Source organism: Telmatherina bonti, assembly GCF_933228915.1.
Source record: "Telmatherina bonti genome assembly, chromosome: 9".
Lineage (NCBI taxonomy): Eukaryota > Metazoa > Chordata > Actinopteri > Atheriniformes > Telmatherinidae > Telmatherina > Telmatherina bonti.
Window position 1 is genome coordinate 22880833 of NC_136627.1, and position 72089 is coordinate 22952921.

General features: G+C 38.6%; 1 protein-coding gene across 1 annotated transcript; it reads right to left on the reverse strand.

Moving 5' to 3' along the window:
• Positions 1-13181: 13181 nt before the first annotated feature.
• Positions 13182-37294, reverse strand: ttc12 (tetratricopeptide repeat domain 12; the record flags this gene model as incomplete). The annotated part of the gene is made up of 21 exons (XM_079245953.1): positions 13182-13260; positions 14724-14952; positions 15132-15231; positions 15690-15791; positions 20276-20344; positions 20618-20710; positions 20866-21000; positions 21086-21149; positions 26209-26304; positions 26598-26766; positions 27024-27112; positions 27576-27645; positions 32106-32294; positions 33081-33141; positions 33577-33648; positions 34067-34126; positions 34699-34820; positions 34923-35000; positions 35580-35601; positions 35832-35986; positions 37243-37294. 21 exons carry the CDS (start codon positions 37292-37294, stop codon positions 13182-13184), a joined length of 2106 nt encoding a protein of 701 aa, XP_079102079.1.
• Between the last annotated feature and the right edge of the window lie 34795 nt (positions 37295-72089).

The following is a 72089-nucleotide window of genomic DNA, read 5'->3' on the forward strand; positions in this document are numbered from 1 at the left end:
AAAAGAAATGCATTGTTAAGATCGGTTTAGATGCACAACGCTTGCTGTAGCCCACAACGTCACGCCGCACTTCACCTTGTTCACTTGCTCTGTGTTTACATTGAAGTGGACGTGCTTTGAATGAGAATGTTCTATACATGTTACAGAGATGTGGCAGTGGAGAAAGTAAATTTCCAGTACGGTTACTCTGAAAATTTAGCTGATCATTTTCGCTCAGGTCACAATAACAATCACAAGAATATCAGAGGGTGAGACAGTGTACGAATATGTCAGCAGAGTCCAGAGCTGAAAATATGGCTGAGGTCTGAGCAGTGTGCAGAACTGGGGTGGTTTTTCAAAGAGACACCTTTAAATTACTCTCAAAAGTTTATTATGTTCAAGTTTCTTTTACACATACAGTTGTCAAAGCTTCCTTTTGCTCTTTACTTACTTCACAATAATCATGGTACCTGGTGTCAAGCCAGATGTTTTAGACTGTATCTCTATCTGTTATTCACTATCTTATATCATACCCTTTACCCCCTCACACAACATCTTCTATAGCCATGACAGGATATTTAAAAAAAATACCGCACCGCCTTTTTCATTTTTAAAACAGGATAGTGATTTATCCTTGCAACTTATCCTTTACCCCTTCCTCAATGCATTATTCATCTTAGCCTCTCCTCTTGCTCTCCTCTTCATTCCATTCACAAGAGTCTCCTCACTCCTCATCCGTCTCCTTGTTTTTACAGCGTCACACCTTGAGCCACTACATTTAAATCACTCTTACCTGCTCATTCTTTCATTGTCAGGCATTCATTGCACTACACAGCACAGTGAACCCACTGCAATCTTACCCTTTCACAGTCGGAGTGGTTTCTAAGGCAGATGCTGAGATCACAGTGTAGGTACACTACAGAGTAATTAATCATTTGGAAGAGACTGATAGTAAAGCTGGCACTGGTTGACAAGGCACTGGGCAGTAGCGCGATCCCTGCTGGCTCTGCTGCTAACCTAAGGCACAAACACAAATGCATTGTATAATTTTAGAGGAGGCATTTCTCTTAAAAGCAAAGTTAAAGCGAGAATGTCCTGCAGGGAAAGACTTAATTGTTTCCAAAGGTCGGACTTGTATCAGTCAATAAATATGAATAAAACAACCAAGTGCAAAATCACCTGTGTTCAAGTATTGGCATAAGGTTAAAGCTTAAGAGAAAAGTAATCATGTTACATGAAGGTCAGATTTCCTCTTATGATGTAGTAGTATTTGTATCATTAGCCAACTCAGCAGTTTACGTAGTTTCAGTTTGATGCCGCTGCTCCGTTTCTGTTCATTTAACAAATTACCCAGAAAAAATAAACTGACAGAACTTATGCATCACTGCTATCAACCAACTAAAAATGCTGTGTTCTATTATACAATAAGAGTAAACACCTATCCTTCAGACACTGACATGTTTTCGTGAGTATGTATTTACACAGACACCTTAGTCTGCAGAGGGGTAATAAATTTCCATCTATTTGGGTGATGCTGGCTCAGGGAGATAACACCATCAATGTGCAGTCTCATATTTACCAAGAATATTCAGCTTTTAAATGTGTACCAGCAGCTCCCTGAACTGATATGAAGTTCAACACATTTTATCTTGTAAGCACCTCTGAAAACTGGGACAGACTGAAAACACTGGGCGAGTGTCTTCACAGAATTGAGAAATTTGTAAAATAGGTGAATGTATTTTCATTATTTTTGTAGAAACATCAATGGTTAAGTTTTCCCTATTTCTTCTAATTATTCCAAATAAAATGTAGAAAACCTAAGAATAAGAGAAAAAATTGTTTTTCCCTGTTTTTCTATTAAGTAAGCCTTTTTTAGATTAAAAAACACAGCACTCTCATAACAGAACAAAGTCAGACTGTCCTGTGTAACGTACCTGGAGAAAAAGCAACAGGAGGAGCTGATGAGGTCAGGATGACTCGTTGGGGACAGGCAACAGGAAGTAACACCAAGGTTTATCTGACTGTTGTTTGTCTTCAGGTTGATCGCCACTCTGAGGCTTCCCATGGCTGGAACAGCATCGCCAGGCTTGATGCCTCTTCCCAGGTTTAGACTCATTTCTGCTGTGTAGTTCCCAGTGCCACATAGGTCATCTGAAACCTCACTTACACTGGCAACAAATCAATATTTTTGTCAATTGCATGTATTTATACCCACAATGCTTCTCATAACTTGTCTTTACAGTACAGCTGTTCCTCAACTAACAGCAGTTTCTTTTGCTATAGAGACTGTAGTGGTCCAAATGGTTTACATGCTGGGAAACGAGCGCCATTTTGTAAAGACTCTCAAATTAATCCTGCCCACCACCACTGCTTCCTGATTACCTGAAGTGATTAATTAATTAACTAGTATTGTTGATGAATACGTAAATACTTTGGCTCATAAATAGAGCCACAACAATAAAAAACAAAAGAAAGATAAGTGTACAACAAGGGAAGCGGTTTGGTAAACAAGCAGCACCAAGAACACAAAGGCTCAAAGCTTAAAACTTGGAAATTTTGTATAAAATTCTGTAAAATCATTGCATGATTATGATGAGCATCTTGAAGCAATTTGTTTTTCACTGTGGACCTGCAGCTATTGTTCAATCAACACATTCTGTTATGAAACTGGATTTTTAAAAAAAGGGTTGAATACCAATTAGGTGTAAATGTAAATGGATAGGTTTGCAGTGCATGAAGCACCATTACAGTTTAATAACTCTAGTAAGTCTGATACTTAAACTCTTTGACATAATGTACTAGAACAATCATACAACATGAATTATGTTATATAACTGTTATAAAAAGGAAAAAAAAAAAAAATCCTGTTTAACGTCAGCATTTTGCTGCAGACTTTATTGAATACATTTTTGTGTTTGCCCTTGAGATGGATACCAGCAGATGAAAGGGAGAGTGAGCAGAAACTCAATAAAGACTGGTATTACATTGACATCAGTGTCTTGTCTATTGGAAATTTGAAATTTGTTGAAATGAAAAATATACCATGGGCTTTTTCTTTGATATTATGTCTTTCAAATATCCATTTATTCCCTGGAATAGTTCCCAAATACTTTTAGTACTCTGACATTTCTATATTTTACCATCAATTAGCCTACTGTATCATTATGGGATGGGGTGAGAACATCTAAAACTGATGCACGTTTTTTTACTTTTATTCGCCTCTTACCAACATTTACAATTTAAAAACAATGCAACCACTGGTGACGTGCTGTCTTTACTGAACTCACTATGACTGTAACGTTATTCAGTTCTTACATGCTCCAGCTGTGCAATAGAAATGTATCAACAATATTTTTTGCTCTGTGAGGTTGGTTTTGTTTTTCTAGGTTTCAACATAATAACTTGAGTGCACAATATAATTGTGCTGAACACAAAGAAATATTATCTTGTACAGACAAGAAAAACTATATACATTTATATTTGTCACCAGCCAAGACTTCAAGGGCTGAATAGAATAAACTGTTTGTTTCCCAGCTTCATGGCCCCCAGAGCAGTCTCTCCTAAATCTTCCTTAAAGGTTTAATATGTTCACCCATTGAAAGTAAAGCCCAGTAAAAACAACAAAAAGAAAAATCAAGGGTAGTTTTGCATTAAACTTTTGAGGATGCAGTGAGAATGAAGAAAACCCACGGCTGACTTACAGATGCACATACATGTGGAAATCAGGCATGAACAAGCAAAGCACACGACTGCAGTGCAAAAAGTCTGTGTAGCATTTAGGAACACCCTAATAAAACCATCGGCAAATATCTGTGTATAACTTAATAACTAAAGAGGCAAAATAGATCTAGCTATATTTATAAAAGAAAGAGACATAGCAGGTGGCTGAGATGAAATATCTGCTCGGCAGCACACAAAATCACCTATACGGCTCTCCTATTTGCTAGTGGATTATTATTAGATATATGTAGGAATAAATAATGACATTACCCAGAAAGGTACAGATGAGGGGATGTCCTTCTGCTCGGGTTCATCCATGGCAGCTCTGACTCAGACTCTGGCTCTGACAGTAACAAACTGCTCCCAGACTGTGGACCTGCTGTCTTCTCTTTAGCCTGGACACGTATTGACCTGTTGGCATTTTGTGCTTCAAATATCCCTTTTCCTGCTCCTCTGTCTAATTGTGTTTTGGTGTTTTTATCAGTGAACAGTGTCTCCTCAGTGGACGTTATTCTAGTCTGCACAGTAGCTGCTTCAGTTTCCGATAGAGTGGCCTCTGTTGCAACAGCTCTGTGAGCTTCAGAGGTCTCTTGGTGAATTTGTCTTTGTGTTGTTTTCTTCAGTAACTCAGCCCAGTGAGGTGTCCGGTGTCTTGCCAAATGAACAGTTTTATCTGACATTTTTCTGGCCTTTCTTGACATAGCCCCATCATCACTGGCATGGTTATGCTCAGATTTCCTGCTGACTGGTAAAGGCACCACTTTGGGCTCAGTAGACTGTGGTGTTGTCCTTCTGGATAGATGACTGTCAGAGCTACAGTTTTCAGTCTCTTGTTTTATCTCAGGAGTGTTTTCTACCATTAAATTATCTCCTCCTGTGATGCCAGGGTGTGTTTCATACATTTCCTCTGTATGATCAATCACAGCTGCTGCAACTGTTGTTTTAGTAGCTTCCCCTGATTTAGTACGCCTGATTTTATTAACATCTCTAGGCAAGGTCCTTGCAGGTGGTACAGAATCAGTCATAGCTCCAGAGATTGCTTGACTTATTGAGGTCCTCCCAGGAAACGTGTGCCTCTTGTGTTTTTCTCTTCTATCCTGTGTGTATGCTCCATAAGCTTTCTTAGGCAGACGACGTTCAACGGTGCTCTTTGTTGTCAGAGCCGGTTGGATATCTTCAAATGATGAGTGGCTCATTTTTTCAATTCTTTCAACCACAGCAGATGTTTGGCTATGCGCCCCTTCAGCTCTGTGGCCTGGCTTCAAAAAACCTGCTATGATGCCCGACTCTGATTCATTAAGAAGATGCGATACTGCAGTCATAGCAGGAAAAGCATGCTGGCTTTGTTCAACAACCTGAACAGAGATCTCGATCTCGGGCTGCTCTACGCTCTGCATCTCTTTTGTGTTTTCTCTTTTCACAGCATGGCTGATTCTGCCTGTGGGAATTGTGTACGACTTTCTCACAGACAAAGACTCAGAATGACTTTTGGATTGTAGCGTATGCTCACCAACCATCTCAGATGACCTTTTAGTAACTGGTACATTCTTACCAGTGGTTATCAGTAGTTTGTATTCTTCTTTGGCTACATTAGGAATGCCTGCGTTCGCAGCTGGTGCCAGAGAAAAGTCATTAATTTTAGCTGGGATTATCTGTAATTGAGATGTAACATTCATTATCTGTTCAGCCAAGTGATGAGAGAAGAGATTTGTGTCACTCTCAATTTGTTGTGTAGGAGCATGGTTTTGGTTTTCTATTTTCGCTGCATGCTGCTTTACATCAAAAGTGTTGTTAGTCACATCAGCTGCCTCCATTTTAGGCAATCCAGACTTTACAAATGCAGTTGTTCCACTTGGACCATTAGTGTCAAGCCAAGGTATTTTGATATGATTCCTAAGCCGTGCAAAGTCTTCAGTTATTGCCTTTCCAGTCTTGTGCCCAGGAAACTCGAACGGGGACGAATGATTTTGCTTGAGAGGCGTAACTATACTATTTGCTGTATCCTTGCTATCAGCATTGAAGACATGCAAATTATTTTCATTCTGAGCCTGAATGATAGACATTGAGGTTAATTCAGTTTTGATATTCACAGTTGTTGGTGATGTAAAAGGAGAGCTGTGCTTTTCATTGGTTTTCTTTTCTAGCGCCATCATGACTGTATCTGAATGCATTACTTTTGATGTGGTTCTCACTCTGTCATCCTCTTCACTTTGATTCCTCTCATAAACAGTCCCTAACAATGGGTTGTCACTTCCAGTATTTGCATTTTCCTCATCAGAGTTTGCCTGCAGTGGTTTTTCTTCTGAGGCTGATCCGGTTAGTCCTGGCAGTATATAGGTTACAGGTAAACTGTCACCTCCAAACGCCCTTCGATTTAGCGCTGGTGACAAGCTGCTGAGAGGAAATTGATTGTTTTCCACTTTGGGGCTCATTGATGGCGTCAGTCCCTGTACAGATCTCTGCTTGTTATCATCAGTACGAGCATACAAAGCATCTGAATGAGATGCCTGCAATGACAGCTCAAATGAGCATGGTTGGCCTGGAGTCATGTCAGAACAGGAGGAGGACTGACTCCTCTGGGCAGCAGGCTGCCCTTGGCGAGGCTGTAACTGGCCTATGGAGATGTGGGCTTCAGATGACAAGGCTGCGACTGTGGGTGGCTTTGTAGACGAGTCATCGTACATCTGCTGGTGCAGAGCAATATCCATTGATGGCGTAATGTATTCTGCTTGTCTCCCTGTATGTGAAACTGAATTGGCCCTCAAAACTGAAGTGTTAAATTCATGCCTATGATCTGTGATGCTGTAAATAATTGATCGATTGAGAGGAGTATTTACTGTAAAGTGGGGCTGAGCTCTAAGAAGCCCAGCTGGGATTGCCAATGGAGGCGTTGTGAGTGACAGCGTGTTACTGGTTCTGTGCTGAAGAGGATGAGCGGCTTCAGTTGCTCCACTGTGTTGGGAAACAGCTGGCTTTAATACATGTCTAAATTTTGAAGCAATTATATCAGGAGTTTGAGAGAGTTTCGCTTTGGCAGACAGGGTAAATGTAGCCTTCTTGTTCTGAGAACTCGTAGCAGTAAGTGGTGGCATAACTCCATGCTTGGGAAGCACAGCCCTGTGAGTAGACAGATGCAGCTTTATCTGCGAGGATGGTTCTTTGGGCATAGATGTCGTTTCTGATAGTTTTGGTCTCTGAGATCTGAGAATCGAGTGTGGTGTTCTGTGATTGCTTGTCACTTTATAGGAAAATGAATTATTTGTTATTTCCTCTATTTGTGGAGGCTTTTCACTCAGATGAATGCCATTCTGCTCAGTGGGTTCCGACTCTTTAATCAATGTGTGACAGGAAGACGGGTTTGAAACAGAGTGCCCTTTGTCTCTGTGAAGTTCTTCTGAATTAGTTGTAGCTTCAAGTGAAACATTTGTCATGTCCTCTTTCCCAATATCCTTGTTGCATTTCATGTCTTTCCTGCTCAGAGGTTCTTTGCTTTCAGCTTTTGTTCCTTCTGCCTCCAAAGTCTCGCTGTGCCTTTCAGCAGTGTCTTGGGTGGAATCCTCTGAATTTATTTTAGTCACGCCTTCTCTTTCAGCATCTTCTTTCCCCTGTCTTGGATCTTTGCCTTGTCTCGGAGTTACATGCATCTCTGTGCTTGTCTTACTTGAGAATTCTTCCATTTTTTCAGCCTTCCTGTCAGTGTTATGATTTATCCCTGCTTGATAGTTAATCACTTTTTCCATGTTCCCACTTTCTGTCTTACCTAATCTTAATAATTCCTCTCTCTTGTTTTCCTGAATTTTATCTTTTATTCTCAGCTCTTCGTCATGCATTTTTAGTGTCTCTTCTGCCTTTTGAATGTCCCTGCTCTGCTCGTCTTCCATCTTAATAATCTCACTTTTCTCAGTTTCTGCAGCTAAAGCCAACATCCGTTCTCCCATTTTCAGTTTGTGGCCATTTTGTGACGCAGTGATTAAATTGCCATTATATTCAGTGAGCAGTTGATGTGTTTGTTTCACCAGCGTATCACTAGTAACATCAAAAGTCCTGTCCTGAATGATTTTTGAGAGGGTGTTTGTTGGTTTGTCAGAGAATGGCACTTTTGATAGTGTTGTTAATGCCATCACAGGCACATCATCACCAAATATGCGCCTTGATTCTGAACTTGGGAATTTCACAGGCACACTTTTTTGTGTGGCAAAACTAGACTTTTTTGGATGTGTTGTAACTGGTTTATTCACTTGCACTGCTGTATAAAGAGAAGGCTGTTTGACAGTGTTGTGTTCAATATTAAATATCTGAGAATCGTGCTTGTCTCTCAAATGTCTTGTTGCAGTTACAGATGTAAGCTTGATTGTAAAATCCTGTGGTAACAATGTCGATATTGATTCTTTGGTCTGAAAGCTTTGTTTAGGTTTTGTTTTGCCCATAAATAGAGAGATGAAAGAATCAGCTTTTACTGTCAGAGAGTGAGACTCATGAGTTTTGACTGCTGTGATAGTTGGTCTTCCAAGGCTGACAGGTGTTATTGCACTATGAGCTTCAATCAAGCTTGTTTTTTCAGCCTCGAAAGGCAAATTGCTCAATGGCCTGCTGCCGATGTCCAGATTTTTTAAGCTTACTGAGAAATTATTGGAAGCATTTTTGTTGCTTGTAAAGAAATACATCAGTTTCGACTGAGGGTCCCCAAAGCTCATTGTTTTTCCAAACACGTCTTGTTCAACAGTTTTTACTGGTTTCTCATGAAGTGACTTTGATGGGGGATAAAGAACAGTGTTTGCTGATTTCGGCCTCTCTGTGAAAGAGGTTTCTTCAGCAATGGTGTTCATTGACTGTTTCTTAATATCTTGTGTTACTGATGAAATCTCAGCAAGAGACTGGGTGTCAAAAACAACCATTTCTGTGTCTGAGAAAGATTTGGTTTGGGAATTTTTTGAAATTCTATGATTAATAGTTCTATCAAAAAACAAAGGAAGAAATGTCTGATTGTAAAAGAGCGTGCGTCTCTCAATGAAACTAGAAGTCTTGGTTGTGTTTCTGTGAGTGATCTCTTTTTGTATTTTATCCAGTCTTTTAGCTGACTGTCGATGTAAACTGTGTGACGTGGTTTGAAACTGATTAGGATCTAAAGTGAGTCTTGCTGTACCAAGAGAGTCTGAAGAGCCATGTGGTGGTGACAGAGCAGGTAGGGTTACAGATTTCTCAGTGGAAGCTGCTCTTCCATCATCCAGGCAGGTCAAACACAAGTCTGTCATAGTGTTTCCTCTCAATGAATCTTCAGCTGGATCACTTTGCAAGATGGATTGCATTGTACTGGACAGAAACACACCTCTTCCTATGCTTGCAATACTGCTGTCTTGAGCTTGTTTGTCGTCACTGTTGTTGCGCTGCACAGCCAGGTTATCAATTGCATGAAGATGAGATGCAGATGTGTTTGTAACTCCCAGCCTTCCACCAGTAGATGTGAGTATAACAGAGTTGTTTTTCCTCTGGTTCCCGTTATCACGTAGAGCATGAAACCAAGGGGGGGCTCTCACTGTGTCTGCAGAGAAATGGACTTGTGGCCCAGAGGTGTCATTCATCGCTGATTTCAGTACTGCTGGAGTAGAGGACAAAACAATCTCCTCATAACTGGACTTCAGTGGGATATCTGATTCGGCTCCAACCATTGTAGCCGATGGATTAGCTTTTGTTGATGTGAGTAAGTTTTGCACATTTCTGGAGATAAAATGCTTTCTGCTTGGTAAAGCTGTTACAGACGATGCTTTTGCAATTTGTATTCTCTTATGAGCTTGTGTTTGTTTGGTGTTGAAAAGGACCGCCCTTGGAAACTTGGCAGTCACTACCTCAACAGTGTGTTGATGTGTATTCTCAGTAGGTATTGCTTCTGTGCCATGACCAATTGTGTTTCCTTTTTTCCAAAGCGGGTCTTTTGTGACAGTTCTGCCTTTTGTTTTTTCTACGAGGTTACCTTGGAATTCTTCTTGCTTTGCAGTGACTACAGAGAGAAAACAAAACATGCCAGTCATATTTGTTCCCCAAAGGCTCTTCCTTCTACAACAATAAGGTTGCTAAATAAATAAAAATATAATGTATCATTGTTGATATATTTATAAAGTATCTGTAATTCTGTGATCTAGTCTAATCTACATCTGCATTATGGGCAAAACAAACAGCAAGACAACAAATATAAAAGCAACCAGTCATAAAACTACTGTTCACATTTAAGACATGTTTTGATGACATGACAAGGACAACCTTGTAACTTTTTTGTTATTACTAAGTAAAAAGTTTTGGTGCCAGAAACAACTATGATCACTCTGCGAGTGCAGATCTCCACCGAGCAATTTATTTTCTTCAGTTTGCAAAGCATTAATCTGTGGGCATTTTGAGTTTGGAATAATTTTACCATGAGAGCTTATTTCTTCCCATATTTAAAAAAAAGTCTTTAAAAAAAATCCATAATTTAATCATTTGTTCCTTATTAAATTACTGAGACTTTGTGATCATTAAAAAATAAATGTGTAATTTCTGACTTGTGGTGCTAACAGACACACGCAAACAACGCCACTAAATGCATTACCTCTGCCTTGGAAAGAAATAGAGGAAGGGGGAAATAAATATGTCATAAATACAGCACTCGGCACTGGGAATAATTTGAGGTATAAGAAATTAGTTTTTATATATGCAGCGATGTTTGCTGACACTGTTAGAACCTACAAAACACAATTAGGCAGCTCCCATAAGAGAGCTGAGCTCTCATATCTACGTCAAGTTCAAAGTTCCTGTAAAACAATTATAACAGTTTGTTAGAAGTGTGGCTACGATGTACAACAGAGACAGATTAGAGACAGATTGACAGATTACTCAATTCGAGGTAATCAGATACTTTAAGTTTTCCAGGACACGCTCAGTAATTTCAACCCCTCTGCTGCATATCAACTCATAAAACAGTTAATGATGGTGACAACTGGTAATGTGTGACTGATGACCAGGATATTAAACGCCAAACTTGGATTATTTCATCATTAATTGAGGCAGCAACACTAAGCAGTTTCTCATTAAATTTATATGTGCTGCTTCACGTTTCATCATGTTACATATCAGTGTAAGTGATGAGGATGGTGATGAAAATCATACGGTGATACATAAAATCACAGCATAAATTAGATGTAATAATCAAGACAAATTCACAAGTTTAAGGCAAAGAAGATGTCATTTGGGTAGCACGTTTCAATTACAGGTACGTTTCCCCCAACACATAAGCAGTTTGTTCACTGTGTAAAGCAATCAGTCAAAAATCTGTCATTAATCAATTATTTTTCAGCACGGAAAATAAAAATATAAATAATCAATAACGTGCACAATCTGTGTAAAGTTTTTTGTTGTTTTTTTTTTAACCTACAACCACACAAAGACACTTGAGAAAAATATCAATTCTATCCTTGAAATAAACGTATGCTTACATACCATTAAGCAGGAAAAATCCTAGTGTGAAACAGTAAAGCCTCTTCATTTCTGTTCAGTCTTGTTTGCAATTACCTTAATCCCAGAGAGAAAGTGCTCTTATTAGTGCTTTGTGCCACTGAGCACAAGGCATCAGTTGTCTGCACAGCTACACTGGTAGTGTCATCACCTGCAGGAAGATTATCCTCTAAAATCATTATGGGACGGATTAAATATCTCTGCAGCCCTTCCTTTTTCATGGTCAACTGAGGCAACAATGCTATAACTGTAAATTAAATAACTTGAATTATTTTCAATTAACCAAACAATAAATCTCAATGTTATCTCTTTCTCTTCTTCTCTAGCTCCATAAATAGCACCATGTCTAAGCAATGATACAAAACCCCCTTACAAACGAAAAAATCAACTTTTAAAAGAAGCCATCGACTTTGTGTGCCATTTCTACAAATCGATTGGTCAATATATAGGCCTGCATATAAATACATACATATACGTATGTATATACAGGTGGTTCCACCAAGGCTCTGTTAGCACAACACCTTCAAAATGCTAATAGTTTCACACAGAAGCGGTGGGCTACTCTGTCAGGCGTCTGCTCTGTATGTGAACGCAAAAACGCAAAACGCACAATGCAGCAACGGGGAGAGAGGAGAGACATAATTACATTTCACTAGTTATGCAGGCAAGATGAACTTTGAGAACGTCGAACAAGCATATTACATGTGGAGTCAGGGGACAGACGAGGTAGAGGCTGAAAAGTTGCTTTAGATTTACAAGTTAAAAAACATTCCAATAAAGTTTTTAATGACTAACCGCATGCGATGAAAAATAATTTTAAGTACTAGTCCCAATGCTACCGTAGGCTATGGAAGTTGACACTAATTAGCTTAAACAATTTAGTGGTGAGAGGTGTGACAGTGGGCGATCATTGACAACCACGGATTCACGTCTGCTTTTTAGCAGTTTAAAGTGGTAACAGGTTTAAACTCTCTTTCTGGAGAAATGCCCTGAAGGTTGCAATTTTGGGAGTGAACTGCAGGGTTAAGACCAATGAAACTGAAATCAGAATGAATTCAAATTGAAACTGGGAACTATGACCATAACATGACACAAACTTTATCTTTGTTTTTTAGAAGTAGAATCGGTGCAAATTCTTTTCTTTTTAAATTATACTTAGTATCACATTGCTGTCATATTTACAGAGAATACAGTATGTATTGCTTAATGCACTTTACATACATCTAAGAACAGAGAAGACTCACCAACATCCTTCCCACTCTAGATGCAGGAGCTTGAACAATCAGAAGATTCCTTCCCAAAAATCCTCTGTCAGGAGGACAATTGTTTCAATTGTTTCTATCTCACTCTGAAATGTAAAGCTATGTTGGTTGTAAAGCTACTTCAGAGGTTCTGAAGATTAAGAAATAAATTATCCTGCCAGGTCCACTTTATTGTTGGCAAATTATGGCTTATACATTTTTACATTCAAATGTACGTTATTGAAGAGTGGACTGCATCAGTTCAGCCAAAGAAAATATAGACTTTCATATCATTCATTAAAACCTGTTAGAATAAGTATTTTTGTGTTTGTATATTGTAAAATCTTTACAGATTCCAATACTAGACAGATTTGAGGAAGCCAAAAGATGGTACAGTGACGATTTTTCCTCCAGTTGTATATTAATCACCTTTGTACATTGACATGATCATGAATAATAGGGATGGCAGAGAACATTACTAATGGATCAAGGACTAGATTATATTCAGTGTAATAAATCTGTAATTCCTCTCAGGTCAGTCTTCATTTTCTTGAACAGCACAAGTCAGACTATTATTAAACTTACAAATAGCATGCACTAACAATAACAGGTGGTCTACAATAGGTCTGATAATCAGAGTGAAATTTTAACTTAGAAAAGGAACATTCTTACCTAAATATATAATCCAAAAACAGTAGACATAAGACAACAAGATTAATGGAGAGCAAGGAGACTGTTAAGATATTTATTAAGACATTATTACTGGTCCATGGAGATGAGCTTGACACAGGCGTGCAGGATTTCAAGGCCATGTAGTTCACGAAGTTTGTGCACATGTCTGAAAAAGAAGAAAAAGTTGTGTCTTTTTCTTGTTTCTTAAACAAGTATTATTTAAATTAGTCCAACTGGAAAGTAGCTTGTTGAGCTTAAAAAAACTGGGCTGAAAATTTTCAACAAAAGTCACAGCTGAGCTTTTCCGCCAAAGGAACACTTAAGTCCATCAGGCTGGGTACTCAAATCAAAGTGAAGCTTTTAAGCTTTTTTTCTTTTTTCTATAATGACATGTTTCTGTTTGATGGTGACTCTGCTGCTCTGGGACCATTCAGTCTGGGACAGACTGTCCCTGAGCCTGAGATTCAAAACATCTGAATAAATGAACACAACACAAAAAAAAAGAGAACGATGCTACAGCACAGGGTTAGACTGCATGGGACAGCGGGTCCAGGTCATTCACAGGCCGATGCATGAATAATATGGTGGGTGCAGATCAGGCAGGATGACAAGTCACTGTCTCAGTTACCAAGTATGCTGCTCAGGTGTGATAGACTGAAGTCCACAATGAAAGAGCAGGAAGGTTCCATTTCAACCATCCCACTTCGACAAATTCCACTATTTATTAAACAATAACAGAATTTGACTCTGATTACCCCGAAAGCAAAAAAAAAAAAGAAAAGAAAAAAAAATTACTTTGAAATAATTTAAAAGTGATGGTTTACCTACAAACAGAATCAGAAAGAGAATAAAATGGGAATAAATTCAAGGTTGTAATGTATAATGTAAAACTCAACTGAATTTATCCATGTATCCATTACCAGATTTGAGAGGTCAGCAAACATGTTGAACGTAAGCTGATCAACATCTGGCAGGGAAGAACTGAAGGGACCTTTTAAAAGAAGTACGGCATGAAAGAATGGAGATATTGTACTGTAACATGTTTGCGTAGAGTCAAACAATGAAGGCTCCTTCAGCAAGATGTGGAAACCAGGGGTATGGAAATATTAGTTTTCACTTTGACTACATTTATGCAGTGACAACACAAATCATATAAAACTATGGTCTACAATCCTTAACTAAAGATTTTCCTGCTTTGGTTTTAAATATATGATCACAGAAAGTGAAAAATCATCATCAAGTGTGTCAAATCTACTTCTGAGGCAAAGAAAGACCCACATTTCCAGTGGAAACTAAAAATATGTTCTTTGTATCAGTCAAAGGCTACAACATGAATCCATTCATTTTGAATCTCATTAAAGGTGGAATTATTCATATGGATCATTAAGTGAGTCCATGCTTTTGATTGGTTCTGTATATGAAAGTGGTTCATTCCTGGAAAGAGATAAGCTTCAGACAGATAGAGCCATAGCCCAGTCTTTTATTTGCTTCAAGTTTACCTTCTAACAAGAGCTTATTTAATCACATTCAGCTGTCTGTGTGGCATTTCATCGAGTCTAATAATGTTCCAGGCTTGTTTCTAGAATATAATTAACAACTTATAGTTTATAGAGTAGCTTGAGAAGGTACCTGGGCTCAGATCTACACAATTTCCCAAGAGCAATTGCTGCATTTTTCTGCACAGCTGTTCTCTCAGTGTGTCCTGCAGCGTGCCGCAGCAGTAGCAGCACAATATCGGTACCCAGCAGGCGTGTGGCAACTCCCTCCAACTCAAAGCAATGGGCCAAGCATAGAGCTGCATTTCCTGGAATCATCTCATCGCAGCTTGAACTCAGCAAATGACGTAAAATAGACAGTTCTGTGTAGAACAATGGGTGAATAACAAACAGGAGATGACCAAAATTCAGCAGATGAATTGTATACTGTACACTGCACACATACACACTTTATTTACATTTTCATTACAGGTTAACCTTCAAATATTATCATAGACTAATGAAGGAGCTTGTTAATGCTAACATGTCAATCACTTCTCACTTTTATCAGACTTCACCAGTTCCTCACGTGCCAAGCCACTGGCAGCGGTGCACACTGTCAGAGTATTAATGGCATGCTTAGCAGTAGTCAGCTGTGTTCCCTGGAAACAGAAATAACAATGATATCAAACAAGCAACTTTCAGTCTGTTTGTTTAAATTAACCTTCATAAAACTAAGAGGTCACTGAGTTAAATCTTTTATGACCTGAGTACTGTAACGACTTTTAAGAAATAAAATCCGATCTACTGGTACTATTCTATTTTACCTACACTTACTACCATCATAACATTTACTATTATGTAACTTATACAAAAAAAAGATGCAGATTTGAATTATTCACAGCTTTTTTCTTTTATTTAAATGTCCCTTGATATTGTAACCGTTAAACCTGTGAATAAAAAACAAATTCAAGTAACCTAAAGCATCAGAGCAGAGTATGACTGCACAACACATAAAAATACACTCGCAAACAGCAACAATCATTGCTATACAGAGAACTACATGCTGCTGTTTATTTGGTATAACTATCGTGATTTAAGAGTGGCTGTATAATGTTACCTTTAGCAGCCTGCACAAAGTCTGGATGACTTTTGCTTGAATAACGTGGTGAACAGCTTCAGAAGACTGTGGGAGGATAGTGCTCAGCACACCTGTAGCTCTCTGGAGGATAAGGAAGGAAGCTGGTATTAAAAAAAGGAACCAACTAAACTTGGGCATACTCAGCTGCTCAAACCCAAACACTCAGCATGTTAACAGTGAATGTGAAAGAGAAGGAGATGTGCAAATATCTGAAGAGGAATGGGAGAATAAAGTATTTGGCAATCACAATGTAAAACTACTTATTGACCCAGCTGGAAGGAAACTGGGAGGAAAAGAACACTATCACCCCTGCTCAACAGAAGCATTAAGGCACTGGTACAGGTTATGTGGTTCAACTGAAGCCAATCATTACCACATATTGAGGCACTGCCCAAAGCCCACACCCTAAATGTTTGGAAACTGTATTTCAAATCAATATTGATGTTTTTACATTGTACCTGGGAGCAGTAGCATGGCATACTTAATCTGCAGCAGACAAATATTTAATGAGAATATTGCTTGTGGGAGGAAAGAAGGCACTGACTAAGAAATGGTTACAGCTAGAAGTTCCTTTTGGATGATTATTAAAGAATTATATATGACATTTACATCATGGAAAGACGGATGTTTTCAATAAGGATGCAATCAGAAAAATTTCTGAGATGATAAATAAAATGAGTCCAAGGAGACATTGCTTTGATTTCACACAATTACCGAAGAGATTATGTTGCAAATGTACCTTTATGAAAAAGCCAGACATTTTTGTTAATTTGTTTTTCAGACCACAAATGTATACATTTCTTTAAAATGTAATTGAAAATGGGCTGCACGGTGGCGCAGTGGTTAGCACTGTGGCCTCACAGCAAGAAGGTCGCTGGTTCAATCCTTGGCTGGTTTGGTCAGTGGCCTTTCTGTGTGGAGTTTGCATGTTCTCCCCGTGTATGCGTGGGTTCTCTCCGGGTACTCCAGCTTCCTCCCACCATCCAAAGACATGCATGATAGGTTAATTGGTTACTCTAAATTGCCCCTAGGAGTGAGTGTGAGCGTGAGTGTGGTTGTTTGTCTCTCTGTGTGGCCCTGCGATGGACTGGCGAGCTGTCCAGGGTGTACCCTGCCTGTCGCCCAAAGCCAGCTGGGATAGGCTCCAGCTTCCCCGCGACCCTGAATTGGAATAGGCGGTTCAGAAAATGAATGAATGAATGAATGAATGTAATTGAAAATTAAAAGAAGACTAATGACTAAGTATTAATGCAAAATTATTACTATTTACTAATGCCTTGGACTATTGAATGACATTATACATAATATTATACATAATATTTGTATATAGATCTAGTCTATATACATATAGACTATATGTCTAGTCTATATGTATATAGACTAGACATGTAGTAGATATATAGTAATATGTGAATGGTTTGAAGTTATGCTTCATCTCTTCAGAAAAAATAAATTGTAAAAATAAATAAATAAATAAAAGGAACTAACAAAGAAAAAAAAAACGCAGCGGAAACCCCCCCCAAAAAAGCAACAAAAAGGATAACGGAAGAGCTAAAGTAAATGTGAGAAAAGGGGAGAGCTTATAAGAGAGTAAATATTAAAAGAGTTCTGGAGCAAAAGTCAAAAGCTCTGAACTAAGCCATAATTTATAAGACCTTCAATGCTGCATAATATTTAAAAGGAAAGATTTTGAGTTTTGTATTCTCAGACATAAAATAAAAAGAATAAACACTTTACCTAAAGACAAGCCAAACAGATCTGTTCTATAATAAAAGGCATTATTTTTAGTTTAAAATAATGTACCAAGAAATGTGAAAATATTGTCTTCATGCTCCAAAATAGCTGCTGTGTCAGGTCAACACGATACACATTTGACTGACATGGAAATTTAACAAAATTGTAACAAATACAACATGACATAATGGATTGTAGCTCAGGAGGAAGAACTGTCATTTTCCTGTCGAAAGGTGGGTGGATCGATTCCAAGTTTCCACTGAATACATGTCTAAGTGTCCTTGGGCAAGGCACTGAACCCTGAGTTGACCCCCAGTGTGCTTATCAGGGTAAGAGTGTGTGAATGGGTGAATGTGTCATGTAGTCCTAGTGTAAAGTGCTTTGAGTGGTCAACATTCCTGGAAAACGATTATATAAGTGCACGTCCGTTTACCATAAATGCTTGAATTACAAAACAACCACAGAAATGAATAACACAAGGCTAAACGTCTCTAGAAATCTGTAGTTAGAAGAAAAGGTAGATCAGTTCCAAAAATGTAAATATCATAAAACTCCATGTAATGCAGCAAACAGCTTATACTGCTGTGAGGGCAGCATGAGCTGCCATACAGTAAAGGTGTGGTAACTTTCTTTTTTTTTCTCAATTATGTAAACACTTTAAAGATACTTTATCATTTTTCATATTTTTATTAGCTGGGTTGACAGGGGGTTAACTAACTGTTTGAACACACTTAGTTAACTTATATTGTCACCTTGTTAATTTGGTTTATTTTGTCTCCTTATCAATTTGCTTTGCTTTCAGTTAATATACTTTCCTTTTGAGTTGTCGGTTCCTTGGAGTTCCCAAGCCTGCCAAAGAAGAGTCCTGGCTGCACTGAAGCTCCTTAAATCAGGCTGAGGCCTAATTGGGCAGAACCATCTTTTTTATAGGAGGGAAGTGTAGGAGGGGTTTAGGTTTTTCTATTGATTGTTTGTCAGTTGTTTTGCATTATTTTAGATTGTTTAGTTTATTGTCTTAACTGATTACATGTAACAGTTTTTGATAAGTTAAGTTTATGTTGCAGTTGGTATATAGTATTGTATTGTCTCCCCCCTCGTGTGTCAAAATGGCCTGATCAGCCAGTATATATATGTGTCCCTTGTGTGTCAGTTAGGTAGGTCAGTTAGTGTTTGAGTTCCTTATGTTAAGGCCTAGGTTGACGTTTGTTTTCTTTGACCTCTTTTATGGGCCCAAAGTTATTGCACTAAAAGTTTTATTTCGTTATTTTTGTTAAATAAATGTAGACATATTTTTCTAAAAAATTCCTTGTGCTTCTCTGGTTTTTCGGCTCAGTCCCTCACAACTGCTGAGGAATTTTTAAAAAGCTTTAGTCTTGAGACCTTGCTGAACCTTTACATAGTGTAAAATTGGACATTTAGCAGCAGTAAAATTACCCTAAATATCATTCTTTTGTCTGATAGTTTGAAGAGTTTTCTTGAAGAGGCCAAAAATAGAGAAATGAAAAATGTTCATAATTGTTCATGTTTGAAAAAAAATTGCTAATCTTTAGACATTAAGGCTGTTTTAGATTATATTTGACATGTAATGTGCCAGTGTGGATCACATGAAGGAAAATAGTTATTTTAGGAAATCTTGAAACCATAAAACACTACAGATCATGTTTGTGTATTTTCTATAATGGAAGAATGTTGGCAGAGTTGAAGGGAGATCTGGAGATTCATGCAAGGATTGTCTGCGTGCACACAGACAGACCAGCTGTCTTTCAAGAGGCATGGCAGTTATATGGGAATCGTAAAATAGTGAAACAACATAGGAATGATCATATAAGATGCACCAAAGGTTTTAGATGTCATTCCTTAGGGAGTCAGGGTGGGGATTAGGGGGCGTGTAATTACATTATAAACGTATATGAGCTGTTTTATCAGTGACTGATATCATGCCAACAAGACATAATGTGCAACAGACCATTAGTCTGACCTTCCAAGATGAGGAGATGGATTGTGATTTGGAGGAAAAAGTGTAGGAAGAATAGAAAAGAGTAGCAAGACAACATGGAAGAAAACTGATTACAGCCATCTGATGAAGATGAGTGATGGTGAGGAGCAGGCAACACATCAAATGTTTATGTAAAAGAAATAAGAGAGACATTTCTTATGATACAGCTATGAAGTCACTGTTCAGGGACTGCGATGCCGACATGGTTATATTGTAAAATCTAACTGTTCCAGAAAATTCATACTACAGTTAAAATTAAGTCAAAATGTATCAAAGTTTTTACAGCTTTTATTTTTTATGTAAATGCTGCTTTCTAAAAATGAATGCCATAAAGCCAAGAACATAAACTCTCTCTGCTCTCTTAAACATGCGTCAAGAATAACTTGTGCCATTGTGTCTAAGGGCGAAAGCTGTGTAGTTTGTGAAACAACCTTCAGCAGTAATAAATCAAAGCAACATTTCATTCACATTTTTCTTTTAATTTGTTTATACTATGTTCTAGTACTGTCTTAAAATTAGATTATTAATATATTTTTTAAAAGGATTCTGGTCTTATAGAGGTGCTCACACTTAGTGATGAATAATTAAAACAGTACATTTGGTCAGCAACACCCAGCTCTCACTGGGAGGAAAACCTTTGGGAATAATCTAGAAAGTGTCTAAGTGGAAATCTTTTCATTTTTACTGGCTCCTCACATTATTATACTGTTAGGTTGCATAGACCAACTCATCATTTTCATGGGTATTTTGATCCATTAAACCGACAACATTAATGACATATCAGGATGAAAATATTTTTAGGTATTATAAAAATATTTATGTAAGTTTGACTCACAGTTATGATTCTTCCATCAGTATCTTTCAGCAGACCCAGACAGCAGTCAGAGAGTGAAACAGCATGCTCCTTCAAAAGTGGAAAAGTGAATTTACACATACATTGCACCTCTAAATAAGTGAAACCACACATCAGAGATTACATATATGCACCCTCCTTCCTTGGTCCACTGGCTTTTATCAACTTCTGAAATATATTCTGATCTACTGAATGTCAGTAATGTCCTCTGCAATGACAAATTTTACTTTCATCTGTCCTTCTCTTTAATATATTAACATCAGCCTGTCCCAATCTTTACAATCACAGTCAGCATTTCATGATGGATGTCACTAACCGTCTTACCTGGATGGCTGGAGAGGTGACTCCTGTAAGGCTCATGATCAAGCCAAGTATAATGTAAAGGAGCTCTTTGTATTCAGATCCACAGCACTGCCTCTGCAGATAGAAGGTAAACATAATTAACTAAATTCAAAGGAGACAACTGTTAACACTTTGCTGAAGAGCTGGGTTCCTGTACAATTTGAGCTCAAACCAATGAACAGCAATTTGCAATTCAACAAAGAAAAGTACAATTCTGTAAATACACTAACAATAGCATCCAGAAGGGCCTGCCAACAGTGTTGATCATTAGCAAGGGTTTGACGGATGACATCATCTTGAGCGAGACAGCCAAGAGTTGATACTGCTGACTGAAGGATGTGCTGACTGGACTTGCTGATACTTCCCTGAAAAATAAAACCAAAAAAGGTTTTCCAAAGCACACAAAAACATATATTGAATTAAACTTTGTCTCGACATACAGAATCTTACCAGTAATTTAGTAAATGGCACAGTGACAGAGTCTTTCAAAACATTTCTTAACAGAAGACAAAATCTGCAAATTAATACAATAAGGTCATTATTATGGCTTTCACAGAAAACCTTAACAAGAATTCCAACATGAGGAACAAGTGTGCACCTCTTGTGTCTACATTTTTAAACCAAATAAAAACATGGAGGAAAAATCAACACTGACCCAGCTCGGCTCAAACAATGAAGAGAGATTTCTATAGAATATAAGATTTTTTTTCCTTGAGAAAATTTATTCCCACCCCATTTCACTGCTTGACAGTTCAACTTATTTCCTGCTGTGTTTGAGAACCAGAGAAGTCCTTTCGCATCTATTTTTATGAGGTGGCAGAGAGAGAAACAAGCTGAGAATGACCCCTGCCTTAATGTGATGTTAACACTTTAATACCACATGTTTTATTAACAATGCCACATTTGGCATTTCTCTGAGGACATCTTCTGATCCTGTGCTTTATAATGTACAGTCATGAAAACATAGGTAGACATACACTACCGGTCTAAAGTTTGGACACACTTTCCCATTGAATATGATGTGAAAGTGTACTTTCAATGTTAAGTTTTACATATCAGGAGACCATTTTAAAGCTTATCTAATCTCTACAACATCTTAGAATTAGATCAAAATTAAACACTGTATTGTAAATTGGTTCAGTGAATTATGAAGGCTCCCTGGTTTAATTCCCAGCTTCGAGCTCTAAAACAGGCGTCAAGGCATTTGGAAAACAGATGGCGTTCATCAGGATTAGAGGAATCTCGCTTAACCTGGAAAGAAAGTTTAATTGTATAAAAAAAAAAAGCCTTACGTACGGCAAGAACAGCTTATTATTCATCATTGATAGAGGAAAACAAAAACAACCCTCGGTTTCTTTTCAGCACTGTAGCCAGGCTTACTAGGAGCCGGAGCGCTGTTGAGCCATGTATTCCTTTCTCACTTAGCTGTGATGATTTCATGTATTTTTTCAGGAATAAAATTGATACTATTAGAGATCAAATCCACAATATTCTTCCTTCTACTTATAATGTTGAGCCTGTTGTGGTCTCTGAAGCATCCTTAGAACCAGGATCTGACTTGTGTCTAAATAGTTTCTGTCCTGTCCAACCCTCTGAATTAACTAAAATAATAGCTTCATCTAAACCATCCACCTGTATCTTAGACCCTCTCCCAACGAGCCTCTTTAAGGACATTTTCCCTTTAATTAATACATCCCTACTAAATCTTATCAATATGTCTTTAGTGACAGGATATGTACCACAATCATTTAAAACTGCTGTAATCAAGCCTTTACTTAAAAAGCAATCTCTGGATCCAGAGGTGATAGCAAATTATAGACCTATATCTAATCTCCCATTTATGTCCAAAATTCTGGAGAAAATAGTTTCAGCTCAGCTACATGCCCACCTGAGCAGAAATAATTTATTTGAAGAGTTTCAGTCAGGATTTAGAGCTCATCATAGCACTGACCTTCTTATGGCCTCAGACAAAGGACTTCTGTCTGTACTTATCTTGCTTGATCTTAGTGCTGCATTTGATACAGTCGATCTTAACATTCTGTTACAAAGACTAGAACAGGTGATTGGAATTACAGGTACAGTGTTAAGCTGGTTTAAATCATATTTATCTGATATACTTCAGTTTGTTCATGTAAATGACAAGTCCTCCTCACAAACTACAGTAAGTCATGGAGTTCCTCAAGGTTCTGTACTTGGACCAGTACTCTTCACGCTATATATGCTCCCTTTAGGCAAAATTATTAGACAGCATGGAATAAACTTTCATTGTTATGCAGATGATACTCAAATATACTTATCCTTTAAACCAGATGAAACAAATCAGCCCAATAGACTACAAAATTGTCTCATAGACATAAAGACTTGGATGTCTAGAAATTTTCTCTTTTTAAACTCAGATAAGACTGAAGTAATTCTCGTTGGATCTGAAAAACTCAGAGCTAAATTTTCCAGTTTTGTAATTAACCTGGATGGTATTACTTTAGCTTTAGCAGACAAAGGACTTCTGTCCGTACTTATCTTGCTTGATCTTAGAGCTGCGTTTGATACAGTCGATCATAACATTCTGTTACAGAATGTTATGAAGCTAGAGCAGGTGGTTGGAATCACAGGTACAGCTTTAAACTGGTTTAAATCATATGTATCTGATAGACCTTAGTTTGTTCATGTAAATGACAAGTCTTCCTCACAAACTATATATGCTCTCTTTAGGCAAAAATATTAGACAACATGGAATAAACTTTCATAGTTATGCAGATAATACTCAGATGTACTTATCCTTTAAAGCAGATGAAATAAATCAGCCTGCTACAAAATTGTCTCATAGACATAAATACTTGGATGACTAGAAATTTTCTCCTCTTAAACTCAGACAAGACTGAAGTAATTCTCGTTGGATCTGAAAAACTCAGAGCTAAATTTTCCAGTTTTGTAATGAACCTGGATGGTATTACTTTAGCTTCCAGTGCTACAGTGAGAAACCTTGGAGTAATATTTGACTCTGGCTTGTCCTTTGGTCCACATATTAAGCAGGTTACTAAAACAGCCTTCTCTCATTTACGTAATATAGCCAAAATTAGGGACATTCTGTCTCAGAGTGATGCAGAAAAACTGGTTCACGCTTTTGTTACTTCGAGACTAGATTACTGTAACTCTCTATTACTGGGCTGTCCTAAATATGCCCTGAAAAGCCTTCAGCTGATCCAGAATTCTGCAGCCAGAGTCCTGACCAGAACCAGCAGGAGAGATCATATTTCTCCAGTTTTAGCCTCTCTTCATTGGCTGCCTGTTGAATCTAGAATAGAATTTAAAATCCTTCTCCTTACATATAAAGCCCTCCACAGCCAGGCACCACTATATATCAAAGACCTCATAGTTCCTTATATACCAAGCAGAGTACTTCGTTCGCAGACTGCAGGCTTACTTGTGGTTCCTAGAGTCTCAAAGAGCCGAGCAGGAGGCAAAACCTTTGGTTATCAGGCCCCTCTCTTATGGAATAAGCTCCCAGTTAGTGTTAGGGAAGCAGACACCCTCCCCACCTTTAAGACTAGGCTGAAGACTTATCTTTTTGATAAGTCCTATAGCTAGGGATGGTTAGCATCCCTTAGTTATGCTGCAATAGGTTTAGACTGCTGAGGGACATTTCCTGATACACTGAGCTTCTTTCTTTTTCTCTTTATCTCTCTCTTATCCCCCCCCCCCCAATAACAGTGTTGCATCATTAACATGTATGTCTCCTGTCTCAGCAGGTCTCCCTGGCCGGGAGTAGCAGCTCCTGTTGTCTGTTGTCTTTCTGTCCTCTTCCCCCCACACAGCAGAGGCAGATGGCTGCCTGTCCTGAGCCGGGTTCTGCCGGAGGTTTCCTTCCTGTTAAAAGGGAGTTTTTTCCTTCCCACTGTTGCCAGTGTGCTTGCTCAGGATGGGAGATTGAGTTGGACTCAACTCAATCTGTTGGTTTCCTTATATAGGCTATTATGAATTGGCCTTCATTATGTTTTCCCCTCTGTCTGTAAAGCGTCTTGAGATGGCATTGCCGTGATTTGACGCTATATAAATAAAGTTGAATTGAATTGAATTGAATTGAATTGAATCTTTACCAAACTTGTAAGAAGTGTGCCAAAACAAAGAGGACACACGATTCATTCACTTACAGCGCCGGCATCATCACCAGCAACTTCAAGTAATGGTTTTCAAAATGTCAAGTGCTTCACATACTTTTTTGAATGAATTTTGGCCTGTTTCGTTTTTTGTTTAATGAGGTTACTCAGTTTTTGTTGAGCTCCTGCCACATCATTGCAATTAGGCTGAGGTCTTGACTTTCACTGCGATGGCAGCAAGACATTTATTTTCTTCTTTCTCAGCCATTCTTTTGCACATCTGCTGCTGTGTTTGGAATCATTGTTCTGTTTCATGATTCAGTTTGTATCAGCAAGATCTCATTTTCACATTTAAATTTAGAATATAGCGGTGAAGTGTCCAGATCCTGTGTCTTTAAAGAAAGCATATCATCAACATTCCCCTGCTCTGCATGAAAGCTGGTATAAGCTGAATTAAAGTGCTGTGTTTGGTTTTCAGTAAACATGGTGCTATGGATCCAAACATCTCCACTTTAGTGGAAACTAATATGAAAGGTAAGTCTAAATATAATAAGGACTGTTTGAAGTTGAATGGGAAGTTGTGTTTTGTTCAGACTAAACTTTGCAAACATAAACCACGGTCTTTTTAAAGAGAAGAAGCTTTCTCCTGGTGACCTATGGAAACAAATATTACGTGTTTTTAGTCATTCTTAATGCCAAACGGCACAGATGTTGTATCTGCTGATGGTCATCAATACGTTACTGCTACTTCTACATCTATATTCCTATAAAAGCAGCAATGTTGTACTTAGTCTTTCACTTATTGCTTCCACATTAAGGCTTAAGTTTGGTTAAACAAACAATGACATGGTGTAGTATGTAACAAAGGGGAGCCGAATTCCAGTCCTCGAGATCTACAAACAGGCAACTTTTACACAACTCTTTAGGCAACTCTTTTCCAACATACCCCAATCAAATGAATGGCTCATTACCAGGCCTCCACAGAGCTGCATGACACGCAGTTGAGGACCTTCATCTGTTTGTTTCAGGTGTTTTGGAATGTGTGCAATGCGTGTGTGGGATGAATCTACTGTAAAAGTTGCAGGATAGTAGATCTCGAGGACAGAACTTTGCAACCCCGACTTAATGTTTTATTTACTTAATGTTATTTCTGCGGAAATTAAGCCTGTAATATGCTAAATACTTATTTTTAATATGCACAGACATGTAAAACCTCATAGCCACAAAATGTGGTTTTGTTTGCTTCATCCCAAGATGTAAAAGATTAGAACTGAAAAAGGATGTACTTTGTTTGGATGTATAATGCAAAGGAAGAAAATACACATTCCTGTCAATTCTAGTATTTGTCTTCTAGTATTTGAAAATGTGTAAAATAATAAAATATAGAAAAAATGTTTCCCAATGCAAAATTTAATTTACATTATTCTGCAGCACAAAACCACCTCAGGTGAATTGTGTATGTATCTGTAGCATTATCACCTGTTTTCTGCTGCAAAGTTCTTTAGGATATAGACTGCTGTGTTCTCCCGCTGCTGTTTTGGCTCTGAGATGCACACCATGAGGTTCTTCACTAACCTTTAAAGAGAGAAGGGAAATACCAGATAAACAAAAGGGAAAGAAAATAAATAAAGCATTATCTTTGCAGTAGAGTTCTTTGTGTGAATAAAGCAAGAAAACATCTTGGAAAAATCATTTAATGGATGTAGCAGATAATAACTATATATCCTAAAGCTGACGTGAATTTTCTCCTCTGATGTCTTTGTGAAAAGTAATTGAACTAAACAACATAAAATAAATACGTCTTTATATTTCTTGGGTTAGTGGAGACATATCACCATTTGTACTGGCATCACAAAGAAATGTCTTACATGTGCAAATTTAGGTTCTCAATGGCCAAGCATCTGCCATGTGGTGTGTTTGAGTACAAACAAAGCAATGCCAGGCATTCCTTCCAGATGGCAACATGCTCCGATGTTACCAACTGGACAACAGACTGTCTGGTGACTGGACAGGCCATCAAAATTTTCTGGTTTTCATCTGAGACCAAAGAAAAAATAGATTGTCCATATAAAAAAAAAGAAATAACAGTGTATAACACAGTACTCTTTCCAAGGATTGACTCATTATCAATTTCATACATATATAGATATGTACACACACACACACACACACTGTTATCTACTGTTTTTGTAGCTATAAAGATTAAGCTAAGTCATAAGATGTTCACACTGTAATTCCGATTTATAGATGATTAAATAAGCCTGAAATTAGAGATAAATGTAATAGGTACTTACCATTTTCACAGCAAAGAACTTTCCATAATTTCAGAACAGAAACACACAACTGCTGGCTGTCTGGATCATTTGTTTTCTGAAATAAGCAACTATGAAGAAAACAATATTATGATGTATATAAAATCACTCAGCTCAGCTACAACAAGAAAATTCAGAGTTGGGAACAAATATAAACCGCAGAAGTAATATACTTCCTAGGTTCTGTGTTCCAACTTGATTCGTGACAGTGCTAATAATGACAATATGGGAAGCATGTGACAGGTTAATAACAAACTGAAAGATTTGGCAGTAATCATTTTTATCTTGTATATAAGGCACCATCTTTCCAGGACAAAACACAGGGCCTTTGCAAGCTCCATCACTCAAATGTATCTCTAGTGCGATAATCTTTTCTCCTTTGGGGTTTCACTCAACAGCTGGACAGAGAAAGAGCGGGCGGTGAATGATTTCTCTAGTTTAGGCCATCATTGTCTGCGTACGCCCTTGTCTCAAGGTCCATCTGTCAAAGCTCTACTCACGGCTGACTGCTACCTCTCCCTCTGGTCTCCTTACCTCTTCACTGTGTCATTGCTGCTGATGATACTAAAGCCATTGTTCAGTCTGAAAAGAGTTTGCCCTGTACCTGTTAGAAGAGAACCGTAGATAGAACAAGAAGACAGAAAACTATTTATCATCACCTGGTAACAGAGAGGCTTTTTGCAGAAACACACAAACTCTTGTTTCTGTTTAGTTTGTCTCATTGCGTTTTACAGTCAAGGGCACCAGAGAAGACAATAAATAAATTAAGCTGAGCCCGTAAGCTACGGTGAAGAAAAGTCTATTGCCACTAATAATGAAACACAGAAAACAGAAAGTAGAGCAAAGCAATAAAGGGCTACTTTCAGAGGAGAAAGCTTGTAATGTCAACCCTGCTGAGATCCTTTCAATTTTGAGTTATGTAAGTGTTGCCCTTTTCTGTTGAATGGCACTGCAACATAGGCCTTATATCATTTGACATGACACACTTATTCATCTAAATGAAGAAAAAAAGAGATACTGTATAAGGAATGTTTGCTAGTTTACAGAAGACAGCTGGCAAAAAATAACTGTATTTTACACAATGTTACACAATGTTACAAAAGACAATTAGCATTACCCTGCTTTAGATGTTCCATTCATTTATGCTTTGCTGAGAGGTAAGCTTTATAAGCTTCACTGCTTCAATATAATTAGCACTGACTACATGGAGTTTTATAACGCAGGTAAGAAACCAGAAGTTGGGAACTAAAATGCAAGAAGTACTTCATCTACAGCTTCCTTTTGTCCTAAAATTACCTAATAATTAAGCCTGACAGTGCACTGTATCTATCATAATATTCTTATAGTAATATTGTTTATTGAACTACTGTTACTCAAAAAAATGTACTTTCTTGAGTTACTTTAGCAATGGGGAATTTTCTCAGTCATTAGTTTGGTCAAACACAAAAAAAAAGAGAAATAGTACAGCAGACAGTGAGTGGATGAAAACTTTGTGATCAACTGCTACTGTAATACAAAAGCTGGAATGACAACCAAAACATCTTTTTTGACACCATGAACAGAATAGAATTATTGGGAGTGTTTAAGAGATGGTTGATGTAATGTGTCATAAAGTTAGTCAAACTGTGTGTAAAGCAACTTTGAGATTTTTTTAGATGACTTTGTCATTAAAACCTGGCTACAAAGTCACCTTAAGGTGACTTATGAGATAAATCAAAGTCAACCTTGCCCTGCTTTTTTTTTTTAAATAATGGGATTTTCAAGTCGTAACACTTTTAGTGCACTATAATAAGGCCTACCAAGTCACATTCATAGCAGATGCATAACAAGTTATGCTGTCGTGGAACTTGCTAAATTCTCATAGCAAATAGCTAAATACCCTTTTTGGGGTCCTGGAGGGGGCATTGGAGTTTGCCCAACCAGTCTACATGTGCTTTGTGGACTTGAAGAGGGCGTTTGACCGTGTCCCCCTTGGGTTCCTGTGGGGGGTCCTCCAGGAATATGGGGTACCAGACCCCTTTGTACGAGCAGTCCGGTCCCTATATGACAGGTGTCAGAGCTGGCAGGCTGTAAGTCAAATTCGTTTCCAGTGAGGGTTGGACTCAGCCAAGGCTGCCCTTTATCACTGTTTCTGTTCATAACTTTTATAGACAGAATTTCAAGGCGCAGGTGTTGAGGGGATCCAGGTTGGTGATGTCAGGATTGGGTCTCTGCTTTTTGCAGATGACGTGGTCCTGTTGGCTTCATCTGGTCGTGGTCTCCAGCTCTCGCTTGAGCGATTCGCAGTCGAGTGTGAAGCGACTGGTATGAGAATCAGCACCTCCAAATCTGAGACCATGGTCCTCAGCCGGAATAGGGTGGATTGCCCTGTCCGAGTCGGAAGTAAAGTCCTGCCCCAAGTGGAGGAGTTTAAATATCTCGAGGTCTTGTTCATGAAAGAGGGAAGGATGGAGCATGAGATCGACATGCAGATTGGTGCGGTGTCTTCAGTAATGCAGACTCTGCTCTGATCTGTTGTGGTAAAGAAGAAGCTGAGCCAGAAGGAGAAGCTCTCAATTCACCAATTGATCTATGCTCCTACCCTCATATGGTCATGGGCTGTGGGTTGTGACCGAAACAAAAAGATCTCGCATCCAGGTGGCTGAAATTAGTTTCCTCCACAGGGGCTCTCCCTTAGAGATAGGGTGAGAAGTTCGGCCATCCGGGAGGGGCTCAGAGTAGAGCCGCTGCTCCTCCTCATAGAGAGGAGCCAGTTGAGGTGGCTTGGGCATCTGGTTAGGATGCGTCCTTGACGCGTCCCTGGTGAGGTTGTCCGGGCACGTCCCTCTGGGAAGAGACCCCGAGGAAGACCCAGGACACGCTGAAGGGATTATATCTCTCTGCTGACCTTGGAACGCCCTGGGACTCCCCCCCCCGCCCCTCGCAGAATTGGCAGATGTGGCATAGGAGAGGGAAGTCTGGGCTTCCCTGCTTTGGCTGCTGCCCCTGGAGGAAGAGGTGAGCACCTGGGCTTCAGTCTGTCTAGGTACATTTGTTCTTGTCACTTTACATATTTTGGCCATTGACACTTAATTTTAAGTTAATTAGCTTTTCTTTGTTGCATATCTTTTATCAGGAAACCATCAGCGGTACTAAAGAGGTGTTTTTCCATCCTTAGTTTTCCTTAGAATTTGACTAGCTAATCCATTGAATGGAACGTTTACTGGTTTTGTTTTAGACATAGTGCTGTATGAAAGTAAAAGGCTTAACAGGAGAGTAGTTTTTGCCTGTGTTTTCTTGTGTTCTGAGTTAACATTGTGTGTTATGTGTTACTGTTTTAATTCCATTCATGGTCGTATTTTGGTTTGTTACATTGCCCTATCTGGGTCTCCACAATGATACCCCATTGCCCCATTTCTTTGGTCTGCTGAGTTCAGTTAAGTGAGAATATTATTCCAACACTGTGAGACATTAAGCCAAGTTTATAAAGTTTGTTATTCTTTTGATAATAAATTGATATTTTGAGCATGGTAGTCTCTTGTTCCAGTTTATTCTGGGTTTTTAGCCCAAATATGACTTGGTCATACACACACACACACACACACACACACACATAGAGTATATACATATATTATTATGAGTATCACAGTGAGAACATACTGGCTGATAAACGTCACCAGAAAAAAGCAGCATCCAACAAACTCACTCTGTGTGTTTAAGCTGCACCTGGAGGCATCCTGAAGAAGATCCATAGAAAATAAATAGGCCTATTAATTGTGGTTGACAGAAACTACTGTTATGAGAGGCCGTGTATTTATAAAAAGGACATAACGAGAGAAAAAACTAAATAGCAAAAACCTTAAATGTTTCTAGCTATGTGAGAAGCCAAGAACATCGGATATTATATAGACAAAGAGGGGCTGCCTTTCACAAAATTCAAGTCCAAGTAGATAATTATCAGGAAAAAAGATTAAATGCAAATGCAGCGAAGAATTATTTGCCAAAAGCTGCTCAATTTTTTTCCTTTATTCTACTTGACATTCGTGCTTCAAATAAAAACAACTTTCTAAACCTCAGTATTATTCACTTAAATAACTTAAACAACCAACAATATCTAATATCATTAATATCTAGGTATGTTAATAATTAAAAGACAATCCTTAAAATGAGCTTCTGAAAAATTTGATAAAAACTGGGGTGCACCTAAATTTTTGGCTGGTGCACCAAATTCAAAATCAGGCACACCAGTGCAACCAGCTAACAGTTAGTCTGGAGCCCTATTTCATTCCTACAGGGCATAGAAATGTTTCTTCCTCTGACAAGCGCTCTGTCTTTTTCTAAGAGAATACCATATAAATATTTAAAAGTTCAAACATTTTGCAGAGCACTTGTCCATCTATGGCAGGGATGTCCAAAGTTAGTCGTCCAGGGTTTCAGTTCTAGTTTGGATGTTTCTTTTTGCAGCACATCCAAGTCACATTAATGGAACAACACACATGAGCAGAATAAGTTGTGTTGGAGCAGGAAAACATCGAGACCCCCCAGAACTCCAGCGCTTGTGGACTGACTTTGGACATCCCTGATCAATTGCAATTCAGGCTTACTATAAATCTAAAGACTCATTGGCCTGGTATCAACATTAATACTAACAGGGTTGAATCCATATGCCTCACTAAGATTATGGTGTACACAACTGCTATCACTATTGTTTCATTAAATGTTTTTCATCCCACAAATCCTTTCCACAATCTCTGCTCCCAATAACTGATCCCATTGGACGCATACAGAAGATGATGGAAAATTCATGATGGGTCCTTCCTCTCTTCCACTATTATGGAAAATGACAAGAATACATTCTATTTTTTAAACCCTGCTTTAACTTTGCTATTTCCCAGTGTTACCTAGAGGCACTTAGGAACTGTAGTCACTGTCTTTTTTCTATTTTACATCTTTTTAACCATTACGGCTTAAAAGTGCTCACTGCTTCCCTCAGTGAACCGGTGAAGCAAGTTGTTGAGAAAACAGTACACATAGGGATTTCATATGAAGCTAAATTGTGTCAAGTTTATCCAAAAGAAAACTCACACTCAGTAACTGCTTGCGAGAGAATTTCCATTCCACCACAATAATAGAGCGGCATCTGACTGGGCCTTGACAGCTTCTCCAGTAGCTGAGGCACTGCTGTAGCCTTTCTCTCTCCTTTGTTAAATTCTTGCCTGGCATTCATCTCCTGAGTTTCTCTCGCCTCTTCCAAATCTACAAGGTGCAGGTACTCTAGAAAGAAAAAAAAAAGTAGGGGGGGCATGTTTTAACGGGGACTTCAGCTGAACTGTCAGACAAAAATCTGCCATCCTCAAATGGCCATCCACCTGCATAGTACTCACTTATGTCATATTACACATGTATAAGTAATACTTGACTACCACATAGTACCTACTGTTCCATATATCAAAATAGTGAAGACAAAAATAGTGCACATGATGCATACTGTGCATGAGTGTCATTTCCAGGAGAGAAACGTATTCTATCTAAAGTATTTGTACATAAAGCCAATAACAAAAGGACTTATTGGCTGAGCATCAAGAGACTGGCATATTGAGGTTGTTAGAAAATTTGTGTAATGAACCAGGAAGCAGCTAGTCACACCACATCGATGAAAACTAATTTGCTGATAATATGTCCTGCTCTATAGCAAAGGTGTCAAACTCCACTCTTCCAGGGCCAGAATCCTGCAGGTTTATGCTGTATCTGTGCGACAACACATCTGACTGAAATTAATGGGTCCTTGTAAGGAAGTCAACAAGAAGCTGTTGGATTAGTTTGGTATGAATCAGACGTGTTTGAGCAGGGAAACAACAAAAATCTACAGGATAGATAGCCCTCAAGGAGCAGAGTTTGACACCCCTGCTTTGTAGTTTGGGTAGAACTTCAGAACTAAGTGAACCTATTGAATGAGAGATGAGACCTCTTCAAAATCCAAAAGAAGCCCTGCTGACTTCTTATTTATGCCCTTCGGTCATTCAGTGCTTCCTCACTGAACCAATGAAAAAAGATCACTACCTTTCACCATCTTTTTCCTCCCAGGTTCAATTTCCTGTATCTTTTCAAAGCAGTTTCTTGCCTGAAAAAGAGAGATTTCTTTCTTTATCAGTGGGTATATAATGTGTTTCACTGGCCTCTACAAACTCATGAAAAATCTGCTTGTGGCCACTGTCCACTTCAAAAGACATATTTCAGAATAAATGGTAAAGAAGGTGATTCATTGAAAGCAATGATCCATTTTGGATCCATTTTGTGATAACAGATTTAAACAACTCATCAGAAGATATTGTACTGATGTTAACTCCTTATTTAATCAAACTAAATAGCTTAAAGTAATAATGAAGCCAGATCACAGAAAACACTTCAAAGAGAAAACATCATTATTTACCTGGAAAGTAGGTCTCATTATTTCGTATTCCAGGAATAGGACCACAAATTTTAGCTTTGTAAGGCAACGTGTAAAAAAAAAAAAAAAAATGGTTGGATTAGATGCAATGAGAGTAATTATACTCACCTTCCCATACTTCTTCAATCTGAGGTACGCTTTGCCCATGTGTAGATAGGCCTTTATACATGTCTCATCACACTGACAGAATATTACCAGGAGTGTATCAGTTAATATACACACATGTAGGCAATTAAATGAAAGCAAATCTATAATTCAATGCTTCAACATAACACAACCAAAAAGAGAAGAAAAGCTTTAATATCAACTTCTCAATACTAGTCTGTGTGACACTAATATGATTATAGAAAATCATATGAAGAGCTGCTTTATCGAGAATATCTGCCAAAACAGACTGAACTTTTTATTTAACTTTCAATAGTTTCTTTCATGTGCATTTCTTAACAACCTACCAACACTAAAAAGATGCTACTACATTTAACTCTTAAAAATAATTAATTTCAACATGTTAATTTTCAGGGAACATTTCAAAACTGCTTATTCGCTCAAAGGTTTTCAAAGGACTTTGAGCAAGCCAACAGTAAAAGCCAGACCTTACCTTCAAGGCTAACTCACAGTCACGGATGCCCTCGCTGTACCTTCCCAGCTTTATGTAGGCCTAAATTGATTCAAACATTGTAAAGGTGTTAGCTAGATGGCAAAAATGTCAAGAACAATAATAAATTTGCAAACAACATTGGAAAATCATTAGCATTGTGTTTACCATGGATATGCTGGATCTTTTTGGAAGGAATTACAAAAATACAGATTTTAGAATAAATTCTGTATGATCACAACAAAGCAAAAATTATTTGGAAATCTGGAGGCCAAGTGGTAAATGTGCTTTCTACACCAGAGCAGATGTTGTCAGTAGGGAGTCCCCAGCTCAATTTGCCAGCCAACTGAACATTTGATTAAGGCCATTCCTGCTCTCCTGAACCACATCATCTTTTTCCCCAACTTCTAATTTCTACTAATATCACAAAGAAGTTACAGAATCCATGATTCTAAGACCCTTATTGAAACAGGAATAAACAAAGCTGTGCTGTGACTTCTACCAAATCAATACTATTAACTTTAAACCTTGGAGATTATGATCAAATCATAACATCAGATAATATTTTCTTGAAATACAAGTCCATTTTTCATTTCTTTGATAAACATTTGAAAACCAAGGCTAAAGATATTTACCTGTGCTCGATTGGTGTAAAGAGGCAGCATGTCCTTTAGTTCAGCCAAACCATCACTGTAATGCTTAACTGCAGTTTCATAATCTTCTTGTGCATAAGCTTCATTCCCCTTGTCTTTATGAGCTGTGGTAAAACAGAGAACATGTATTTAACAAGGGCTTATTCCAGGCTCAACCAATCAACAAGACTAATAGCTTAATTGGGATATTTAAGAGATGCACACACCAGTTGCTTTTTTCACTTTAGCCATTCTCTTTACTCTCCTGTCTTCAGCATCTTTTTCCATAATCTTCATGAAATTCTCTGAAAAAAAAGAGAACTCTTGAGCAAATAAACTTGAACAGAAAGAAAACCAGATCTGTGATTTTGATCACATTTTAGAAAGTGCATTGTAAGGAGAGTTAAAATCAAAATATCTAAGGAGCATGCATGCATAATTTAGATAAGCATCATGTACAAATATGTCCAAACCCATCACTTCAAATTTAGTTACTTCAAAAATTACTGAAAATATCTGCTATGAAAAAAAATTCAGTCAGGGTATTTTTCATGATAAAATATTCTCATGAATATAGGTATTCATGTGAAACACAGAAGTCTGATGTACTGTCAAAAACTGCTTTGGTATCTATACAGCTTCAAAAACATTGTTTTTTTTATCTTTCTCACCATAAACTCAGTGTGTTGCGCATTGCATGGTAGAGCTGTTATTGATAAATTGTAGCCCTCCGAGAAATTAAATGCTAATTCAACTTGCTTGCTTGCTTGTGTGTGTATTTTATTAATTTAGCTAAAATATTCCTCTTTTTCTCATACAGGTATGTTTCAAAGGATTTGATTACTGCAAATAAAAACCACAGTACAATTCTTATTGATGCTTACCTAAAGTTTCACCATGTGGACTCTGTAAAACAGGAAAATGGATCAAAACCATGTTAACAAAGATGTACAGGAAGCTACAAGGTAAACAGCGCAACATGACACTGTTGGTGGTATGTATGTGCTTCAGAAATAGAAGCAGTGAGAAGAAAAAAAGCAAAGAAAGAAACTTGGAAGAAGAGACAGAGAGAGACAGAAGAAGTGTGAGACTGTGATTATGTGCTGCTGATTGCGTGCATTTCTTTTCTATATTACCGAGGTAGGTTGGAGTGGCAGGTTTGTGTTGATTGTAGTCTTGCTGACTTTTGTACTGCAAGGTTGATCCAAGGCAGCAACGTAGCAATCAGCTTTTGCCATGGCTTTTTGCTGCACTTCAGCATTAGAAGACTGTAAATCCTCTATCAGCTGGCCTAAAAGAGAATATGAGATTTATTTTCCTTCTGTCTTTATTACTCTTGGATATGCATTATGAGAATGGTGCATGTATAAGAATGACAAATGATGTAAAATGTTGTTTGACTACTTTTATTCCAAGATAGCTTGAGAAATATTGTGAAGTTAAAAAAATATCTGTAATTGCTAATTAAAATAGATCAAATAGATGATTCTTCCTGAAGCAAAATTCCCTTCAAAGTTGAAACTGTCTGGCTTGAGCAAGTTGTTTTTATTCATCATTTCATGCAATGTGACGATAAAAATCATGGCCCGAAAAGCTCAGAACAGACAAAAGAAAGTTGCTCAAAAGGTGTTCATGTCAATGTGCAAAATCTCAAATCTCTATTCACCAAATTTGTTTAAAAAAATCCTTCTTGTGTGGTAAAATAACACTTTCATTAAATACTTTTTTAGCCTTTGACCAGCTTATTAAACCAATCCTTCTATGAGAGATGATAACCCCCAATTAATGATTATCTAACTGTTTATAACAGTGACACAGAAAGGCTACCTGTTCCACAGACTGCCATAAGTTACTTAAGTTTTTGTACAATTCACATTTTCCTTATATGCTGCATTGTATATTTACTGTCTTATCAAATTATATAATAATACTAGGTTAATTGTTTAATTTATAAGTAATGAGAGCCTGGCACAAGAGGCTTCTCATCAAAAATAGGTTATGGGTGCATAGACCCCTATGATAGACCCTCGTGCTTTACAGTGGACATGACAGTATGACAGTAATAGGTTGTATGGGGAAAAAAAACAGTATAAACACATAAGACCTAACAAGTTTACTTACAGGTCTTAAATCAATCTATAAAAAACGTATAAAACTAAACTGTTTTCGTTGTACTTATTTCTTCCACATCAAAATAAATTTAGTTCATTTGAACACGGAACTTGAGAGGAATAATTCTGTGCTAGCACTGCATTAGCTTCATCTTCTTGTTTATGTTGGCTAGCGACGGTGTCAACTCGTAGCGTCACCATTAACTTTACAACCTAGAACAGAGGTGCCTGAGTCCAGTCCACCAGAAAGCGACTATCCTGCCGCTTTAAAAATGCATCCCTTCTCCAACACACCTAAATTCCCTCATCTGCGTGTCACTCAGCTCAGCAGGAGCCTGGTAACGAGCCTCTCATTTGATTCAGGAGAGAAGGGACGCATAACAATTGCAGAATAGTATATCTCGAAGACTGGACTTAGTCAAGTCATATCACTCACTTATTTGGTCGACATTCTTCAGAAAACTGTCAAAATCTTCAGACTTCTCCATCACCTACTGGTTTTAGTATTTCTCGGGCTAACAGGGACTTGTATTTAATGTGAGCTTGACACTGTACTACTGTTCTGTTAGTTTGTTTTGAGTTAGTTACCATAGTGACAAGATGCTTTTAAGGTCGCTCGTTAGCTCCAAAGAGCAGATTTAATGCCACAAGACGAGTAGTTGTAATAGAATTGCCATTAATGCCCTATCCTGTTTCTCAAATATTAAGTAAATAAAGATACTTTAAAAAGCAGATATCATAGAACATGTTTTAATTACTTTGCCATATGGTCAACTTCAGACCATGTCCAAACATAATTTTGTTTTGTGTGATTATTACAACGTACATGAACATAGCACTATTCGTTCTATATTTGATTTTTTTTTTTTTTTTTTTTTTTTTTTATTCATCAAAATTAGAAAGAAAAAAAAAAACAGTAAATTTACACTACTATTCAAGCTTTTGGAAAACGCTTTCCCATTGGATTTTGTAGGAAAGTGTCCAAACTTTTAAGTTGTGTGGTGTACTTATTAAGATGTACAACTTCATGTCTTCCAATGCATTTTAATATATTTGTCTTTTATTGTTTAAATACTGTAATCAAATGTTTCTAAATTGGTGAAACCTCACACTTAAGTACCTAAACCGGTTCAGAATTGCTCAGCATTAAGTATACCCTCACGTTTGCAGAACACATGTGCATTAGACACAGGAACATTTCATAAGAAAAGAGTAAAAAATTAATGTGTTTTTAAACAGATGTTTTATCATTACAGCAAACCAAACAGACTGTGTGAGACACTGTCGTTTGGGACAATGTTATATTTCCACCAATCTACTCTGATCCAATATTGCTTTCTTGAACAATCATAATTTCCTATCCATTTTCTTACAGCATGCTCCACATTCCTAAATCTCATCAAAAACTTTTCCTCAGCATGGTAATGTAAAGTTTATAGCGTCTAGCCTCTTGTCCGGATACCCACTCAAGCTATAGAAGAAACACATTATTAAATTGATAAAGGTTTTTGTTTTTTGGTTTTTTTTTTTTTTTTGGGGGGGGGGGGGGGGGGGGGGTTGTTTTAAGGATGTAGTTTTTGGTTTTGTTTTCTTTTCATTTTCTTGGTAATGTACAGTAAGACACTGGGATGTGAGTTTTGTGTGTGAAATTTGGTCCTGTATGGTGCAAATATGTATTACAATTTACATAAAATATACTTCCAATACAATTCTTTTTGTTTGTGTTTTTGTTATTGATTGCTTACCTACTAGATTGTCACATTCTGCTACTGTTACAACCTTGCACTCAAGGAGTAACAGACCAGTTCAAATTTGCACATCTATAAACACAATAATGACTCTAACACTATTTGCAAAATATCACACACAGTAATTTTCAAAATTAGCCTTTATTGTAAAAGAAAAGAAAGACAATTATTGAAAAATAAAATAAAAACACTTCTATTTGAGAACCTACCCTACAATATGCTCCTTTTCTGTTGTCTCAGCAGTAGAGCAACACTGCCTCCCTGTGGTTTAAGACATTGTCATGAAAAACATGGTCTGAAAAAACATTTCATCTATAACAGATTAACTTTTATGGTTTTATAACCTCCAGGAAGAGCTAGCTGCTGACATATTTTGAAAAAACTATTCTTTTTTATTATAATTTCAAAAAGAGGTTCCATATACTTATTACTCAGTTATCATGTTGTGTCGTGTGTTGTGCACCTGCAGCGGCAACATCCCCTAATGCTTAGTTTAAAGGTGCTACTGAAATAACAGAGTGTGATGGACGTGTGTGACTCCATCACCAAGTACTGCTTTATAGTTGATGCAAAAGGTATGTGATGACAATGAGTAAGCACACTGATCAATTGTTTATTGAAAATGTTTAAAATCAAATGTTGATAGGTGTTTGTGGAGGGGGACTGGCCATCCTTCCTCTGTGAAGAGAGTTTTAATTAGCATTGCTTGATTAGAAAACTTCCTAAACATTTGTTTTATTTTCTTAACAACTAAGGTTACTACTTACCTTTTGTGGTCTTGGAGAAGCGCAGGAGCTAAAAGAGGGAAGTAGGCTCAACTACCTGCTTAAGAGCTGCAGGAATGGACCATATTAACGAGGAGGGGGATGGAGTTTAAAGATTAAATAGTTTTATGTATGTAACAAGGTTTGATAGTCATTGACTGATGGGTATATATAAAAAGAAATGTTTATATGTAAATATTTATGCTTTGTTGTGTTTAATGCTTTTAAATAGGTATTAGTATTTTGTGGTTGGTAATTGTAGCCCCACCTTCATGGGCTGATCCTCTTAAGGTTGACAGCAAGAGAGTATAAAAGCCTGCTGTATCTGTGTGGAATGTGATATTGGTTGGAAAGTACATCGAAATAAAGAGTCATACTCCTTGTTGGATTATAAAGCAGTCTCATGCCTCTTCATATTAATCATATGACCGACGGCTAACTGACAAGTGGTATCAGAAGTGTGGGCTTTAAAGACCAACAAAAGACAAAATGACCAGAGGTGGGAAAAAGGCTGATTCTAATGAAGTGGAGGAAGATAAGGAAGCTGCTGCCACAGCTGGTCCAGGGGACAGACTAGATGAATTAGCTGGCCTGGTCAAGTCACTAATTCAGTCTCAAGCTGTGAGAGACCAGAAAATGGAAAAAGAATCAGCTCGCCAAGAACAAAGATGGAGGAGCATGCAGCACCAGTTTCAGCAGATCCAAATCCAAGTGAATGAAATGAGAGAGGAGCAGGAGCTGGACCAGGCTAAACGTGAGACGGGTGATGAGATGCAAGGTGCAGATGAGGATCCAGATGAGGGCCCAAGCTCGGTTGGTCGACAGGGGGTGCTGAGACGAGAACCTTCCACCCATAGAGACCTTAAATTACTCCCGCTCACTGCAGAGGATGATATTGAGCACTTTCTGACAACTTTTGAGAGGATGGCTCAAGTCTGCCGTTGGCCCAGAGAGGAGTGGGCTGTACAACTGGTCCCCTTACTCACTGGTAAAGCGCGATGTGCTTATGTTCTCATGGATATCAAAGATTCTGAAATTTATGACAAAGTGAAGGAGGCAATTCTTGCCAAATATGAGCTAACTGCTGACACCTATCGCAGACGATTTAGATCACTGGATGTTCATCAAGGTGAAACGCCGAGAGAACTCTGCGTTCATCTGAAGGACATGTTCAACAAATGGGTGAAACCTGAGAAATCCACAGTGAAGGAGATTTCTGAACTGATCATCATGGAACAGTTTCTCCGAATGGTAAATCCAGAGCTGGAAGTGTGGATCAAAGAGCGTGCCCCCAAAACAGCAGAGGAGGCTGCACAATTAGCGGAGACCTTTATGTCAGCAAGAACAGGAACCAGGAGGATCACCTTGGGTCGAGACACTTTCTCCGCTGGACGAAGTAAGTCTGATGGGGGTGAAAGGGGTGGTGGTACAGGTCAAAGTAGGATTTATCCCAGCAACAGGCAGTTCACCTCTATTAAAGCCAATCCTTCTAGGAAATTTTCTACAGGTGCAAAGCCAGATGTGAGATGTTATCAGTGTAATCAGATTGGTCACACTCAGTACACCTGCCCAGCTACTGCACACAGTAAGCTATCCCTTTTGTGCTCAGTTCCTAGGCCCCCTCATCCAGCTTCTGTTCATAAATTGTCCCAAACAGCACCAGTACTTGTAAATGGTCATCGTGAAATAGCCCTCTTAGATACAGGCAGCTCACAGTCGGTAGTTCTGTCCAGTTTGGTGCCAAGAGAGCTATGGAGTGATTCTAAGACTAAAATAAGCTGTGTTCATGGTGACGAGAGAGATTATCCTGTTGCTGAAGTTTGACTGTCGGAGGCCAGACATTTCTTTTGCCTGTAGCTTTAGCTCCAAAGTTGCCCTATGCAGTCATTCTTGGGCTTGATGTCCCCACTTTGCTAGATTTGGTACACAATGTAAATGCTGAAACTCCAGGTATTGCTTATGACCAAGAGGTCAAGTCAAACATCCAGGACCTGGACCTGAATTTAGAACCAGAGTTGACTGAACCCAGTTGCAGTTTTGTTACCACAAGAGCACAGAAGGCAAATAATCCTCTGGAAGAGCTGCCATTTTATAATGAGGATTTGGAGTCAGGATCTGTTAGACCAGCTAAGTCCAGAGCTCAGAGGAGAAGAGATAAGTTTCGGGGTTCAGTAAAGTCTGGAGATGCACAACTAGGCAGACCCAGCCAAGGTTTAGATTTTGATGTTCCTTCAGATATATCAGCACTTCAGAGGGTGGATTTAACATTGAAACCATGGTTTGATAAAGTCTCTGAAGTTAATGGGAAAACACAAGGCAAAGTTGATGTTTTGGCAGATGCAACTTACATTGTCAGAGATGGTATTCTTTACCAGCGGAAAGGCCAAACTGAGGCCATAGCTTTACCACAGTCTCTTAGACAAAAGGTAATGGAACTGGGTCATTCAGTACCGTGGGCAGGCCACCTTGCATTTCAAAAGTCTCTCCATAGGATTTCTTCCCGCTTTGTATGGCCTGGCATGTTCACTCAAGTGCAGCAGTTTTGTGCATCATGCATGATATGTCAAATGTCTTCAAACAAAGGTGTGACTCGTGCTAAGTTACAGCCATTGCCCATTATAGACACACCCTTTGACAGAATAGGAATGGATATTGTGGGTCCCCTTGAGAGAACCTCATCTGGCAACCGCTTCATACTGGTTATTTGTGATTATGCTACCCGATATCCCGAGGCTTTCCCACTGAGATCAATAAAAGCTCGTCAAGTTGCTAATTGTCTGTTGCAGTTCTTTTCTAGAGTGGGCATACCTAGGGAGATCCTCACAGATTGTGGAACTAATTTCCTATCCAAGCTCCTTAAACAGGTTTATCAGTTGCTTGGTGTTAAGGGTATTAAAACCATCCCGTGCCACCCCCAGTCAGATGGACTTGTTGAGCGATTTAACCAGACTTTGAAAAACATGCTACGCAAGTTTGTCTCAGAGACCGGCTCAGATTGGGACCAGTGGCTGCCTTACTTACTGTTTGCCTATCGAGAGGTACCACAGGCCTCCACTGGATTTTCACCATTTGAGTTGATGTATGGTCGTCAGGTTAGAGGGCCACTGGACATGCTGAAAGAACATTGGGAGAATCCAAGGGCAGCGGGAGAAAACGTGGTGGCGTATGTGGTGCAGATGAGGGAGAAGCTGGAACGGATGACTGAACTGGCCCAACATAACATGAGGATGGCTCAGAGCAATCAGAAGACCTGGTATGATAAAAAGGCCAGGGAGAGGACTTTTCAACCAGGACAACAGGTGATGTTGCTGCTTCCTACTTGTGACAGTAAACTGTTAGCCAAATGGCAGGGTCCTTACAGAGTCACGAGATGTGTGGGCAGTGACCTATGAACTGTACATGCCTGAAAAGAGAAAGAAATATCAAACTTTTCATGTTAATCTGTTGAAGGAGTTCCTGGTTCAGCAGCAAACTCCTGTCTTGTCACCGGCCTCAGTGACACCACAGCTGCCACAGGACCAGCCAGTCGAGGTGCCAAAACATCCACAGCCGGTCAGACAACAGCTCCTTGCTTGTGTGGTTGAGGATGGAGAGGAGGATGAGCAGTTTTTTCCCACAGGCAACTCAGAGCCAAGTTCAGTGATGCTCTCCCATCTCCAGCCTTTCCAGCAGGAGGATATCAGGCCTCTTCTGGATCCAGACTTGTTTCAGGAAAAGCCAGGTTTCACTACCTTGGTTCAACATAAGATTCATTTTAAAGATGATGCCATCCCTCACAGGAAGTTCTACAGGATTCCTGAATGGCTGGTGCCTCAGCTCAAGAAGGAGATTGAGCTAATGTTGGAGCTTGGAATTATTGAAGTATCTGGGAGTGAATGGTGTAGTCCAGTCGTGCTGGTTCCGAAAAAGGATGGATCTTTGAGGTTCTGCATTGACTTCAGATACTTGAACACGGTCTCGAAGTTTGACCCTTATCCAATGCCTCGCATTGATGAACTGTTGGAGAGAGTTGGAGGAGGCAAATTCATCACCACTCTTGATTTATCTAAGGGTTACTGGCAGTTGCCCCTTTCCCCGGAAGCAAGAGAACTAACAGCCTTCAAAACACGTTTTGGCTTGTTTCAGTTTAAGGTGATGCCGTTTGGTCTGCAGGGGGCACCTGCAACATTTCAGCGACTGATGGATCAGTTGCTGATGGGAGTGTCAGAGTTTGCTGCTGCGTACCTCGATGATGTGGTCATTTTCAGCCAGACCTGGGAGGAGCATGTGGCTCATCTGCAGCATGTTCTCAGCCTCATTGACTCAGCAGGTCTCACCATTAATCCCCACAAGTGCAAAGTAGCACAGAGCCAAGTGGAGTACCTGGGCTATGTGGTGGGGCAAGGACAGGTCAAGCCTCAGGTGGGGAAAGTTGAGGCAATTCACTCCTATCCGGTGCCCACAACTAAGAGGAAAGTGCGTGCCTTTGTGGGATTGGTGGGATGGTACAGTAAGTTTATTCCACATTTTGCTGAGAGGGCTGCGGCTCTCACTGACCTGACGAAAGTCTCTGCACCAAACAAGGTCAAATGGACTGAGAATTGTGACAGAGCCTTCACGGACCTCAAATCAGCCATTGCAAGGGACTCTGTTCTGCAAAGCCCTAATTTCACGCAGTCATTCACGCTACAGACGGATGCCTCTGGAGTCGGGTTGGGTGCTGTGCTTTTGCAGGAGGTGGATGGAGAAAGACGTCCAGTTGCCTTCCTCAGTAGGAAGCTTCGGGAGAGAGAGACAAGATACTCAACTGTGGAAAAGGAGTGTCTTGCAGTGAAATGGGCTGTGGAGTCACTGCGATATTATCTGCTGGGCCGACATTTTGTTTTGGAAACGGACCATCGTGCGCTTCAGTGGCTGCATCAGATGAAGGACTCGAACATGCAGATTACAAGATGGTATATTAGTCTTCAACCCTACAACTTTACAGTGTGTTATCGGGCAGGGAAGTCTAATGTTGTTGCTGACTCTCTTTCCCGTGTATATGAGGATTGATGGACTGTAAACTTAAGGGAAGGGGTGAGGAAATGTGATGGACGTGTGTGACTCCATCACCAAGTACTGCTTTATAGTTGATGCAAAAGGTATGTGATGACAATGAGTAAGCACACTGATCAATTGTTTATTGAAAATGTTTAAAATCAAATGTTGATAGGTGTTTGTGGAGGGGGACTGGCCATCCTTCCTCTGTGAAGAGTTTTAATTAGCATTGCTTGATTAGAAAACTTCCTAAACATTTGTTTTATTTTCTTAACAACTAAGGTTACTACTTACCTTTTGTGGTCTTGGAGAAGCGCAGGAGCTAAAAGAGGGAAGTAGGCTCAACTACCTGCTTAAGAGCTGCAGGAATGGACCATATTAACGAGAAGGGGGATGGAGTTTAAAGATTAAATAGTTTTATGTATGTAACAAGGTTTGATAGTCACTGACTGATGGGTATATATAAAAAGAGATGTTTATATGTAAATATTTATGCTTTGTTGTGTTTAATGCTTTTAAATAGGTATTAGTATTTTGTGGTTGGTAATTGTAGCCCCACCTTCATGGGCTGATCCTCTTAAGGTTGACAGCAAGAGAGTATAAAAGCCTGCTGTATCTGTGTGGAATGTGATATTGGTTGGAAAGTACATCGAAATAAAGAGTCATACTCCTTGTTGGATTATAAAGCAGTCTCATGCCTCTTCATATTAATCATATGACCGACGGCTAACTGACACAGAGCTATAAGCAGCAAGATAGAAAACCACTGGTGTTTAGCAGTGGACTAACATTATTTCCATTTCTACAACCTTTATGTGGCATTTGCTTAGTACTGAAACAAAACTCTCATATTTTTGTATTTTTCCATTGTGACAACCAGAAATAATGATAAGCTATTGCACCCACTTTTAAAGGTTAAAATAGAATAAACAAAACAGCTGAATTCTTCACCAATATTTTATATATTTTAATAAGTTACTCTTTAATGAGGAACAAAGACCTTTGATAGAAAATCCAGGCTTGTCCCTGGATACAACACATGTGAATGGTCTACTTTTGAAAGGTGGTAATGGAGCTTCTGTGATTGGTCATGCCAGAAAGTGCTTCCCATGGTGAGATACTGAACAGGGTTTGAATGAGAACAACATTATAGACGTGATTAATGGCAGTAGCTCTGGCAAGAGCAGTACAATGTCACACAGCTGGAAAACAAAGTGTAGAGTCCTGAAAATAAGCAGTAAATTGTGTTTCCACTTTCCCAGCTTTAAAAAAATTGTGAACAAATTTTAGAAAATTTAAGTACACTTTCTTAAAAATGAAAAAGATCTGTAGAAACAAAACAGCCTGCTGCAGATTATTTCTTGTATTATTGGTATGTCTTTGTAGAAACCGGACCATATTTTAAAAGTTCATATGTCATGAGTTGGTTTTTCTGTCACATAATTGTCTGAAATTACATGGATGGTTCCATATTATACTCTTGTAAAATTTATTATGACTATTTCAGTTTAAATATATATGTTTTATACAAATGCATAGCATCTGTGACCTTCTTGTATCAGTTGAATCCAGCAATATTTAATGTTTGAATTAGTCACACTGTTTTTCAGCACAATCAGACACAGACACAAAATGTCTTGCAATACATTCAATTTTACTCAAAATTACCCAGAATTCTTGTTTTGTTTTGTTTTTTTACTACTACTACTACCACTACTACTACTTTTTACTTTTCACACACCCGATGTGTGCCTATCAGGCTATGAGTGTGTATGTAAGTCGCTTTGGATAAACGCGTCTGCTAAATAACTGTAGAATATTGAAGTATAAGTTCATGTAATTGAGGTCTGTATATGATACATAACAAAAATCAAAGTTTACATTCTACATGTAATAACGTGTTGGAAACAAGCTAAACGAAAGGTGTAACACCAAATCTTGTGATGATTTTATGTTTTATGCTTTATAAATGTTAACTAAGACAGGGTCAGTTTGACCTGAGAGGCTGCTACTGAACAGGCTTACTAGGAGCCGAAGCGCTGTTGAGCCATGTATTTCTTTCTTAGTTAGCTGTGATGATTTCATGTATTTTTTCAGGAATAAAATTGATACTATTAGAGATCAAATCCACAATATTCTTCCGTCTACTTATAACGTTGAGCTTGTTGTGGTCCCCAAAGCATCCTTAGAACCAGGATCTGACTTGTGTCTAAATAGTTTCTGTCTTGTCCTACCCTCCCGATTAACTAAAATAATAGCTTCATCTAAACCATCCACCTGTATCTTAGACCTTCTCCTTACGAGCCTCTTTAAGGACATTTTTCCTTTAGAGATACATCTCTACTAAATCATATCAATATGTCTTTAGTGACAGGATATGTACCACAATCATTTAAAACTGCTGTAATCAAGCCTTTACTTAAAAAGCAATCTCTGGATCCAGAAGTGATAGCAAATTATAGACCTATATCTAATCTCCCATTTATGTCCAAAATTCTGGCCTTAGACAAAGGACTTCTGTCCGTACTTATCTTGCTTGATCTTAGAGCTGCGTTTGATACAGTTGATCATAACATTCTGTTACAGAATGTTATGAAGCTAGAGCAGGTGGTTGGAATCACAGGTACAGCATTAAACTGGTTTAAATCATATGTATCTGATAGACCTTAGTTTGTTCATGTAAATGACAAGTCTTCCTCACAAACTATATATGCTCTCTTTAGGCAAAAATATTAGACAACATGGAATAAACTTTCATAGTTATGCAGATAACACTCAGATGTACTTATCCTTTAAAGCAGATGAAATAAATCAGCCTGCTACAAAATTGTCTCATAGACATAAATACTTGGATGACTAGAAATTTTCTCCTCTTAAACTCAGACAAGACTGAAGTAATTCTCGTTGGATCTGAAAAACTCAGAGCTAAATTTTCCAGTTTTGTAATGAACCTGGATGGTATTACTTTAGCTTCCGGTGCTACAGTGAGAAACCTTGGAGTAATATTTGACCCTGACCTGTCCTTTGGTCCACATATTAAGCAGGTTACAAAAACAGCCTTCTTTCATTTACGTAATATAGCCAAAATTAGGGACATTCTGTCTCAGAGTGATGCAGAAAAACTGGTTCATGTTTTTGTTACTTCGAGACTAGATTACTGTAACTCTCTATTACTGGGCTGTCCTAAATATGCCCTGAAAAGCCTTCAGCTGATCCAGAATTCTGCAGCAAGTCCTGACCAGAACCAGCAGGAGAGATCATATTTCTCCAGTTTTAGCCTCTCTTCATTGGCTGCCTGTTGAATCTAAAATCTTACTTGTGGTTCATAGAGTCTCAAAGAGCCGAGCAGGAGGCAGAGCCTTTGGTTATCAGGCCCCTCTCTTATGGAATAAGCTCCCAGTTAGTGTTAGGGAAGCAGACACCCTCCCCACTTTTAAGACTAGGCTGAAGACTTATCTTTTTGATAAGTCCCATCGCTAGGGATGGTTAGCATCCCTTAGTTATGCTGCTATAGGTTTAGACTGCTGGACATTTCCTGATACACTGAGCTTCTTTCTTTTTCTCTTTATCTCTCTCTGGCCGGGAGTAGCAGCTCCTGTTGTCTGTTGTCTTTCTGTCCTCTTCCCCCCACACAGCAGAGGCAGATGGCTGCCTGTCCTTGAGCCAGGTTCTGCCGGAGGTTTCCTTCCTGTTAAAAGGGAGTTTTTTTCCTTCCCACTGTTGCCAGTGTGCTTGCTCAGGATGGGAGATTGAGTTGGACTCAACTCAATCTGTTGGTTTCCTTATATAGGCTATTATGAATTGGCCTTCATTATGTTTTCCCCTCTGTCTGTAAAGCGTCTTGAGATGGCATTGCCGGGATTTGATGGTATATAAGTGAAGTTTAATTGAATTAAATATACTTAAGCATGTGCTCAGAGCGACAACAGCAAGTTAGTGGTTTGCACTGACAGATTTTTTTTTTTTTTTTTTAATTTCTCACACCTTGTGTACTACTTGAAACCCCCTGGTTGTGGTTAAGCCTTGTCTGCATGCTTCTCATTTTCTCAGAAAGTTGCATGCAGATGTCTAAGTTTTTTTGCTTTTTACTTGCACATCCCACAGTCTCGAATGATTGACAATGCACTTGTGAATATTGTGGAGTATAAAAGGTTTAACAATGTGGAGGGGATATGTTGTGAACTACACTCTGAGGCAGGGGTGTGCAACTACGTTCCTGGAGGGCCGCAGACTGGTGTTTGGTATTGAACTCTGCACTAGTCTGCTAATTATCCATTGGTTTGAGTCAGGTTTGTTGCAGCAGAAAGCATTGAACAGGACTGGAGTTGCCCATCCCTGCTCTAAGGTATCAAACTTTCAGACTGTTCCTTTGAATACAATACTGAAAGATATGTATACTGTATTTTGAAGGAGAATGACAACTTAATTTTCTGTACTTTCTTGTAACTTTTCGTTTTCATACTTGCTTTCATTAATTTATTTTTTGAACCGCTTAGTCTGATTAAGGGTCACAGGGAAGCTGGAGCCTATCCCAGTAATCATTGGGCAAGAGGCAGAGTACACCCTGGATAGGTCGCAAGTCCATCACAGATACTTACTTTCATACTTCTTAAATAGATTAATGATCAACTGAGAGTGTAAACTTGTTTCTCCCCTTTTTTGAGTAATTTTATACCATAATCAGGTCTCTGAACCAATTCCTCTAAAACCCACATTTTCCCCAACAGATTCAGTAAAATAATAGCACATCAATCAACTTTATTAATTGATATGACCCTTTTTTGTGGGGGGGTCTGACGATCATTAATACCAACAATGTTAATCTAGTGGATGAACAAAACTTCTCAGTGTTCTGAAAAAACAACATAAAAACTAAGTTTTCAACATAACTTTTAATCGTCTTTAAAAACACCTAAGACACGGGTGCCCCAAAGTCAGTCCTCGAGGGCCGCTGTCCTGCAGGTTTTAGATGTATCCCTGTTCCAACACACCTGGCTTCTATCAAATGGATCCAACAGGCAATGAAGTTCTGCACAATGAGTGATTAGTTTGAGTCAGGTGTGTTGGAACAGGGATACATGGCAAACCTGTGGGATTGTAGCCCTTGAGGACCGGAGCCGGACCCCCCTGACCTAAGACAAATGACACGCGGATTGAGGACTGATATATTGTGTAAAAGCAGATAAAACAGAGTGAAAATTTAATCAACAGCAGCGATGTGTTGTTGGAATTCACTGTCTTCTGAGACATGACACTGCATCATGACATTAGTCGCAGCTGGAGTCTGGCAGCGCAAAAGCCCCTGTGTGCAAGCTGCTGCAGAATTTCCCTCTGTTTCATTGCAACGTGTGTATGCTGCAGTGAAAAAGAAGTATAATGTTATAGATAAAAAATATACTATGGCTGTTTATCACTGGTATACATCAATGCAAAGAGGTCATTGGATGGGTGAGCTCAGTTCTCACGTTCCTTTAAATGACACTTCAGAAATTCCGCTTGGGCTACATTGCAGGATGAGAATGGAAAAGAAAGGAAGTTATTTAAAGGTAAACTTCTTTCTTTGCACCAGGATCACCAGACCTGACTGCTCAGTCCATCAGAACATGATCCCTTTTATATCAGTTTATCAGGCGGATCTGTTTCAAGAGATGAGCCACCTTTTAGATAAAGGCACCCTACATCCAGCTATTTGGCATGAGATTTGCATCGTGACAGACATCATACTCTAGGTGCAGTACAAAGTATTCGCTTGTAGCTTTTAATACTCTCTCAGGGCCACCTTTTGTGCCCACAGAGTACATCATTTTAAAGATACTGTCTCTTTAAACTATTCTTTTGCTAGCTTGAACATCAGCAAAAGCAAGTGAGTGCATGTTCTGTCAGTGCACGTCTCATTTCCTGATTTTGAAAGGGGTTTTTGTTATGTTCTAAACGTGCTTTTGTGCTCAAGGCTAGGAGGACTTCTTACAGGAGCATGTGGGTGTGAAGAGACATTGCAAAACTTTATGCATGGCAAAGCATTGATGCTATGATTACTTTATGAAATCCTGAAAAAAGGAGCTGATAAAAATGGCCGATGGGTTAAATACAATAACAGACAGCAGATTATATCATTTTTGTCACTGAAATAAAATCTCCAATAAAATGAATCATAATGTGAAATAAAACTGTTTAACATGATTGTGTGAGTTCCTTTTTTTAGGCAATTAGCAACATTATTATCTGCTACAGAACTCAATATATATTTAATCTTTCAGCTTTCTTCACAAACTATTGGATGTTCACCATACCCTTTTAACCACACCCACAGATATAAAAAGAATCCAGTCACAGCACCAACCAGCCCTTTGACTCAGGCACTGAAGAAGAAACTATAACAGTCAATCAAGAGACACAAATATATTGTACCATGGAAGGAGGACAAATCCTTGTTGAAGTCCCATCTTATCTTAGATGGTCCTATTTCACTGCTTTGTGCTGCTGCTTACCTATCGGACTGTTTGCCATCAACTACTCCAACAAGGTACATAAAACTTTTTCATCCTCAAATTTTGTTATTCTCAAGTTTTTGCTATTTTCAAGCACAAATAACAAACTAGTTTAGGTGACTTGCAACATTAACATTGAGGCAAATCACAAAGAAAATATCATTTTAAAGGGGAAAGAAGAGAAAAATCCACAATAATGAACTTTTTATATTATTTACTATATTTTCATTAATTATGTTTAAATTAAATGGCATTTTTTTCAATACTGTCTTAATGTTGATGTTATTGTTCTAATCTCATTTTTCATATATTTTAAATGTTGTTTACCAAAGGTAAAAAAGGCTAACATCGATGGAGACAGAGCTGCAGCTGAAGACGCATCAAGCACAGCCAAGGCACTGAACATCGTTGGAATAATTTGCGGGATCCTTTTCATTATCGCTTATGTTAGTTACAAAGTCACAAATTCTGATGTCCGCCATCCCCAGTGAAAGAAATGACACCCCGTAAAGCTTTCCTTCCAAGCCTCCACATGCAGACCCGGACCACAGAAAGACTTCTGCGGACATGCATGGCATGTGCTTACCTACATCTTCAAGTCAGGACATTTAAAAAGCTCTCTGTATACAAACAGCTTGTATTAACCAATGCCAAATCAATTTCTGTCTAAGTTGTTCAACATAAAGCGGTCTCTGGCTTACAACTTGTTGTCATATGCAAATAATAAAACATAGAAAAATGAGTGTGTGGTAAGTTGTGAAAAATCTCAGCAAGAGTCAGGAATAAAACTCAGAGTGCAAAAATGATATCGCAAGTAAAGGACGAGTGTTGGCAATTCAGGCAGCAAAAAGAAAAAAAATTTTACAGTACTATCTCTTCTTTCTGATTTGAGTGTACATTAATTGAAAGAGTAGCTAATTATGAAGGAAACCATTACAGTTACAAACTATAGAACAGTAAACTAATTTTGATATATCGGTATTTTTGTCTTGTTGAGAGGGATTTCACAACATACACAATACATCACTTATCATTCTTGAGTCAAATACAATATATTTATCTTCAAATGTCTGATTCAATGCGTACCAAGGATTTAAACCACCATAAGAACTGATCAATAGGTTCTGTTTCCTTCAGTCAAATAGCAAGTATTTTTTATTTGTTAAGTTTTATGGTTGTTCAGGATTTTTTGGGGATTAATCTCTATGCTCATTTTAAGTTTAAGTTTATAGGTATATACATGTTGCAGTACTGATTTTGGTATATTAGCGCTTGTTTTTGGGTTGTTTTTTTTTTGTTTTTTTTATCTTATAGAGTACCCGTGATCAAGTTTGCCTTGGACTCCACATGGATTTTGACTTGCATTGTCAAGAAGTGAGGAAGCAATTAAGACTTCATCCCGTATGGTCTTCTCTCTCTGCGGCCTCAGAGCTCCTCTCTCTCAAAAGTCCTTCGAGATGAGAAAACAGGGCTGTTTCTCTATGCTTCTTCTGCAATTTCTCAACCTGCTTTTATAATTAACAACAAAAGCACAAGAAGGGACATGAAAGAAAGATCTCCTTATTCAAGACTGTTTATCATTAAAATACTGACACTGAGCTAAAACAAGTAATGGCCGTGTAACTACCTGAGCAGTTAAGGAGATAAAATTGCTTTGGCCACACTTTAGCAAACAATTCTAAAACAGAAGGAATATTCTGTTCTTACATCTTCAGACAGCAGTCCTCTGCTTGGTTTGTGGAGCCTGTTAAGGAGGGAGGCAGTTTGAGAGTCTAGCAAAGCCTCCTTTAAATCCCCCAGGGAGGGGTCCTGCTCCTGAAACCACACACACAAATTGGCTTCCTGTCCAGAAGGTTGCAGCCCCAATCTGGCCTGAAACAGCTCTCCTAGGCATTCCTGTAAAGTCTGTGATACATTAAACAAAATAAGGAAAAATGTATCATAAAGAAAATTTTTAAGACAGATAGCACAACCATGCAGCTGTTTATTTCAGTGATTTGATGCTAAAATGGATGTGATATCTAGAATATTTAGACTCATGTCAACTTTGAGTTCCTGTTCCTACCTTGAAAAAAAGTCTTTGGAAGGCAGGACTGGAGTCAGAGCTCAAGTCCTTAGTTTTAATATGGGACAGACAGTGAAGTAACATGAGAGAGAAACCTCCAACCGACTGGAGCCTCTGGCGACGGACAAAAAGAATCTCCTCTGCTTCCTGTCAATACAAAGCTGAAAGTTACTCTCCAGAATTCGTTGATAAAGGACAACAGTGAGACTTCGTATTAATAAATGCACAGAGTGTGTTTTCATGAGAGTTTTAGAATACTGATAGCATGCAGGTTTATGATTCAGCTCAGATAAGAAAGCAAATCTATAAGGTCATTCGGGAAAAGTTGTAATACTTCATTGTATCTTAATTACCGCTGAAAGTCAGAATGGAATGCTGCACAGATTAAATCTGTTTGTTCAGTTCTGAGCATGTTCAATTTTGAACATACAGATAAAATGAAAAACACATAAATGCAAAAAATAAAGAAAAATTTCGATTTTTTTTTTTTTTTTTTTTTTAACCTGTCCTGTCCAGCATCCTGGACAGGTTAACTTTTGCAAATTTGTAATGAGCCATAAGGATAGAAATTTACCCTACCAACAGATGAACAGGAAATTAAATGGTTGTTTAGAAACAAAAAAGAGAATGAAAGCAGAAGCATGCAAGCCAGCCATAAAGGACCCAAACAGGATGCTTGAACATTTGTGGGTTTCACTGACAGGAACAGAGCTCTTCTGGCTTGACATCGCAAACTATGGTTGTTTTTATGGTCACCTCGTTCTGATTTGTGAAACAAACTGAAACTTTCCCAGTGAACACCTGGGTACCTTAGCTGCGTTCTCATGCATTTGTGACCTAAATATGCTATTACTATGAAACCAAAGGCAAGTGCAAGCAAGGAGAATTTAGCTTGAGCTCGCAGTAGTCAATGCATCCCCTTCGGCACAGCAAGAATTCATGTGGCATTCAGATTGGTAGCATGACTGTGTCCCAGTAGACAACAGCTAGTGCTCATTCAGTCATCTGTCATCTAGCCATTAGCCACCAGTCCTGCTGGCTAATGACGAGTGTTCGACCACCCTGCGAAGCAGGTGCCTGCATTACATGCTAAACAGTCATATAAACTTACCCCACAACAAATAGGAATCATTCCTTGCAATATAAAACCCTTTTTCCTTTAAGTGGTTGTGGTAAATAAAGTGCACTCTCAAGCTGGAGAGCCCTTCTTGGGGAACTTGATCATACAGAGAAACCTTGGAACTGTGATGTTATAGTGAAAATGTGCTGTGAGTGACAGCTTGAGAGCACTGAATATATCAAGTTTCTTCAGCATAAATATATTCTGAAATATGTGTGCACGGCTTATGTTGGAATTTGGGTAAGCATGTTACTTTAGCAAAGGCGCATACAAATTCACCAAAAAGAAGTGCCACATCATCATTTTGATGTATCTGGTATAGATGCAAGTGATTTTAGCAGATGAGACTGACTACATTAAAGCCAAATTTTGTGCTTCAGATCACTAAATGAAAGTTTCTTCAAGTTGCTTTTTTATACAAGACATCACTTTTTTTCTTGGGACAAATATCTGTTTATATTGTTGTTAGTGTCAGTGTGCAGCCCAACTTGAACCACTGCAATGAACAAAACCTGAAGGTCAGTTTTACCTGATAAAAGAAAGAATTTCTGAAAGCGTTGTTGAAATAATTGTTGTCTGGGAGGCTAGCTGCTATCTGAAGTGAAATTTCTGAAGTCTGTTGAAAAAGATAAAACAATAACAAAAAATAAGTTGTTTGTTTTAACTTATGACACTAAGATTAATTTTATGCTAAACAAAAAAAGTTGATCAAGTTTAGGATTAAGATAAAGCTGGGTACCAACCAGTTTTAGATTGTGCAGTGTGTGCATCAGGAATAGTCCATGTTGGTAGACCAGAAACTCCCGAGTGCTAAGGACTGACAGGTCCAAAGGAATCAGTTCTCCCTCACATTCCCATTGGGCGTCGAGGACATCTATAAAGCCTTTGCCTCTGCCTTAACAAACACAGAACATGATAACTGATCATGGATCTGGCCTTAAAGAAACACTTATCATACACATCAGGACTGCAATATGGAATTATATGATCACTTTTGCTTTTTTTTTCTACCTGTTGGTCTAGTCCATTTTTTTTTCTTGTACATGGACAGTCAATCAGGATACATTTAAATAAACAAGGTACCTCATCCATATAAATTTTCTATCACGAAGTCGCCTTTTTCACATGCCTTTACACAGGGAAACAAACCCCTTTGTACTGGGCATTTTTTGCTGGGCATTTAAAATTTCTCATGCAAGTTTTCACATGCATCAGCTATCGATACATCACTTTTTCTTGTTCATGCACAAGACCAATGTACTGAACACAATGCAATTTTAAATAAAAAACTTGAGTTAACATTTCTATGCAAGCTATGTCTGCCTGCACTTGAACAGTTAGAGGATAAAACATCAGACTCATTGACTTCTAATTTGAAGAGAAATGGAGTTGAAACTTCCAAACAGTCTGATCGGATATCTGCAAACCATTGTCATAAAAGAGCCATTAGGAAAGAGCAAGACTCCCCTGCCAACTGCCCCAAATTAACTGGATCATGATGCCTGCAGGCAAAGGGGTATGACTTTCCAGCAACAGGTTAGCTGGTTAGTTACAGCTTTTTCAAGTTCAGTCATTCATTATAAGTTCTAACCAGTGGTGTAATCCAAGGTATCCGTGGGTATACCGAGTATAGCCACTTCTTTTTTTAGTCAGCATTGAGTGTATCCACTTCTTAACCCCTGTGATGCTGCTTTTACAATTAATAACATCCCTACACATCAACCAGCAGCTCAGCTAAGGTTACCTATTCTACACTGGTGCAGTTAGCCATCAGCTGCATTAACTTTAGCCTGAACAGAGACATAATAGAGATACAGGTACGTATGTCTATGAGCCTGTCTCTCACTCGTCTGTTGGCACGCAGTTGGTTAAGTCATTTCATAAATCTTCCTCTCTGAAACTGAAGAGCGGACATTATGCGACAATGAGGAAATATAGCAATGGATTTTTGGGGTAAACTTAATAGAGTAGTTATACAAGTCACTTTTTCTGAAACAGACTTTTTCTAGGCTATTTTTTTTTTTCTGTTTTTAAAACAAGGGCAAAAAAATTGAAGAGTACGTCTTGAGGGACCACTACACCACTGGTTCTAACTTAAAACAACTAAAATTAAGTGAAGTTTGAAACGGTAAAGATGGTGAACTATGAATGTGAAGTATTCATTTTAAACTGAATGAACTGAAGTTCGAACAACACATTCATTCATATCTGCTTTAATGTCCACCCAGCATTTACATCGCTAACAGTACCGCATAGCATTTTAGTTGGTTGCTTCTCTAGTCACTGATGTCAAATTTACACTTAAAGTTGGACTTTTTTTTTTTTTTTTTTTTTTACTTAAGTATCAGTGTCAGTCAAATATCCTGATTTAAAATAGGAACCCCGTGGGGGTCATCCTTGCTTTATTTATTTCTGAACATTTCTGAAATGGTTGGACTGGTCAGGATTCTCATTTTTAAAACTTTTTTAAAACTTTTATTCAAGACAGATAGTGCTGGTTTACAATTTATGTCTGCGAACTCTGCAAATCACAGGAAAAAAAAAAAAAAGGCAAATCAAGTCTTATCTGACTCACCAAGGATCTCTCCTCCAATAAGGCCCATCTTACCAGCCCAGAGCTTCAGCTGCTGCTCCACCTCCTTTAAAAGCTGGAATAGAGGAGAGAGCTCTAGCAGCCTCGTCCACTGCACCTCTGGAAAGTTAGAAATAAATAAATGAATAAAATCTGTTAAAGACACACAACTAGATCTTCTCAAGCCATATCCATTATCATATTACCTGTAATTGTTGGGATGGCTATATGCGTAGATTGGGCAGAATCCTTCATCTGATGGCTCCCTGTTAAAACACCAAGACAAAAAGTTCTTTTTATTTTATGTGCCTACAAGAAATCTAATAAGAAATTTATTACTCTCAAATCTGTCCAGACTGTTTCAGTCTGAAAAAAAATGGATAGATTATTATAATCATGATCACTTTTTATCAAATTGTAACTATAATCACCTTGTAAACATGATGCATCTGAACCTTAACTAACTTTAATAAATCAGATCATTAATGCAAACATGAGTGAAATTAAGTTCAATTAGTTCTCACAGTTAGCAGGCAAGAGGCAGGGTACAACCTGGACAGGTTGTCTGTCCATCACAGGTTAAAGTGAGTTATAAAGACAAAACATGAAATATATTGAGTTTTTACTATCTGCAATAAAATAATGGTAAAATATGTATCCTTATATTTATATGTTTATGTTGTGTTTTGCATGTCACGTTAGTGTAGGGGTCTTATACACATTTCAGCATTACTTTTTTCCCTTTCTCACCTTGAGAGTGAATCCCAGAAGATGCTGTATGTCTTTGTGAGTTGTGTGTTGGAGCTAAACTGGTTTGAAGGCCAGTGTCCTGGCTCTGAGCAATATTTCCAGGCTCCCTCAAAGACTGAGTTGAATTTCCTTAAAAACACACATACATACTGGTTGGACTGGATTCAACTGAACAAGTTATTCCTTTTAAGACAACCAAAACATTTAACGTATATTATGTCAATGGTAAATTCAGGAAGAGTCCTGGCTATCCAAAGAGTAGAAAACTAGAAAAATAATCAAAGGAAGCCTGCAAGACAAGAGCAATATTTTACATAAAATTGATGTTTATTGACTAAGCATGAACACCTTTTATTTCTCATGGAAAATCCAGTAAACATGGAATGAAAAGAGCAACACAAAGGAAGCATCTGTAAGACAAAAATGTTTCAAGAGCAACTCCGTTTATTTAGAAGCAAGAATACCATGTTTTCCCATTTTGAAACATTTTTTCAAGGTAAACTTAGAATTTTTTATCATCATAGATAAAATCAAATAGTTGGTTCTTGAATTAGCAGAATTTTCAGGATTAGAGGAAATACAGGGGCAAAAGTTGTGATTTTTTCAAATCTAAGGAACCCATTGTCACTCACTGAACGTAGCCTTTAGCAGTGGAGTTCCCTTAATCATTTATCATCTGAACTCAAAGCACCTGACAAGAAATATTAAGATCACTTGTGATTTAAATCAAGGGGTTTGAGAGTCTCCTCATGTATGCTAGGAAAAGGCTTGAATTCAGATTAAAGATTTGTCAGTGGGTAAGGGGGTGATTCTGTTCTTCTCAAACATCGTGACCTATTCACAATACGTGTCTGTTTCTGACTCACACCGGTTGTACATTGAAGGGGAAGTCTTGTGGGTTTGCGCATTTAAAACCAAAACTTTTAAAAACATAGACAACAAAATGGGTATTAAAAGCTTCTTGTGGTTTTCTCTGACATAGACAATATGCACATAAACTGTTATTTCTCTTGCAATATTGTCAGTTAAAAACTATACTTATAGGAAGAAAAAAACAAATAACCACTCGCTTCATGTTGCACTTACGCCCCTCCCCTGCCCCCTCCAATGACCCTGTTTCAGGAGTGTCACTAGTTGTAGCGAGAGGAAATAACAACGTGCTGAAACGGTTTAAGGAATTTGATCTTGTTGTAATGAAGGCTTGTTGGGTACTTTTGATAACAAGTTGAGACCGGTGTTATACAGCACAGAGGATCTTCTGATTTTAAAGCCTTATCACTGTATATGAGTTAAGCAAAGCCAAAGACAAGATTAGTTAAAACCAGACAGTTTTTTTACATGAACCACAACAGTAAGACAAATTTCCACTGTTGCCATGGCAGCTTGAAGATATGTCTGGTTATGTGAGATTTACTGTTTTATTAAGTAATAAATAAAACAGCTTTTGTGCCACTTCATCCACCTCCCATATGTCCTTGGACTATTCTGCTTCCAGTCACTTTTGTCTCTCGCCAGTAGCTCCCACTTCAACCTGCACCAGTTCTCCTCATCTGCTCTGTTCCACACTGTTACATGCCTGCTTTGCTTTCTCTCCACAGCTATTTTTTTTCTGTTAATCTCATTGACTTTTTATTTAGTCACCTTTCCTTGTCCTGAACCCGAGTTAAACCTCTGCACTAGCAGGCTGTTGTTTTCTTCATTTTTCCTTATTTATCTTTTTCTTATTTTATGTATCTTATTATTTTGCACAGATGCTGACAATGCAATCAGGCACAAAAGAGAACTTCTTTTTGCCAGGGGTTCTTCATGTTCATTTGTTCAGTAAGAACTGTTCATTTTCAACAAATATTATCAAATCTTTACAATCCTGTAATGATTCTTTATAGCAGAATTTTAAAGTTTACCAGACTGTGGCAGAAAACTTAATTTGAACCGAGATTCTTCTAGCAAAGTGAAACTAGTACAAATCACCACAAACTGTTTTCTATAGTGTCTTGTGTTCTACGCATTTCTTTTACTTTGCACCCTGTATGCACACACAGTTTCCACACAATTGGTAAAAAAAAAAAAAAAAAAAAAAAGAAGCGTACCTTTCACGACAGGCACAGAGGCTGTCCAGACTCTAGAGGGCATCTCCAAACAATATGCATGCTTTGCTGACAAACCTAAAACATATAAAATAGCAGACTTGAACCATAAGATAGATAGATAGATAGATAGATAGATAGATAGATAGATAGATAGATAGATAGAGCATTGAAGACTAAAATGAATTTATACAAACATGTACTGTATATTTAGTCAACATCTGATGTGCTGCAGCAAACTATTCTTTGCCAAAGACAAAGAGTGTGTGTGGTGTACAGAAAAAGCAAATGTGGCACCGTTGTCTGGCACAGCATCTGTTGCAGAGACATGCTGATTGCAGGTGTTGGGGGAGAAGCTGGTTGATTGTTTCTCATCCAGGAACTGATTTAGTCTTTCAAGCAGAGGCATAGCTCTCTGTTGGAGCAGACCCATCCACCTCATGTTGGGCTTAGGCCTGCTGCATTGGACCAAACCATAATCCTTAAACCAGAAGTTCCCACACAGTACTGCCTGTGCAAACAAGTAGAAAAAGGTAGACGTAAGCCAGCTATTGCAAATCATCCTCATCGGTTAAAGTGTTCTTCAAGGCAGCAGAGTAAATCATGAAAAGGTCACCAATTTCCAACCATTTTCCTTCATCCTTTAGTTATGTGGATTTGTATGCAGTGTTATTTATTCAGTAAGTTTGAGTGTGCTTTCACCTGGGCTGTGTCAGCATGAAGCTGAGAAAGTAGTCTGATAAAATGCAGCGAACTGAGAGCAGCTTCCAACTCTGCCTGTCCGGAATTACACTGCTCCCACAACTCTCTTTGTCTCAGTTCTCTGTCCTAAAAAGTCCAAACACAACAATCTTGTTGTTTAGATTTGGATAACATCTCTTTTAGAGTGCATCTCACAGCACAAATCTAGCATGAATGTTTAATTACTCACAGCTCCCTGTGGCATACATTTTTCATGTGCACCCTAAAAGGGAAGTGAACACCTGACACCAGCTGTGCTGCATTGTTAGGAATAAACCATAAACCCATTGTTCTGACCATTGCATGGAGTTTTGTAGACCACTCTCCTGTCTGTGTCATCCATTTTTCTTTTTCTTGTTGCATCTGATCCATACACACATCCACTTTATCCAGGCCAGACATCAGTGCTGAGTGCCAAACACACTGCTGGTCCCATTCCTCCTCGTCACCTACACCCATAGATGAATATGCATAACTGTACATGTTGCCAACCCAAATGAAATATTGAACACTGGCATTATGCTAATTACTGTCTAAATGAAGGACGTGATATGAGACACTGGCATAATGCATCTCTGCTTTGGAAAGCACTACATTCAAGGGAAGTGCTGTTAATAGTTGAAATGTTCTTTTTTGCTTTCCTTCCCTCACTCTCTCAGATTGCCAAGAATTTTACCCATTGTCAGGATGTGTAACACATGTGGTGGTAGGATCAGAGCCAAGTAGGAGCGCTGAGCAGCTTTTCTTTGGGCTTCCGTCTGTGCTGCATCCTGCAGCTCCACAGTTGCGTCCCTCAGCTGCCTTCCTGACCACTGAGCCTGCAGCAGAGTACAAGTTAAGCAACATGCTTCCACATCTACTGCAGGAGTCAAAGGAATGGGGATGGGAAGAAATGCATGTGATTACAGATATGGTATTTTTTTTATTTTACTTTCAGCATGAGAAAAGTCAAGTTTATATATCTATTTTTTTTAGTTTTTCTAAACAGCTCAGTCCTTTGGAAATCATCCCCGTCTTCAGCGTTCAGGCTATGCTGGATATTTACAACCACAGAAGACCTGCTCCTGCTGACCTGATAAGAGTTTCTGTCTGTGGCTTTGGTGAGACATTGGTGTAAAGCTGAGTCCAGATCAGTAAGAATATCTTCTTCACGCTGCCTCTGCTGCTGCCAGTAAGTGTTCCTCAAACACACTTCCCTCCGCAGTGCCTCTACCTGGAATACAACCAGAAAATCAAACAGTAAGAACACAACTTTTCCCCAGAGTTGCCTGCGTGATTTCACCCTTCAGCAAATTAAAAAGCATTAAACTGCTCGTGTACTCTATCAGTTTCACAAAAGTTATACCTACAACATTACCCACCTGCACATTGTCGGTTTGTTCTGCCATCATAAGCCAGTATGAAGCTGTGACAGGCACGATGATCTTTTTAGCAACATCCAGCCTTGCTCCAACCACCGGGCCCAACAGCCCAGTCACTGGATCTACAGTCTGAGACCCGTAACGGATCGCCACCATTCCTATGAGGTACAGTAGCATCCAGGAGAACCAGATAAGAAACAACCAGTTTTATGAAATTATGCTTTTTGTTTTACTAAGGCTTGTGCTAAAACAGTACCTTTTCCATCTGGATCCTCCATGGTCCCAGCTAATGGCATTGTATTCCCAGAGACAGGATCAGTGTGACAACCAAGCACTGGTACATTAAGACCAGATCCTACAGGATCAGGGTAGTCCATCCCCAGTAAAGCTGGCACACACATGTCTGAACTGGGCAGAGGCATGTCTCCTGATTCAAATGGCACAGAGAAGTGTTAAAAGGTGGGTAATAAGGTGTGATATGTAGAGAGAAAACATTGCATTTTCTAGATGTCCAACACAATTATAGCAACAACAAAATCATATTTTGGGCTCATCTGTTATCATGCTTGTTTATTTCACCTCTATTGGCAGCACTTTGCAATAATGGTACTAGTCATATACTTAAGTAATGCGTAACTATTGATGAACTAATGCTTTTATTAATGAAGACTTTATCATTAATTCCTGTTTAATTAATTATGATCTCAGTGTTGATTCATGTGATTATTTGACCCCTTCATCAACTGATGAACATTAATTCATTGTTCACTGTTAATTCATCAATATGTTGACATATTTGCCAGTTGAGATAGAAATATATCACTTACTTTCCTGCTACTGATTTTTTTCTTTCTTTTTTAATGCAAGACACGCTCAAAGAGGTTCACTTGGGTGAACATAGATATGTAGAAATACTTGTAGTGACTATTAGGGTCTTGAAATCATTGTATTATTGCAGTCTTTTAACAAAGATACAACACTGGTATATATGGAAATGAACAAATACCTGCTTTAGAAACCAAAAAAACATAAAATATAGCCACAATCCATCTTAAATAACAGTCCCGTTATTGTTCCCCCCTTATCTTATCACAGGTTATTTGGTTGCTTGCCATGAGTAAAGGTAATGAGGGGAATTCTCTCAAATTTGACCACATGTAGCATTTGTACATGTAGACTGACACTATATTCTGACCTCTAGTGGTCTTGAGGGATACTGTCTGAACTGTAAAAAAAATAATCATGCAGGTATCAGTGCAACAATATTGCCAAAAGTAATCACTTATCGGCCTCTACATGCATATGAACTTCAGTGATATCCCATTCTTGATCCATAAGGTTTTATATGATGTTGACTCACCCTTTGAAGTTATAAAACCTTTCAGTTTTCTGGGAAAACTTTTCAAAAGGTTTCAGATTAGGTTTGTGGGAATTCCTGACCATTTTTCCAGAGGCACATTTGTGAGGTCAGACACTGATGTTAAATAAGTAAACCTGGTTCGCAGTCTCCACTCTAATTCAACCCAAAGGTGTTCTATCCTGTTTAGGCCAGGACTTGTGCAGGCCAGTCAAGTTCTTCCACATCAAACTCGCTTATCCATGTCTTTTTGTAGGGAAAGAACCATTCCCAAACTGTTCCCATAAAGTAAGAAACATGTAATTGTCCAAAATCTGATTCAGACTTTTTCACTGGAGCGAAGGGGCCAAGCCCAGCTCCATAATCCCCCCCTCCACCAAACTTCACACTTGGCACAGTAAATTCAAACAGGTACTGTTGTCCTGGCAACCGCCTAACCCAGATTTGTCTGTCAGATTGCCTGATGGAGAAGCTTGATTTGTCACCCCAGAGAGCATGTTTCCACTGCTTTAGTGTCCAGTGGTGGCAGGTTTCACACCATGGCATTTGACGCTTTGCATTGCACTGGGTGACGTATGACTCTGATGCAGCAGCTCAGCCATGGAAACCCAACCACAAAGCTGTTTAGGCACTGTTGTGGAACTAATATGACGATTATATAAAGTTTGGAGGTTTATAACAATTGAAAGTCGGCAACCTCTGCGCACTATGCCCCAGTATCCACTGACCCCACTCTGTCCTTTTACATGGCTACCACTTCCTGGCTGAGCTGCTGTTGTTCTCAGTTGCTTTAGCTTTGTTATATTGGTGCTGTTTTTGGAGCGAGGAAATTTCCCAACTGGGCTTGTTGCACAGGTAGCATCCTATCACGGTACCGTGTTGGAATTCACTCAAATCCTGAGAGCATTCAATGTTTGTAGAGACAGTCTGCATGCTCAGGTGCTTGATTTTATACACCCCAATTCAATTATTTAATAATAAATAACTAGCCAATTCTCTCATTGATTGTTGATTTATTTCACATCTTACTATCTAAAACATGTTTCCTTCTGGTGGTTTATTTCAATAACTTTCATCCAGTGTTGCTGTGCTGTGCGTGTTGTGTATCTTTTGTTTATTCCTTGTCCATATCTTAGCTCGTAAACTCATTTTTTTATTCTATGATCAGGTGTAAAACTCTCCTTAACAGGCCATTAGACGCAGCTAGGTAGGTAATAGGACAATGTCTGCCATTTATTTCTATACCCACCAGTGAGCAGATTTATGGCAGCATTATAACAAGAAAAAAATTAAAGGAAAACAAAAAGCATGATGTTTCCTCAGTTTAGATTAACACTTCATCAGCTGACTTAGCTCTGATTCACGCAAAGAATAGAGTGATCGATTTGCAGTAACACTGGGAGGGAGAGGCAGAACCAGAAAAATGAGTCAGTTTGTCATATTGTGGCCATAAAAAAAAAATCTCAAATCCTTTCATCCTCTAACTGGCATTTCCTCACCTAAAGTTCCACCATCCTGCTGGAGTCCCACAGCCCAGTCCAGCAGCACCTCCAGTCTTGTCTGCAGCTGCAGCTGGCAGTGCAGGCTCCTTCCCCAGGCCTGCTCGAGCTCTTTGGTTGCAGCAAGAAGATGATCTTGTCGACCATTTGCATTCTCTCCTCCCGGATGGGGCTGCAGATGTTGCAAAGTTGGATCTGATCCCCACTCTTCATTTAGAGGCTTCAGGATATGCAGCACTTTGAACATTGCTGCCAAGACCTGAAACAAAAGTCATTTCAGGTCAAAGTCTTTTTTTTCCCTTTTTTTCAACAAACATTTACTAAATCCATCACTTTCCATGTATTTTCTAACATGAAATTAGTTTGAGTGAGTGGCCTGTCTGCAGTTGTGAGTAATTTTCTAGTTCAATTGTTTAATCAAAAACTGTGTTAAAGATTAAGAATGTATTTTAATCTTAATTTGACCTAAACATATTAGCAGGGCACCAGAAAAAAAGAAATGTGACACGTCAACTTCATCCTTTGTCTATATTTTCAGGTGTTCCATAACGCAGCAAGCCAATCAAGCACCTTGCTTTCCAGTAGAGTTTGGTATCCTCCTGCACAGGGAACCAGTTGTCCAGCCTTCATGCTGGCCCCTCCCACTTTTACCATAAGTCCACTCAGAGGCTCAAGGAAGGACTCGGCCAGCAGGACTCCACCTACGGGCAGCACGTCTCCTTCACAGACACACAAGCAAATTTATTTGACTGCAGAGTGACTCAGGTGGGTTTGCTGAGCACTAACCATCAGCACTAACCTGTCACTGGATCTAAACTGACCCCAACAGTGAGGACAACATTCCCCGTCCTGGAGTCCAGCATGGGATAACCAATCTGTATGGGTTGCGGAAGGTGTGTTAGCGGGCAGGCATGAAGCCGTCCCAGTGGGTACACCAATCCAGTCTGTGGGTGGATGGTTACTGCAAGAATGGGAACCGGAACCCCCATGTCTGGGTCTGTCATGGGAATACCCAGCTGGAGCCTCTGACCCGGTCTGAGGCCTTTGAGCCGACTGCTGGAAAGTGGCTGGTCTGAGTGGCAGGAGGTTGGGTAAGGAATGAAAGGAATAAGGGGCCTGTCCCACTTTCTGTTGTCACCTAGAATTGAAAAAATTGGGACAGATTAACATTTTATTAACAAGGTCTGTTCCTGGAAATAATAATTATGAAAAATGTAGCACAATCATAAATTTCAATATCTAATATTCTCATGCTGTTATACAGAAACACACTGTCACATTTTACTTCTTCAATGTCTGTCCAGTTGAGAATATTTTATCTTTACTCAGTGCTTTCTAATGTCCCATGCAAGCGTGAAAATTCAGATTTATTAACAAGATTTTCCACAAGTCATAATTAATATTTGTTAAATGATTGGTTTCTTTAAGAAGGAAAGAAAGAAAGCCATTGCAACACACTCCTATCAAATTATGACATACTTTACTCCTGCACTAACTGACTGTAATTATATTAGGATAATATACTTTGTATCTTTGTCCTCACTCAGTCTATAACCTTTTTTTCATTCGAACAGTTTTCAAGTAAATTGGACAAGTCTGCATGTTTCAAGAACTTTTGGCACCTGATAACAAGATAGGAGGCCATAATGTATGAAGTATGACACTTTAATGCCTCTTGTTTTTGGGGGTTTTTTTGTATGTTTTTTTGGGTTTTTTCTTTTTTGTTTGTTTGTTTTTTTTTTGTCTTGTCCAGCATTTAAGCAGGCAAAATGGATTTTCTGGATGCTGTATTCTGCTAGGCAAATTTACTTTGCCAAGGGAAGCATCACAGAAAAAATGCTCCCTCTTGATATTCTGGAATTTTTTATTTTTCTATGTATTTTGCATAATTGTTTGTATTACAAAGTTTGTACTGCTGGACCGGACCGGAGAGGACAGAAGAGGGACAGAAAGAGAATCGAAAAGAAGAGGAAGCAGAAAATGCCTCTTGTAAAGCATCGCCAGGCAAAGCCTCATGTTCTCAACCATGCATGTGCAACCAATCAGTACAGTAAACAGATGCACAGCCGGTACGAGACCCTTGATGATGCAAAACAGTAGTGTAACAAAGAGCTTTGTCCAGCAGTTTGCTGTGCTATTGGTGGCACTGCTAAAGCCTAAAAGGTAAAATGTATTAAAATATTTTTTGATTAATAATTTTATAAGCTCAGTTAAACAAAGAAATGTTAAACAGATAAATAATTCAAATCAAAATTTAATAAAATCTTACTCAGAATCCCTGAACCTTTCATTCTCAATGAATTAAACTGTCCATGTTATTAGTAATCAATGCAAATACATTTTGTTTTTAATGGAACTCTTTAGTTAAATGTTTTTCTTCTCTTTTTAGCGAATTGTTTTTCTGTTCCTAACACACATCTTTCTTGTTACCTGTACAAAGGTCAGTAGTAAACACTAAAGTAGAGCTGGAAGGATCATAAGCCACGTTGCCAGTGATGGGCATAACTCGGCCTGTCTGCGGGTGGAGGAAGTAGTCAGGCGGTACTGCCATGGTGTGACCACTGCTGAGTAGCATATGGCTGTGGGGATTTGGCTTTATGAGGCCTGTGACTGAATCACAGTGGACTGCCCGAGAGACACGCAAAGACCCATCCGGACCTGAAGTGGGGAAGAAATTATTGTTAGAAACTATCCACCCAAAGTGGATCGGGATGATTTCAGTTCAGCTACACAATGTAAGTAGGTGAACCATTTTTTTAAGTTGTTGTTTTTTTATGGAGAAATGTTCTGCTGTGTAAAAACACCAACACTCACTCAACATTGTGCTGCAATTTTATTTAGGCTTTTATTTTCGTTTCTTTCCACTACAGTGCACTTCTTAAGCAGTAGGTGGTGTTGTTTCTGTACGATTCAAGAAGCCATCTCATGTAGGCGGCTTTCAACTCACCAAAGATGTCCTCTTTGGTCAGGACAGTTCCAGTGTCAGGGCAGAGCAACTTTGCCCCTGTACCTTCACCCAATAAACCCCATGCACCCTGACGGCGGCACTCTGTAGACACCAATTCTCCCATTAGACCTACGAGGGATGTTAGCTTCTGGGTGAAACTGCGAACAAGAGTAGACAGATGGAAGTTTCATGGAACTAACTCTTTTAGCTTCTGCTTGACTGCATTATATTGGAAAAACCTGACCGATCTTTACATTTGCTGGTGCAGCTCACAGAAGGGCTGGTTGTTGTAGATCTTGGAGAGGAGTCTGGTGCACTCTCTGAGTTCAGACATAAACACACTGTAGACCCTCTGCTTGGCCTGCTGTTCTCTCCTCAGAACCTGGAGAAAAAAAGTCCCAACTGACCCAGTTGTGCTCTTTGCCTGTGTAATTATGTACTTGTTTGGCTACTTTGAGTTGCAAGAATTTAGGAATTTCTGCTGATAAAAAAAAAATCAGTACTGTGCAAAGGTATTGAGTCACTTCTCATATCTATAAATTTAATTCTGGATTGACAGTTTTCTGGGCTTTCTGAAAGGTTTTTTTTGGAAATACGCTAGTTCACCCATTTTTAGTCTAGTACTTGTCTCTGAACATCATTAGATAAATAGTTTGCATTTACTCAATGTTGACCCATTTGAGTTATTTGAACTTCAGGGGAACTAAAAGAGGTCTAACATATAGGATTAACTAATATTGTTTCAACACATTACAGACAACTTGGCAAAGAACAAAGAAAGTTTGACCTTTGTTTACCAGCAGTCTGGTGAAATGATGCATTGTTTGTTTCCATTCTTTAATTGTATTAAAAAGAAATTCCAAAGGCAATAAAGCTTGGCAGGAATAAAATATTCGTTTCTTCTGAAATCCATTTTTGCACCAACAAGATGATTTGTAAAGACAGCAGAAAACGACACTCTGTTTTTTCATTTTCATATATATTTGCACTAAATTGTTGCACCAATTTTCCATTTTCCTGGGGATTCATTTTAATTTATCATCCTTGGAAAATAAATTAATCTCATCCAGCAAACAGCTTTCATGTTCAGAGCATGAAATATTTCCTTCATTTGTCTTCATTGATTACAATCTTTCTTATTCTTTGTATTTGGTGACATTTATACATTTTACTTCTATGATTTTGCATGATTCAGTGGGATGTAAACCTGCAGCTGACTCTCAAGCTGAGTTCTCAGCTGTGATGCCAAGGACTTTCGTTGGACCACCTCTCTCTCCATCTCCCTCCTCATCCTTCCGTAACCCTCCTCCACCCTCTCCTCAGCTATCATCTGTGGGTGGAGAAGCTGCAGTTTCTCAAGCACTCCCTGATATAGCTCCTTTACCTGGGTACACACAAACACACACTGAGAAGAAAATTATGACAAGAGGGCAGTAACTGGATCTTGTCTAATCCAGCTGTAATGCATCTGACTAACACTCATGAGACATGCACGTTTGTTCCCTCTCCTATTCCAACTTTATTTCAGTTGTCCTCGGGGCTGTAACAGCAACCCGTCTTTGATACAGCATGCAACGATTTCATGGAAGAAGTGGGAAGAAGACAGAGAATGTTGCAAAAGGAGGGGAAAAAACAGGCATTTATTTATTATTCTCAGTCTATTTCTATTGATGCACTTTATCATTGAGACATATATTATTAAAGGTCAACTGATGTAAGAAAACAGAGGGGAAAGATAAGACATGAGCTATTGATCTAAACCAGTGCTTGTAGGAAATATGGATGGGAAATAAGCATGTATTCTTTGAGTCTCCCTCTTATACAATAGCATATAATTTCTGGCTTCAGGCTGAGATGCTAAAAAATAAAATAAAATAAAGCTCAAAGAAGACAATAAAGAGATAAAAGATTTCTGAAAATGTAGGTGCCTTTGCTATAAAGTCAATGTCTGGAAAAAGTTCCTGCATGTGGTCAATATAAGCCCAGTTATCAATTTCTCCTTAGTTTTTGTGCAGATTAGATAATAAGTAAAAAAAAATATCTGGATTGGTACATTTTAATAATGTTCAAAAGGATTTGTTATCTCCAGAAAAAGCAAGGTTTGCTGTTTTTCCCTGCTTTCAGTTTTTTGCTAAGCTGAGAGTCTCAAAGGTCCACATGACAACCTACTTACATAAGACTTGACTAAATTACATGTATTCTTCATGTGAATGAGCTAAGTCTAAGCATATTAAATGAACACCCACCTTTAAAACAAGACGGGCATCGCGTGTGTGTGGCTGTAAGTGAATCTAATAGCCCTTAGCAGCAGGCTCCGTTCCCCATACACCCACAGAAATCCTTGAAGGCTATCTCTACAGACACGACTACAAGCCATCTCTAAGTCCACAAGAGACGAGGAAAATGTTTGACAAAATTTCATTCGTTCTCTTGAGACCCAGGCTGTTTTTTTCATGAACTAAAACTACTCAACAACCAGAAGCAGATATCTTGACTTACAAAGTGTAACTAATTCATATTAGATTATATTAATAGGTTATGAATGTTAAACTTGCATTTCATTTAGATTTTTTTATGTGTGTGTTTCCCACTGCTCAATTATATTGATACATTGAACTGGTAGATAAGGTTTCTGCTTTAGGCAGCAGTTTATATTACTATTCCCAAGCTATTAAATGATTAACTATTACATTACATTACATTCTAATATAATAGTTGATAATGTAACAAACTATTCTATTTTATCATCCACAAACAATCTTGTGGACATGTATATCATACAGCAATACATCAGAAGGTTCCTAAAAAGAGAACACCTTTTCACCAGTTCTTTTTAAAAGGAAATGACATGCAGCAAAGTGTTTTTTGAGGATATGCAAAAGTCCTTTCACATGCTATATGTTTAATTTGCATATAAACAAAGAGCTGCACACCTCAGTGGTGAGCTTCCCGAGTCTTGTAGTAACAGACAGGCTTTGTCTGAGTAGGAGACTGTAAAAGGTGTTGCTGCTAAATGCCTCCAGATCCACCTGATGTTCATAATCCCAAAACTCCTCCAAAGCATCTGTGCAAACTGATTAAGATGATAAAACACAAAGAGACAGAGGAAGATCACATGAATATAAAAATGTATTTGAAATCCACCCCCTTTCTCTGCAGAAGAACTTGGAGGAGCAGGTACAAAGCGCTCAAAGGGGGGAGATCATTTTGAAAGAAAAAATGCCCACCCTGCATGTTTTGATGCAAGTGGTCTAATATTATGATTCCATGTGTGCTTCTCTTGATGAAATGACGTCTGAAGCTGAACAAAAACAATCCCAAGAAATTGCCCTTCTACGTCACCCTTGGACTGTTTGATCTAACTGCACGTGATGTCAGCTTTTTTACATGAACCTTTTCAAGGTAATTGGTTGGGTGAGAGTACCACCCTAAGGTCACTGGCAGTGTTATGCAATAGGCCTCAAGGGTCTTTAAAAGTTTCCATGTGCTTGTATAGTATGTGTTATGGATGAATGCTGTAACTGCATTAGTGCATATCATGTTTGAATAAAAGTTATGCAATACGTTGGCCTTAAGCCCTTTGGTAAATGAGCAGAGTATTTATGTGTGGGGTCCACATTTACAACTAGAAATGTCCACCTGGCTGAATGGAGTCTTGCGTCATTCTAGCTTGTTGTTTTCGGTGAGTCTTCCTCAGTGAGATCACCCTTGAACCTTTTGATGAGTAGTCATCCATCTGATAGGCCAACTGCAACAAGCGATACTGTGCTTTGATGGGCTTCTTCTCAGGCCATCCATATTCACGGAACATGATCTACATGTGTAAAAAGTGGGTTTTTTTTATTTAAAACATGACTCTAACATGATGTACCAGAATGTATGAACTAACCAGCACTGTAACACATAAACAGAGGACAACCACAGCGCCAAACACCAGTCCTCCAGTCACCAGCCAGTCTGGCTGAAGAAACAGATCCCTTCTCCTGTTAATTCCCATCCTGGTCACATGACGAGGGATGGTAGGGAAGAAGGGGCCAGGCTCATAACACTGACCGCCTGCTGGCGTCACTCGTACATACTAAGGAGAATTAAACAAAGTAATTGGTGACAGATTTCCTTAGATGCATCACATACAAAGTTAGAGATCAACGTGGGAGATAATTAAAGATATTTTAATCTTTCAATAGTTAAAACTATGCTTTTTTGGTTATGTTAAAATCTAATGATTACATTAGGATATGGCAAGAAAAGCATGAAGAAAAACCGGTTCAGTATATATGTAAATGTTTACATCAGTATGTATTTAACAGCATAAAACTGTTTAATTCATTCCAGTTCAAGGTACATTTTCCACTGTTTCACAATTCAGATGTTTTAGTAAAGCATTTGTTTTTAAATGTTGTTGAGTTTTGTTGAATTTTTATCTGTATTTTTATTATTATTATTTAATTTGAGTGTTTTTCATTACCATACATTTGTCTTAATCTTTCCACAGTGAATTTTTTTGCTTTTTATTTTGACTGACATCAGAAGATTGTGGTCCTCTGGTAGTTTAATGGCCTTGTGGCTTATGCCTTAAAAACAGCAGCACCAACAATGTACACATCAAGAAACTTGCTGTAATCTGCTTATATTGTGTAAATGCAGAATGTGTAAAAATTTGTGTTATTTTTGCAGAAAATAAAATATTATTTGAAAAAGCAAGGAACATTAGTGGAAGAAGATATTGTAGCGGCATATAGTATATTTTATTGTAGTATAATAAACA